The 72,089-nt window shown below is 42.4% G+C and overlaps 1 pseudogene; it reads right to left on the reverse strand.

Moving 5' to 3' along the window:
- Nucleotides 1-18,318: 18,318 nt before the first annotated feature.
- Nucleotides 18,319-46,472, reverse strand: LOC129633855 (nucleolar RNA helicase 2-like; annotated as a pseudogene).
- Nucleotides 46,473-72,089: the final 25,617 nt, after the last annotated feature.

The raw sequence follows: 72,089 nt of genomic DNA on the forward strand, positions 1-72,089 counted from the left end.
AATGGTAGGAACCTAACAGAAGCAGAAGATATTAGGAAGATGTGGCAAGAATACACAGAAAAACTGTACAAAAAAGATTTTCACAACCCAGATAATCATGATGGTGTGATTACTCACCTAGAGCCAGACATCCTGGAATGTGAAGTCAAGTGGGCCTTAGGAAGCATCACTATGAACAAAGCTAGTGGAGGTGATGGAATTCCAGTTGAGCTATTTCAAATCCTGAAAGATGATGCTGTGAAAGTGCTGCACTCAATATGCCAGCAAATTTGGAAAACTCAGCAGTGGCCACAGGACTGGAAAAGGTCAGTTTTCATTCCAATCCCAAAGAAAGGCAATGCCAAAGAATGCTCAAACTACGACACAATTGCACTCATCTCACACGCTAGGAAAGTGATGCTCAAAATCCTCCGAGCCAGGCTTCAGCAATACATGAACTGTGAACTTCCCGATATTCAAGCTGGTTTTTGAAAAGGCAGAGGAACCAGAGATGAAATTGCCAACATCTGCTGGATCATCGAAAAACCAAGAGAGTTCCAGAAAAACATCTATTTCTGCTTTATTGACTATGCCAAAGTCTTTGACTGTGTGGATCACAATAAACTGTGGAAAATTCTGAAAGAGATGGGAATCCCAGACCACCTGGCCTGCCTCTTGAGAAATCTGTATGCAGGTCAGGAAGCAACAGTTAGAACTGGACATGGAACAACAGACTTTTTCCAAATAGGGAAAGGGGTACATCAAGGCTGTATATTGTCACCCTGCTTATTTAACTTATATGCAGAGTACATCATGAGAAATGCTGGGCTGGAAGAAGCACAAGCTGGAATCAAGATTGCTGGGAGAAATATCAATAACCTCAGAGATGCAGATGACACCAGCCTTATGGCAGAAAGTGAAGAAGAACTAAAGAGCCTCTTGATGAAAGTGAAAGAGGAGAGTGAAAAAGTCGGCTTAAAGCTCAACATTCAGGAAACTAAGATCATGGCATCTGGTCCCATCACTTCGTGGCAAATAGATGGGGAAACAGTGTCAGACTTTATTTTTTGGGGGCTCCAAAATCACTGCAGTAAGTGTCTTTTAATTTCATGACTGCGGCCATGAAATTAAAAGACACTTACTCCTGGAAGGAAAGTTATGACCAACCTAGACAGCATGTTAAAAAGCAGAGACATTACTTTGCCAACAAAGGTCTGTCTAGTCAAGGCTATGGTTTTTCCAGTAGTCATGTATGGATGTGAGATTTAGACTATAAAGAAAGCTGAGCGCAGAAGAATTAATGCTTTTGAACTGTGATGTTGGAGAAGACTCTTGAGAGTCCCCTGGACTGCAAGGAGATCCAAGCAGTCCATCCTAAAGGAGATCAGTCCTGGGTGTTCGTTGGAAGGACTGATGTTGAAGCTGAAACTCCAATGTTTTGACCACCTGATACAAAGAGCTGACTCATTTGAAAAGACCCTGATGCTGGGAAAGATTGAGGGCAGGAGGAGAAGGGGACAACAGAGGATGAGATGGTTGGATGGTATCTATGGACATGGGTTTGGGTAAACTCCAAGGGTTGGTGATGGACAGGGAGGCCTGGCTTGCTGCGGTTCACGGGGTCACAAAGAGTTAGACATGACTGAGCGACTTAACTGAAGTATATCTAAATGTAAGGATGGATACTGTGAAATTCTTGAGAAAAATATAAACAGCACATGATTTGACATATATTACAGCAAATTCTTTGTGGATCCATATCTTAGGATAATGAACAATAGACTACAAATCAGAAAAAGGGACTGATTAGCTTTAAAAGCACTTGAATACCAAAGGAAATAAAAAATGAAACACGAACATAAGGAATTCATCTCCAAAATATACAAACAGCCCCTGCCACTCAGTATCAAAAATACATACACCACGAGAAAAAAATGGGACAAAGTTTGAATCAAAGCGGAGGGTTCAAATGACAGGATAAAAACAGAATAAACAGCAAAAGATGCTGACTCTATTCCCCTCAGGCCTTGGTGACCTGGGCTGCTGTCACATCCCTGAAGCCTGGGCAGCTTGTTTCCCAAGGATGGACTGTCACGGGGCTGATGGAGCTGGGGAGGGTGTGCCTGCCCCATGGTCCAGGTGAGCCTGCTCCCCTCTGCCCAGGCCCACAACCTCCAGATCCAGGAGGACCCTCCTGCGGTGAAACTACGCCTACTGCACCCAAAAGATGTGGAGCCTCTGGGCTGAAAGAGCTTTGAAAAGCCCGGTGGGCTCCTGTCTCCTGGTGGTCGGGTTCCCACCTCCAGCCTCCTTCCTTAGGGTCCTGCCATTTACCTATGAAAGCACCCTCCCCAGAGTGGTGTTGCAGGAACTGGGATGTGTCCAGGGGATGCGGTTAGGAAGGAAGAAGAATGGTACACAAGCCTTAAGTTCTTCTTCTGGCACCTTCCATTCTGACAGTCCAGGAACCAGACTTTCCCCAAGGCTCTTGTTCCCTCAGTAACCACAGTTGGGCAGAAAGACATGCTGCCACCTTGTGGCCATTTCCCATAACAACAACTTTGAAACCATTGCTCATGGGCACTTAATATTCCCAAGGCCTGCAGGGCTGTGAGTGAAAAATACCTGCCCTCAAGAAATGTCCTAGGGGAGGTCATTGGAAAAATATTCAAAACAGGGAAGATGTTTTGAATATTTATTCAAGAAGCCAACTTGAATAAGTTTAACTCTCATTGTTTAAAAAAAAACACGTGAAAAGATGTCAACATCACTAAATATGAGAGAAAGGCAAATCAAAACTTCCATGAGGTATCACCTCTCACACTGATCAGAATGGCCATAGGCAGAAATTCTACAAACAATAAATGCTGGAGTGAGTGTAGAGCACAGGGAATCCTCCCACACTGATGCTGGGAATGGAAATTGGGAGCAGCCACTGTGGAGGACACGGGGCAGGTTCCTTAGCATGAAAATGAGAACGAAATTAGACTACAACCTACCCCCATACACAAAAATAAACTGCAAATAGGTTAAAGATCTAAATAAAAGGACAGATAATGTGAAACTATTGAAGAAAAAAATCAGAACACACTTTGACATAAAATGTAGCATTTGTGATCCATCTCTCAGAATCATGAAAAATACAACAAAAATAAACAAATGAGACCTAATAAATGTTAAAAAGCAATTGCACCGCAAAGGAAATCGCAAGTGAAAGAAAAAAGACAACCCTCAGAATGGAAAAAATTCTTGCAAACAAAGATACCCACAAGGAGTTTATCTCCAACACATACAAACAATGTGTACAGTGCAATATCAAAAAACAAACAATCCAATTAAAAAGTCAACCAAAGGTCTAAATGCACATTTCTCCAAAGAAGGTGTAGAGATGGCTATAAAGCACTAAAAGATGCTCAGCCTCACGAGTTCTTAGAGAAAAGCGAGTCAAATATACAATGAGGTATCACCTCACATTGATCAAAATGGCATATCAAAAATCCTACAACAGTAAATTCTGCAGAGGCTGTGGAGAGAAGGGAACCCTCCTACACTGTTGGTGGGAGTGTAAATTAGTACACCCACCAGGGAGAGCATTGTGGTTCTTAGAAAACTAAGCATAGAAGTACCAAGTGATCCAGCAATACCATACATAGGTGTAGATCCAGAGGAAACCAAAATTTAAAAAGACACGTGCATTAATTAGCCTCCAATTAAAATAAATGAATTTATTTAAAAAAAAGAATGTGGAAAAAAAAAAAGACACGTGCATCTCAAAAATCATGGCAGCATTAGGTACACCAGCAAAGACCCAGAAGCAACCTAAGTGTATGAAGACAGATGAATGGATACAGAAGACAGGGTACATATACACAACACAATATAACTCAGAAATAAAGGATGAAACAATGACATTTCCAGTTACAGGGAAAAAAACAGGTGATCATACTAAGTGAAGTGAGACAGGGAAAGACAAGTATCGTGGGATATCACTTCTGGCGGAATCTAAAAATGGATACCAATGAACTTTATTACAAAAGAGAAACAGGTTCACAGATTAAGAAATTGATGTTTACCAAAAAAGAAATGTGGCTGGGGGCAGGGAGTAATTAGCTGGTTCAGATCAACATGTACACATTAAAACAGGTGCTGTTGTTTAGTCACTCAATTGTATCTGACTACAACTCCGTGGGCTGTGGCCTGCCAGGCTCCTCTGTTCATGGGATTTTCCAGGCAAGAATACTGGAATCGATTGCCATTTCCTTCTCCAGGTGATCTTCCACCCAGGGATCAAATCCATGTCTCCTGCATTGTAGGCGGATCCCTTACCACTGAGCCAAGAGGGAAGCCGTAAAACAGGTGGTGCAGGGCTCTTCAAAGTTCCATGGGGCTTTAAATGACACCTGCCCTCAAGAAATGTCCTGGGGTAAGTCATCGCAAAAGTATTCCAAACAGGGTCAGGTTTCTAGAAGCCAGTTTCCAGAGGTAAAGTGTACTCACAATGTGTAAAATAATAAAGCACATGGAAAGGTACTCCTTATAAATAATCATTAAATTGATGCCAATCAAAACTCCAATAAGGTATCACCTTACATGGGTCACAATGGCCATCATTGAAAAGATCTATGAAGAATAAATAATGTAGAGAACATACGGAAAAAGGAATCCTCCTACCATCTTGGTGGGAATGTAAATGGTGAAGCTACTCTGAAAAACGGCATGGAGGTTCCTTGAAACACTAAACGTAGAGGTATCATATGATCCTGCAATCTCATTCCTGGACTTGGGTTCAGAAAAAAGTGTTCATTCAAAATGACATGTGCACCTTGATATTCAGGGCAGCACTATTTACAACAGCCAAGACAGAATCCACCAAAGTGTCCACTGACGGAAGTATGAAGACTGTGTGGTACATTATACACTGGAATGCGACTCAGCCATAAAGCACAACGAAATGCTGATATTGGCAGTGGCATGGATGAACCAAGAAACTGTAATTCTATGTGAGGGAAGTCAGAGAGAGAGACAAATATGTGACGTGTGCAGGTGGAATATATAAATTCATACCAGTGAACTAATGTACCGAACAGACCCACAGCCTGAGAAAACCAAATTCCAATTATCAAAAGAAAGTTAGAAGAGAGTTTGGGATGAAAATATACACACTAATATATATCAAGTTGATAATATATTAAGTTTTCTGAATAGAACAAGAAACTGTACTGAAAAAATTGTAATAACATATATGAGGGAAAAAATAAAGGAACAGATATATGTCTGTGTGTAACTGAATCAAGTTCATGCACATCCAAAACAAACAAAAACATCAGAAAGCAACTCACTCCAATACAAAATAACAATTACATTACCTGAGCTTGGTGTAGGGGGAACCAGACAGTGGTGACCTATGAATTGGATATGGGATATGTTATGATATTAATATGACAGCTCCAAAGGTTTTCACTCAGCAGAACACAGAGCAGCAACCCACCCAAAGGTGCCTGATCTCTTAAGATGCGACAAGGTGAAGAAAAAGGACCGCAGGCTAATCAGGGCAGCACCCCCAATTCAGACGTTGGGAATCTCAGAGGGGACAAGACACATGGCAGGTAAAGACCAGATATGTGGTCTCTGTGTACACAGGATCCTGACCCATGTGGATGGGGTGAGAGCCACACAATCCCCAGACCCTGCACCTGGGCCCACGACCTTTGGTTAGGACCCCAGGTCTCTGCTGTTTGGGCCCCTAAGGCGGAAGCAAGTGGGCTCCTGTAACCCCCTGGGATGATAGAAAGAGGTAGGGTTGGTCTCCTCTCCCCACACTGTCCCAGAGAAGTCCTTCTCTCTTCCCTTTGGTTCTGTGTGATAATAACTGTTTTTACAGCTGTCATGATAATGTTGAACACACTACCTTGGTTCTGGCAGGCTTGGTCCTTTCTTGTTCCACTGAGGTGTCGAGAAAACACACCAGATGCAGGGCTGGGAGATGAGGGGCAGGTCTGGTCTCTGCTGAGGAGGGACGGTCAACTGGAATGAGATCACAGCAGCAACCTCACCTGCTGCCCTTTGGCTTTTTGCCTGATCTGTGTGCCCTGCAATCAATTCACCAGGAGAACCTGCCTTCCTTCCCGCCATGCTCATGCTGGAAAATTGGAATAATTACCAGGTAGACACATCTACCTGAGGAGTCTCCAGGAGCCCCAGGAAGGGTGAACCTTGCAGGGGTAAAGAGGCAGACAGGCACAGGCCAGTATAAAGTGAATACCGGGAAGCATTAATTCCTAAACACAAGTGAAGTGCTCATGTATTCTTCCCTTTTTCTTAACTTTATTTGTGGTCTCCCCGTACATGTGATCCTGACCCATGCAGACAGGGTGAGACTCACACAGTGCCCAGTCCCCCCACCTGGGGTCACATGTCCCCTCGGTCAGGACACCATGGCTGTGATCAGCCGAGCCCCAATGTGTGAACAAGCCAGGACACTGAGACCCTAGAAAGAAGTGTAGGGACCATCTCTTCTTCCCTCAGTTGTCCATGAGAAGTCAGGCCCCTCCTGTTTTCACTTTGGTTCTGTGTGATTTTTGCTGCTTTGAAAGCTCGTGCTAGAGGTGAACACACTGCCTTGGTTCTGGCAGGCTGTCTTTCTTGTCCCACTGAGGTGCTGAGAAAACAGGAGAGCTGGGCTGAAAGACGAGGGGCAGCTCTGTTCTTAGGAGCAGAGAGTCGACTGGAAGGTCACAGCAGCAACCTCACCTGCTGCCCATTGACTTTTTGCCCGATCCCTGTGCCCTGGAACCAATTCACCAGGTGAACCTGCCTCCCTACTCAACCTGAATTGCTGGGAAATTGGAATGATTACCAGGTAGCCCACCTGAGGGGTCTCCATGAGCCCCAGGGAAGGTAAATCTGGGAGAGAAAGACTAGGAGCCCGACCGCAGCACTGACCCCTGGGAGGGCCAGGGAAGCCCACTCAGAGGAGAGCACGGTCACCAGAGAAGCCTGCTCAGCCCCAGAGCCCAGACATCTGAGCACTGACGCTCAGACGCAGGCACGGAGTTTCCCAGGACTGAGGCCAGGCCTGGTCTCTACCCGGCTCTCCATGTTTTAGTGCACACGGAACAGTCAGGCCTAAATGTCCTCACTGCAGAAAGCGCACGGTCTCGTCTAAACATCATCAGTGTAGACAGGACTTAGAGAGGTCTAAACCTACCATGTAGACAGAACTTGGTCAGGTTCAAACTTGGTCTCCCAGGAGGCACAGGTCACACACATGCAGGGGTTCTCACTGTTGAACAGGGGGCTCACCTGCTGAGGTCCAGCCCTGGCTGATCCAGGGTATTCAAAGGAGAGACGCGTAGGCGACCTATTCAAATGTTAATTAGAGATATGAAGAGTAATAGAATGAGGATAGCTCAGTAGGAAAATTCAGTGGAGAAAAGAGGCTGAGTAGCTTGGTTTATGCGGAAAATCAATATAACCCGTGACACCAGGTTAGCTCTGACCATGGAGGCCGCAGGCACCCTCTCGAATAGTGGAAGGTGCCCCACCTTAGACACCTTCTTGAGTGGGTCTTAGAAGCCCAGGCAAATAATAGTTGCAGAGGATTTCCGCGCTCCAGATGGAAACTCAGCTGGAAATTGAGGGGACGAATGACATGGGGAGACCAAGCTTTGGTGAGCAAGGCCCGTAGCTTTATTTTCAACAGGGGCTTTTATACCCTAAGTTACACATAGAGGATAATAGGGGATGCAAAGTCAGCAGTCTTTGATCCTTATCAAAAACCAGGGTTTCTTTCCGCAAATTTATCGTATACAAATGGTTTAGGTGATTTACATCATCTTCTGGCCAGAAGGCCTATTAACATTTTATGACTCTTGACAAAGACTTATTTTCTCTAAGAGTAATTATTTTTTTTAAATTTTATTTTATTTTTAAACTTTACAAAATTGTATTAGTTTTGCCAAATATCAAAATGAATCCACCACAGGTATATATGTGTTCCCCATCCTGAACCCTCCTCCCTCCTCCCTCCCCATACCATCCCTCTGGGTTGTCCCAGTGCACTAGCCCCAAGCATCCAGTATCATGCATTGAACCTGGACTGGCGACTCGTTTCATACATGATATTTTACATGTTTCAATGCCATTCTCCCAAATCTTCCCACCCTCTCCCTCTCCCACAGAGTCCATAAGACTGTTCTATACATCAGTGTCTCTTTTGCTGTCTCGTACACAGGGTTATTGTTACCATCTTTCTAAATTCCATATATATGCGTTAGTATACTGTATTGGTGTTTTTCTTTCTGGCTTACTTCACTCTGTATAATAGGCTCCAGTTTCATCCACCTCATAAGAGTAATTATTTTAAGGTTTGGCGCCATCTTCCGAAGGTGTTAGATAAAATTGCATTCCTATAGGGCGGATGTGTAATGGGTTTACAACAAAGGAAAGAATTTATTACCCTCAGGGTCTAAAGTTGCTAACACTAAGGCCACTACTTATTTTTTCTACATACCAACTATATTAATTAATACATATTCAAGGATACAATACAGGGGACGTGAAAACTTGGCAGCAAGCATTGGCTCATCAATGAAATCTTTTACTAGTTTTATTCTGACAGTTTCTAACTCTCTGAGAGGCTCTAAACTGAATATCTTAAGCTTCCTGTGCCTCTCGAGGCTGGGAGACTGTAAACAATCGTATGCATAGCTGTAGGAGACCGGGTAAACTTGTCAGGCGAGTTAGAGAGCTATCTGAGGGGTTTGGATTTAAACACTCCTAATTGCCCAGGAACTTTATTAATTGGAGCTGTAAGTTAGCTCTTTGACAGAGAGAGCGAGATGGTGGTGGGGGACAGCCCCCAGTAAAGTCAGAGGTGAGAGCACAAAGCAATAAAGTAGGCAAACTCTGTTTTTTTTGAGGGTAGATGCTCGAGAATATCCAGGGAGACTCCTGAGGCTCCATCCCGCCTTTGCGTATGCCGAGCCTCCTTCCTTATGACCTTTGTCACGAGTGGAATGCCTCACTGGCTCCCGGCACTCACCCTCGTGTGGGAGCTAGGATGTACATTTTTTGAAGACATCATCACTGGGCTCCACACTTCACCCACATCAGGAAACTGAAAGGATCTGTGTCATTAAACATTTCAACAAGCAAAACAACAATGTTAGCAATTTCTCTGGTCACATGATGGTCAGGATCCAGGGGAGATCCAGGAACTTCTGAGTGCAGCCCAGTGTCCTGTAAAGACAGACAGGATGTGGTCAGATTCCAGCATCCCAGGCTTCCAGCAGGAGGTGATCACACTGGAAGTCTTTTGGAAAATACTTTATCAGTATAAAAATATATTGTTGAAATTTCAAGCATACTACTTATTACTTGCAAACCTAAAATATTCTTAGAAGCTTGGCACCCTCATCTTGGTGGTTTCCATTGTTTCAGATTTTCTAGGTAGCAGCAAGCCATCATTGCAAACTACTTTCATCTAATTCTGTTATTTGTTATATTATGAATGAAGGGTCACACTTAAAAATAAAAGAAAGTCCCTGACAACAATTAGTGATTGAAGGAGCACATGAGCTGCAGGTACTTTTTCTTCTACCAGTTTCACTTTTCTCCATGAAGAAAACAGAAAACATAGGTCCCCTGATATTTTGCTTCTCTGTTCAAAGTGAGCTAGAATGAAATTGATATTCATATCAATAGGTAACATTTTTGAGGGTTGAAATGTCATACCAGGGAAAAATGGCCTGGAGAAGAGGGAATGCTCCTCTGCTGTTAGAGGGAAAGCACATCCTAAAAATAAAGCTAAAATTCAAATAGGATTTAATTATGACAGTATGTGGTTACATCGAGTGTGAACCAAGGGTCTACATATAGCAGGCAATATGTGAAGACAAATTTGATATCTCAGATGTGAGGGTAAAAGTCACCTGTCAGATATGCAGCTGGTATGCACACATTCTTTTAGAATATTGCATGTATCTTTTCAAATTATAGCTTTGTCTGGATGTATGGCTAGGAGTGAGATTACTGGATCATATGGTGACTGCAGCCATGAAATTAAGAGATGCTTGCTCCTTGGAAGAAAAGCTGTGACCAACTTAGGCAGCATATTAAAAAGCAGAGACATTACTTTGCTGACAAAGGTCCATCTAGTCAGAGCTATGGTTTTTCCAGTAGTCATGTATGGATGTGAGAGTTGGACTATACAGTAAGCTGAGTGCTGAGGAATTGATGCTTTTCAACTGTGGTACTGGAGAAGACTCTTGAGAGTCCCTTGGACTGCAAGGAGATCCAACCAGTCAATCCTAAAGGAAATCAGTCCTGAATGTTCATTGGAAAGACTAAAGCTGAAACTCTAATAGTTTGGCCACCTGATGTGAAGAACTGACTTGTTAGAAAAGACCCTGATGCTGGGAAAGATTGAGGGCAGGAGGAGAAGGGGATGACAGAGGATGAGATGGTTGGATGGCATCACTGACTTAGTGGACATGAGTTTGAGTAAGCTCTAGGGGTTGGTGATGGACTGGGAAGCCTGGCATGCTGCAGTCCATGGGGTTGCAAAGAGTCGGACATGACTGAGCGACTGACCTGAACTGATCCTGTAATTAGATTCATTGGCTACACTTAACTGATAAATTCTTTGTAAAGAAAAAATTAAGAGGAAAACTACTTTATGTGATTTTTTCTTAAATTTTCATAAAAATTAGTTTCCTAATGGAATCTTCTATTTTAAAACATCTCCCACTTTTATTTTGCTATTTTGCTGAGTAATATTCTATATATATTTCATATATGGCAATATAGATATGTATGTCATATGAAAATGTTGGTACATATTTTATGACAATATAAGTCCATATCTCATATATGAAAATAGAAGTATATATTTTTATATAATAAAATTTAAAACTTTCATAAAATTAAAAACATTCATAAATTAAACATTTTCAAACAATTAAAGCCTTTCATTGTGTGGCTCACAACAAACTGGGGAAAATTCTTAAAGAGATGGTAATACTAGACCTTACCTGTCTCCTGAAAAACCTGGATACAAGTCAAGAAGCAACAGTTAGAATGGGACGTGGAACAATGGACTGGTTCCAACTGGGACAGGAGTACGTCAAGGCTGTATATTGTCACCCTGCTTATTTAACTTACACACAGTGTTGTTGTCGTCAGTTGCCAGTCGTGTCTGACTCTTTGTGACCCCGTGGACTGCAGCTCACCAGGCCTCCCCGTCCCTCACCATCTCCCGGAGTTTGCCCAAGTTCATGTTCTTTGCATCAGTGACGCCATCCAGCTATCTCATCCTCTGACACCCTCTTCTCTTTCTACCCTCAATCTTTCCCAGCATCAGGGACTTTTCCACTGAGTCATCTGTTGGTATCAGATAATCAAAATCCTGGAGCTTCAGCATCAGTCCTTCCAGTGCATATTCAGGGTTGATCTCCTTTAAAATTGACTGGTTTGATCTCCTTGCTGTCCAAGGGACTTTCAAGAGTCTTCTCAGACACCATAGTTTGAGGGCATCAATTCTTTGGCATTTTGCCTTCTTTACAGTCCAGCTGTTACAACTGCATGTGACCACTGGGATGACCATAGCCTTGACTATATGGACCTTTCTTGGCAGAGTTAATGTGCCTGCGTTTCAACACACTGTCTAGGTTAGTCATTGCTTTCCTGCCAAAACAGTCGTTATCTGATTTCATGGCTGCAGTCACCGACCGCAGTGATTTTGGAGCCCAAGAAGGGGAAATCTGTCACTACTTCCACATTATCCCTTCTATTTGCCATGCAGTAATGAGGCCGGAAGCCATGATCTTAGTTTTTTTAATATTTAGTCTTAAGCTGGCTCATTCACTCTCCTCCTTCACTCATCAAGAAGCTCTTTAGTTCCTCTTCACATTCTGCCATTAGAGTGGTATCATCCACATATCTGATGCGTTGATGTTTCTCTCGCCTCTCTTGATTCCAGCTTGTAACTCATCCAGCCCAGCCTTTTTCATGATGTGCTTAAAGTATAAGTTAAACAAATGGGGTGACAGCAGACAGCGCTGTCGTATTCCTTTCTCAATCTTGAACCAATCAATTGTTTCATACAGGGTTCTAACTGTTGCTTCTTGACCTGCACACAGATTTCTCAGCAGATAAGATGGTCTGGTATTCCCATCTCTTTAAGAACTTTCTATAGTTTGTCATGATCCACATAGTCAAATGCTTTAGTGTTGTCAATGAAACAGAGATAGATGTTTTCCTGAAATTCCCTTGCTTTCTCTATAATCCAGCGAATGTTGGCAATTTGATCTCTAGTTTCTCCTCCATTTCTAAACCAAGCTTGGACATCTGGAAGTTCTTGGTTCACATAATGCTGAAGCCTAGCATGCAAGATTCTAAGCATGACCTTACTAGCATAGGAGATGAGCGCAACTGTCAGATGGTTAGCACATTCTTTGGTACTACCCTTCTTGGGAACTGGGATGAGGATTGACCTTTTCCAGTCCTGTGGCCACTGCTGGGTTTCCAGATTTGCTGACATAATGAATGCGAAATCTTGATGGCATCATCCTTTAGGGATTTGAATAATTCTGCTGGAATTTCATTGCATCCACTAGTTTTATTAACAGCAGTGCTTCTTAAGGCCCACTTGACTTCACACTCCCAAATGTCTGGCTCTGGGTGACTAACCACATCATCGTAGTAATGTAGTTCATTAAGATCTTTTTTATACAGTTCTTCCATGTATTCATCTCTTCTTGATCTCTTCATTGTCTTCTCTACCATTTTTATCCTTTATTATGCCATCTTTGGGTGGAATGCTCCCTTGATGTTTTCAATTTTTCTGAAGAGATTTCTAGTCTCTCCCCTTCTGTTGTTTTATTCTAGCTTTATACACTGTTCATTGAAGAAGGCCTTCTTGTCTCTCCTAGCTGTTCTTTGGAACTCTGCGTTTAGTTGGATGTACCTTTCCCTCTCTCCCTTGCTTTTTGATTCTTTTCATTCTTCCACTATTTGTAAAGCCTCCTTGGATAACCACTTTGCCTTCTTGCTTTTCTTTTTCTTTGGGATGGTTTTGTTTGCCACCTCCTGTACAATATTACAGACCTCTGTCCATAGTTTTTCAGGCACACTCTAGATCTAGTCCTTTGAATCTATTCATTACCTCTACTGTGAATCCATATGGCATTTGATTTAAGTCATACCTGGCTGGTCTAGTGTTTTTCCCATGTTTTCTTTAGTTTAAGCCTGAGTTTTTCTGTGAGAATCTGATGATATGAGCCATAGTCAGCTCCAAGTCTTGTTTTTGCTGACTGATTATAGTTCCTCCAGCTTCGGCTACAAAGAATGTAATCAATTTGATTTCAGTAATGACCATTTGGTGAGGTCCATGTATAAAGTCATCCCTTGTGTTGTTGAAAAAGGGTCAACAACATGAAGGATCCCCTTCATGGATCACCGCCTTGTCATGGCGAAGGGGCTTGCATAACTCAGTGAAGCTATGAGCCATGCCATGCAGGGCCACCCAAGATGAACGGGCCATAGCAGAGAGTTGTGACATAACATGATCCACTAGAGGAGGGAATGGCAAACCACCCCAGTATACTTGCTGTGAGAACCTCACGAACTGTATAAAAGGCCATATGCAGAGTACATCTTGCTAAATGCCTGGCTGGATGAATCATAAGCTGGAATCAAGACAGATGGGAGAAATATTAACAACCTCAGATATGCAGATGATACCACCCTAATGGCAGAAAACTAAGAAGAACTAAAGAGCCTCTTGATGAGGGTGGAAGAGAGGGTGAAAAAACTGACTTCAACCTCAACTTAAAATCATGGCATCCAGTGCTATCACATCATGGCAAACAGATGGGGAAAAAATGCAAACAGGGGCAGATTTTCTTTTCTTGGGCTCCAAAATCACTGCACTTCAAATTTCATGGTGACTGCAGCATGGAATTAAAAGACATTTGTTCTGAAAAAAAGCTATGACAAACCTAGACAGAGTATTAAAAAGCAGACACATCACTTTGCTGAAAAAGGTCTGTATAATCAAAGCTATGGTTTTTCTAGTAGTCATGTATGCAGAAGGCAATGGCACCCCACTCCAGTACTCCTGCCTGGAAAATCCCGTGGACGGAGGAGCCTGGTAGGCTGCAGTCCATGGGGTCGCTAAGAGTCGGACCCGACTCTGCGACTTCATTTTCACTTTTCACTTTCATGCATTGGAGAAGGAAATGGCAACCCACTCCAGTGTTCTTGCCTGGAGAATCACAGGGACGGGTGGGCTGCCGTCTATGGGGTCGCACAGAGTCGGACACGACTGAAGTGACTTAGCAGCAGTAGCATGCATATGAGAATTGGACCATAAAGAAGGCTGAGCACTGCAGAACTGATGCTTTTGAACTGTGGTGCTAGAGAAGACTCTTGAGAGTTCCTTGGACATCTTGGAGATCAAACCAGTCAATCCTAAAGGAAATCAACCTTGAGTATTCATTGGAAAGACTGATGCTGAAGTTGAAGCGCCAATACTTTGGCCACCTGACATGAAAACTGACTCATTTGAAAAGACCCTGATTCTGGGAAAGATTGAGGGCAGGAGGAGAAGGGGGCAGCAGAGGATCTGATGGTTGGGTGGCATCACTGACTCAATGGACATAAATTTGCAAACTCCAGGAGAGAGTGGACAGAGAATACTGGCGTGCTGCAGTCCATGGGGTCACAAAGAGTTGGACACAACTTAGCAACTGAACAGCAACAAAGAATTAAAAAGGTTCATAAAATGAAGAAGTTTCTGAAAATTTAAACTTCGTGAGATTAAAAACTGCTTCATCAAATTAAAAACTTCCTCATAATATTGAAATTATAAAATTATTTATAAAATTAAAATTTTCTATTCCAGGAGACACCTTATTCAGAAAACCAAAAGATGAACCACAGACTGGAAGAAATCATTTCCAAAACACATATCGAATAAAGGATCTGTACTCAAATTAGACCAAACAGCCCCATTCACATTTGGTAAAGGCTGAAAAACATACCTAGCCAAAGAATATAAACAGATATGTACACAGATATTTTTATCAAGATATAATTTTTATATCTATGTGTAGATTTTAACATCTCTGGGTACATAGATATTTATATCTCTCGGTAGATAAATATCTATCTATCTATATATATGTAGATCAATATTCCATAAAATTAAAACTTCCATAAAAATAACTTTCATAAATTGAATAACTGGCATAAATTGAATAACTTTCATAAAATTAATAACTTTCATACAACATTCATATTACTCACTTCCTTACAATTACTCACTTTCATATGAGTAAAAACTTACTCAGAAAAAATAAAAATTATAAAATTATTTATTAAATTAAAAACTTTTACTCTATGAAATACCTTATTCAGAAAATCAAATAATGAACCACAAACTGAAAGAGACTATTTCCAAAACACATATCAGATAAAGGATCTATACTCAAATTATACCAAAGAGCTCCATTAAAATTTGGCAAGGATTGAAACACAAAACTGGGGGGAAAAAGATAAACAGATAATAAATAAGGAAGGAAGAAGGACTAGGGTGGGATAGAGACTGCCCCTTGAGACAGCTAACCCTGGGATCTGACGTTCCCTCACCTGGTCAATGTCCTGAGAAAACCACCATTCAAACAGGCATGTGAACCCCCACCTTCATTGTACCGCTACTTACAATGGACAGATTAAATCTTAAAGAAATGTGGTACATATATACAATGGGCCATTACTCAGACATGAAAACTGCCACTGAAATTATGAAACTATGCCACTAGTCACCACAAGGTTGAACCCTGGAGGATCAAACACTAAGTGGAGTCAGCAACAGAGGAAGAAAATAGCAGATGATGCCCCTTGTAGGCAAAGTTTAAAAAAAGAAATACATTGGAAGTAATTTACAACACCAAAGGAGACTCAGAGCTTCAAATACAAAAAAAGAATCCAGAAAAAGAAAAGGGCTAGGGATGAATTAGGAGGCCAGTACTAATGTAAACACAGAAATCTGTATCTGTAATAGATAAGCCACTAGGAATATCTCCTTCCTTCCTTCCACCTGTGCACTGAAATCTGTATCTCTAACATACCCGCAGAAATCTGTATCTGTATTAGCTAATCCACAAGGATTATCTCCTGCCTTCCTTTCTTCTATTTACATATACATAGAAATACTTATATCTAACATATAAATAAATACCTGTCACTATAGTAGATAATCCACAAGCAATATCTCCTTCCTTCGTTCCTTGCACATATAAAAACATTTGTATCTCTAGTAGTTCCTCCACAGGGACCTGATGTTCACCGCAGAGAACTTTACTCCACCTTGTTCAATAATCTCTATGGCAAAAGAATCAATAAAAAGTACAAATATGCTGTATGATTAAGTCATAACTGAATCAGTCTGTTGTACACTTGTTGCAGTGGAAGGAAAAAAAAAGGAATGAGTTTTTCTCTTTCCCTTTCCTGAGAACAAAGAAGATAAAGAGAACAGTGAGCAGGCCTGAACATTCCTACTTTTTTTAACTTTAACTGCTCCTAACTCTGCATGTTTGTAAGTTTGCTTTTCTGCAGCCTAACTCTACAGGCATTACAGTTCACATTTTTCTTTAGACTCAATGCTAAATACATCCCCTATCTGCTTACGACACCCTTGCCCTTGTGTTACACACCGGAAAGAAGGCCACAGAGCCACTGAATGGCCAGACTCAATGACTGAGCTGCTGACTCCAGCCTGTGACTGTCTTTGAAATTGTTAAATGAAAATATCTCCTGCCATATTAATGAACAAGAAATGTCACCGCCATCAGTGATTTCTGGCCCCCAAATGTGAATGAGGGCTCCCCAGATTGTGATCCAGGGGGTGCTACTGCTGCCCCCCCACCCCCCTGGTGACTGCTGAGGGGCTGGGGGTGCAGGAAGCAAGGTGAACAAGGAGACAGGACTGGCCCCGATGGCTGAGGTCGCGGGAAAGGGGTGGGTGCAGTGACCCCGAGGCTGCACCTCCCCAGACACAGAATGCTAGATTCCTTAACCTGATACCTGATCTTTGATGTGCAGACTGCCTGCTCTCTGTGTTGCAGATGTGTATATAGCCTGACTTACCCTCTGCCTCCTTGGAGCAGTTTTCTCAGAGCTGCTGAGATGCTGTCTCCTAGGTTTGGAGTTCTAAACATTCGCACCAAATAAAATAACTCTCTACTTTCAGGGTGTGACTATATTTTTTAGCCAACAAAACAATGCATGAGGAAGAAATCAAGATCCTGTCACCCCTGTCCCTCATCTTATGTAAGCCCCTGGACACCTCATGGAGCCGGGGGAGCAGTTCTTGAGGCATGAGACTACTGTGTTCCGCTCTCTGCCGGCTGAGAATTAAAGCCACCTTTCTATTTCCTCCAAACTCTGTCTCCATATTTTTCATTCAGCTTCAGTGGGCAGAGAGGCCAAACTTTTGGCCAGCAACACACTGAAGACAAGCGCAAAACAGCAGATCAACTAAACTCCAACATAGCGTTGGCAGGAGATTAAAGAAAAGGAAGGAAAAGTAATGCCTAGTTTATTCCCTCCCACCTGCTGGACTCAGAATGCTATTTGATCCCAGGAACGTGATTAGGCTTGAATTCCAGGGCTGGGCTAGTGTGGGGTCTAGACAGCCAGGCAGGATGCCCTTCATTGAGATCTGTTTCAATCCTGTACTGTATCTGGTTTTCTCTGGCTGGGACCAGAATCCCTAGTGCAACCCACTGATGGTGGCCTGAACCTCTGGCCTGGAGGGCAAGGGTAAAGTCACCAAGTATCCAGGGCCCTGGCGCTGGGGTCCCCAGTTGAAGCCTCCTTTCTGAGAGTGCAGCCTCCTAGGCACCTCAGCTGGGAGCGATGCCCCAGGTAGGCATGAGCCTTGAGGCGGGGGCCGGGGGGGGGTAAAGCTTTAGGGGGAAGCAGTGAGACTCATGGCACCCCACTCCAGTACTCTTGCCTGGAAAATCCCATGGACAGAGGAGCCTGGTAGGCTGCAGTCCATGGGGTCGCTAGGAGTCGGACATGACTGAGTGACTTCACTTTCACTTTTCACTTTTATGCACTGGAGAAGGCAATGGCAACCCACTCCAGTGTTCTTGCCTGGAGAATCCCAGGGATGGGGGAGCCTGGTGGGCTGCCGTCTATGGGGTTGCACAGAGTCGGACACGACTGAAGTGACTTAGCAGAAGCAGTGAGACTCATGGCCTTTGGGGTTCGCTCAGTCACATTCCACTCAAATTTATAACCCAGTAAGTTAACCTTCCCTAAGGCTCTGGTTACAGGTGGAACCAGAGTTGGGCATGACAAAGTGCTGCCACCATTTGGACATTTCCTGTAACTACAACTTGCCCACCGGTGTTTACTGGCACCTGTGTGGCTGTTAATGACCACTGCCCCCTGGAAAGGTCCTGGGGTGGGTATTGCAGAAATCAATTCCAAACATAACTGCCTTTCAAGAAGCAGCTTGTAACAGGTAAAATTTCCTCACATCCTTTAGGGGAAAAAAAAAAAACCCAGATGGCCTCAGGACAAGATGCTCCACATCCCTAAATATTACGGGAGGAATGCCGATCAAAATGACAACAAAAAATCAAATCCCACCTGTCAGAATGGCCATCTTCACAAGTCGACAAATAATAAATGTGGGAGAGAGCTGGGAGAAGAGGGAACCTCCCTGCATGGTCAGTAGGAATGGACATTGGCAACAGCTGCTAGAAAGGACAGCTTCCCCATGCCAGGAAAAAAAAAAAAAAAAAAAAACTTTCCAGAAAACTAAGCCTAGGATATGGATTTCCCACACATGAACCTAAATCCTGAGAGAATCATCATTCAAAAAGACACATGCACTTCAACGTTCACCGCAATGCTACTTCCAATAGCCAAGACACAGACTCAATAAAACATCACCGACAGATTCAATCTTAAAGAAACGTGGTACATATATACAATCGGCTGTTACTCAGATATAAAAATTGCCACTGAAATTATGAAATTAAGCCACTGGTCACCACAAGGATGGACCTTGGAGGATCATACAGTAAGTGGATTTAGCAACAGAGGAAGAAAATAGCAGATGATGTCCCTTCTAGGCAAATTAAAAAAAAAAAAAAGAGAGAGAGAGAGAGATACAGTGGAAGTAATTTGCAACACAAAAGGAACCTCAGAGATTCACACACAAAGAATTGCAGGGAAAAAAATGGAAAGGGCTAGGGATGAATTAGGAGATCGGTACTGACGTATACACAGAAATCTGTATCTGTATTAGCTAACCCACAAGGATTATCTCCTTCCTTACTTTCTTCCGTTTATGCTCATATACAGAGAAACATTTGTCTCTAACATATACATAGAAATCTGTGGCTGTAATAGATAATCCACAAGGACTATCTCCTTCTTTTCTTTGCACATGTACAAAAAATGTGTATTTATAATGAAGAGTCCAGAGGGACCTGATATTCAGCACAGAGAAGTTTATGAACTTTGTTTAATAAAGTCTATGGCAAAAAAATTTTTAAAAAGTATGAATATGCTATATGTATCTGTCATAAGTAAATCAATCCATTGCTCACTGAGTGAGTGATAGTTGCTCAGTTATGCCTGACTCTTCGCAACCCCATGGACTGCAGCCTGCTAGGCTCCTCTGTCCATGGAATTCTACAGGCAAGATTCCTGGAGTGGGATGCCATTTCCTTCTCCAGGGGATCTTCCCGACCCAGGGATCCTGCATTGCCAGACAGTCTTTACCACCTGAGCCACCAGGGAACCCTACTGCTGCTGCTGCTAAGTTGCATCAGTCGTGTCCGACTCTGTGCGACCCCATAGACGGCAGCCCAACAGGCTCATCTGTCCCTGGGAGTCTCCAGGCAAGAACACTGGAGTGGGTTGCCATTTCCTTCTCCAATGCATGAAAGTGAAAAGTGAAAGTGAAGTCACTCAGTCGTGTCCAACTCTTAACGACCCCATGGACTGTAGCCTACCAGGCTCCTCCATCCATGGGATTCTCCAGGCAAGAGTACTGGAGTGGGGTGCCATTGCCTTCTCCTGGGAACCCTACTATTAAGAGACATTTCTAAGTATAAAGACAGGTCAACTTAAAAAGTATCAGCAGAGACGTGCTTGACTTTATCTTAAAATCTATAGACAATACATTAGAATATGTAATGAATCCATACACCCAAGACACAAGTAGCAATAAAGTTATAAATGACAGTCATCAATCAGATGAAATAATTTAGATGAAGCTTTTCTCTCTCAAAGAGATGGGGACTGGGCAAGTGGTCAGGAAGGAAATACAATGTGCTTTTAACTTTGTATGAAAAATAATGTTCAGTTCCACGTTGCTGAACATAGTTCTGTTTTTGCCAAATAAATCCTCTACTTCAAATTGCTGTCCAAATGCTTTTTTTTTATTATTATTATTTTAAATTTTATTTTATTTTTAAACTTTACATAATTGTATTAGTTTTAAAACTCCGCTTCTGGCCTTTGTTTTGGAATCTGTTACTTTTGTTGCCACCTCCTGATCACTGTCCTCTGAAACTTCTACTTCTTTCCTGCTGTCACCTGACACCTCGGTTGCCCTCACCTGTCCCCTGAAGCCTCGATGGCCTTCTCACTGTCCTTGGAAGTTGCAATATCCTTCCTGTGTACCTTCTAGCTCTGGTTGCTCTGTGGCCACAGAAAGCTGCCAGTGCCATGAATCATGCCACATTTCCTGTACTTCTGTTACTGATGCAGTAGGGATATCAAAGCAAACACCCTGCTTTCCTTTGAGAAAGACCATTCCCTTCACTTTGGAATCAATATCCTCACCCAGCTGCTCTTTAAGTTCTTTCCAAGCATAGCTGATGTTTGGCATTTCAATTGAGCACCACAAGATCATGGTCACAGATCCTGCTTCGGAGTTGATCAAGGAGCGCTGGTCTACCGACATGGCACTGGAAATGTGGGCCAGGGCTGCTGCCAGGGCTTCCACAGCTCCCTTCTCCACAATCAGCTTCTCTGCTGACTACTTGAAGTGACCAATTGCAGTGGGAGGCACAGAGTCCAGGAGCCTGATGGAATCTTTGCTAGAAGCTTTTATTATCTCTGTTGCAGAAGGAGCAGCTATTTTTTAAAATTTAATTCCTGCTTTTTTAGACATTTCTCCAAAGAAGACTTACAGATGGCTAACAAACACATGAAAAGATGCTCAACATCACTCATTATCAGAGAAATGCAAATCAAAACCACAATGAGGTACCATCTCACGCTGGTCAGAATGGCTGCGATCCAAAAATCTACACACTATGAATGCTGGAGAGGGTGTGGAGAAAAGGGAACCCTCTTACACTGTTGGTGGGAATGCAAACTAGTACAGCCACTATGGAGAACAGTGTGGAGATTCCTTAAAAAGCTGGAAATAGAACTGCCTTATAATCCAGCAATCCCACTGCTGGGCATACACACCAAGGAAACCAGAATTGAAAGAGACACGTGTACCCCAATGTTCATCACAGCGCTGTTTATAATAGCCAGGACATGGAAGCAACCTAGATGTCCATCAGCAGATGAATGGATAAGAAAGCTGTGGTACATATACACAATGGAGTATTACTCAGCCATTAAAAAGAATACATTTGAATCAGTTCTGATGAGGTGGATGAAACTGGAGCCTATCATACAGAGTGAAGTAAGCCAGAAAGAAAAACACCCATACAGTATACTAACGCATATATATGGAATTTAGAAAGATGGTAACAATAATCCTGTATGTGAGACAGCAAAAGAGACACAGATGTATAGAACAGTCTTTTGGACTCTGTGGGAGAGGGCGAGGGTAGGATGATTTGGGAGAATGGCATTGAAACATGTGTAATATCATATATGAAATGAATCGCCAGTCCAGGTTCGATGCATGATACAGGATGCCTGGGGCTGGTGCACTGGGATGACTCAGAGGGATGGGATGGGGAGGGAGGAGGGAGGGGAGTTCAGGATGGGGAACATGTGTACACCTGTGGCGGATTCATGTTGATGTATGGCAAAACCAATACAATATTGTAAAGTAATTAGCTTCCAATTAAAATAAATAAATTTATATTTAAAAAAAATTCCCGCTTTTTGCTCCGCTTGGGCTGACTGGTATTCTTCTTTGCGCTGGTAGAAGCAGATGCAAACCCTGGTCCTCTCAGCTCTACCTATTTGCCCATAATGATGAATGTAGGAGTCCACATCCTTTGGTGGAGAACTCTGAACAACCAGATCAACCTCGGGGATGTCTAACCCATGTGCAGGAACATTGGTTGCAACCAAAACTCCAAAATCACCATTTCTAAAACCTTCCAGGGTGATTTCCCTCTGCTTCTGTGGAATGTCTGGTGTAATGGCTGGCGTCCTGTCTCACAGCCACATTCTGTGACAACTCCTGGGCTTCTTTCTTCATTTCACAAAATATGATAGTGCGCCCTTGATAACCACTGTACACTCAGCCACGTCTCCAGTAACTGCTGTCCTCTGAGCCCAGTGGCACTTGATAGCCAGATGCTCTAGAGTTATTGCCATTTTCTGCGTCTTTTTACCAGTCAGGTCCACTTGTTCATATGTAGATTTCATGTGTTTCGTAGCAACTTTATACACCCAACAGGGGCAAGTTGCAGAAAAAAGCAATGTTTGGGGATTGTCTTCTGAATCTTTCTTGTATGTCACACATAAAATCTCTTCCCCTTGATCAGGAAAGCCCATAGCCAACATCTGGTCAACTTCATCCAGGATAACATGCTTAAGTTTGGTGAGATCTAGCTTGCCATTCTGCAGGTGGTCTTTGATACGACATTTCACCATGAAAACAAGCCACTGCCAGCTTTGTTGTGATGTCACTGAAGTCTCTGCTTACTTGACTTTTCAGCTCCCTTGTGGAGCAAGAACCGGTACCTGAGGGGCATGACCTCTCTTCCAGTCTTGCAGTTCTCCTAGAAGTTTCTCAACCAAAGGGACAGCAAAGGAGAATGTCTCTGCAGTTCCTGTCTGCGCCTGTGCAATCAAATCCTTCTCACTCTAGACCTGGTGAAACGTCTTTGCTTGTATAGGAAACAGGAAGGTCACCCCATGGGCTTTGAGAAGTTTAATAGTTTATTCAGATATGGGAAAATTAGATAAAGCTCCTTCTTTTTGCTCCACAGTCATTCCCTGCTCTAACTCACTGTTTTCTTCACTGGCAGCTTCCTTGGAGTTGGAGTCAGGTCCAGAATCAGGGAATTTATTCTTGAGGTTGGGGCTTTTCTCTCGAATTTCTCCATTTATTTCTTTTTCTTCCTTCATATTTTTGGGCTTGGGTACACCCAATTCTTCCTCAGAAGGCTATTCATTTTTTATAACTTTTTTTGGTTTTAAGAGAAACAATTGTATTTTCACAGGCCTCCTTTGATTTTTTTGAACTTTGGTTTTAGGAGAAATAATGTCATCTTAGGATGGCTCCTCTTTCTTTTTTAACTTTTTAGATTTAGGAGAATTCACATCAACCTCAGAAGGTTCTGCTTTCTTTTTAACCTTTTTAGCTTTGGGAGAAATAATTTCTTACTTTTCTTCTGCTTCCTCTTCAGTCTTACTAGATTTTGACTTCTCTTTTTTACCTTTCTTCTCATTTTGCTTTCGTGGCGTCTCCACTTCTGCCACGGCTGCATCTGACTCCAAATCTGTGTCACTAAGAAGTTTCCCTGGCATCACTCACACAAGCTGTGTAGGCCAACCAGTCTCAGTTGCTCAATGAGGACAAGCACAAAACTGCAAATTGACTAGACTTCAACATAGCACTGGCATGAGACAAAAGGAAAGAAATACAGTGTTAGTTTATGCCCTCCGACCTCTGTGACTTGCTATCCCCTCCCTGGACCCTGAGTAGACTCAGTCCCAGGGCTGCACTGGGGTGGGGCCGACACAGCCGTGCGGGGCGCCCTGCACTGAGGCTCCTCTTAAGCCTGTACTGTCTGGTTTTCTCTGGCTGGAGCCAGACTCCCTAGCGAACCCCAGCAATGGTGGCCTGACTCTGGATACAGACTCTGGATACAGGATATCCTGTATCCAGAGGATACAGGGGAAAGGCACCAAGTATCCAGCTCTCTGGTGCTGGGGTCCCCAGCTGAAGCCTCCTTCCTGAGTGTGCAGCCTCCTAGGCACCTCAGCAGGGAGTGGTACCCAAGGTAGGCATGAGTCTGGAGGGGAGGAGTGAAGCTTTAGGGAGAAGAAGTAGGGAGACTGAAGTCCTTGGGTGTTTGCTCAGGCACATCCCACCCTAATTCACAGCCCAGGAAGCCGACTTTCCCTAAGGCTCTGGGTGCAGGGGCAACCAGAGTTGAGCATGAAGAAGTGCTGCCACCTTGTGGACACTTCCTATAACTACACTTGCCCACCAGTGCTGACTGGCACCTCCAATTCAAAAGGCCTGTGGGGCAGTTAATGACAGCTGCCCTCAGAAAAGGCCCTGAGGCAGGTACTGCAGAAATGAGCACCAAACACAACCTACGTTCAAGAAGCCAATTTCAAAGGTCAATCTTCCTCACATCCTTTAAGGAAAGAAAGAAAGAAAAGAGAGAAAAAGAACCCAGACGGCCACAGGCCAAGATGCTCAGCATCCCGAAGTATTACAGGAGTGATGCTGATCAAAATGACAACAAGCAATCAAATCCCATTGGACAGAATGGCCATCCTAACTGTCGGCAAACAGCACATGGAGGAGAGAGCCGGGAGATGACGGAACCCCCCTTCATGTTCCCTGGGAACAGACATTGGCAAGTCTCTTGAAGGGACAGCCTGCACAGGGCAGAACACACAGGTCAAGAGAACTAAACCTAGGATTCTAATACCCACACCTGGGCCTATATTACCAAAAAAAAATCACCATTCAAAATGACACATGAACCCCAACCTTCACTGCAGTGGTACCTCCAACTGCCAAGACACAGACCCAAGAAAAGGTCCACTGACAAATTAAATCTTAAGGAAATGTTGTACATATATACAAGGGGCTATTACTCAGACTTCAAATATCACCAATAAGATTATGAAATTATGCCAATGGTCCCCACAAGCATGGACCTTGGAGAAAAATACACTAAGTGAAGTCAGCAACAGAGGAAGATAGAAGAATAGCAGATGATGTCCCTGGAGGGCAAAATTGAACAAAAGAGATACAGAGGAAATAATCTGCATCATAAAATGAGACTGAGATTCAAAAACAAATATTCCAAAAAAAAAAAAAAAAAGAGAGAGAGAAAGTTCCAGAAATGAATTAGAAGGTTGTTACTACTGTATACACAGAAATCTGTATCTGTAATAGATTATACACAAGAATTATCTCCTTCCTCCCTTCCACATATGTGCTGAAATGTGTATCTCTAACATTGTTGCTGTTTGGTTGCTAAGTCGTGTCAGAAAATTTGCAAACTCCTTGAATGGTAGCCTGCCAGGTTCCTCTGCCCATAGCATTACCCAGGCAAGTATACTGGAATGGATTGCCATTTCCTTCTCCGGGGTTTCTAATACACCTGTGGAAATATGTATTGGTATTAGCTAAGCAACAAGGATTATTTTCCACCTTCCATCCTTCCTTCTGTGCACGTATCTAGAGAAATATTTATCTCTATCATATACCAAGAAATATGTAGCTGTAATAGAACACCCACAAGGACTATCTCCTTCCTTCGTTTCTTGCACATGTACAAGGAAACTATACCGCTAATAAATGTTCCACAGGGATCTGATGTTCAGCACAGAGTACTTTATTCGACCTTGTTCAATAAACTGTGTGGCAAAATAATTAGCAAGAAGTACTAAAGCCCATAATACATGTGTCATAGCTGAATCAGTCCATTGTACACTGTGGACAAAGACAAAGCTGAAAATAGACTGGACTTCAACATAGCATCAGCATGAAATAAAGGGAAAAATAACATCTAGTTTATTTCCTCCAATCTGTTTGACTTAGGATGCTATCTGAATCTTGGTAGCAGAATAGGCTTAAACCAGGGATGGATGTGGGTGGTGTCGAGATAGCTGGGCAGGTTTGTCCTGCTCGGACCAGAATCCTTAGTGAACTGAAATCCGGATGGCCCGACCCTCTGACTTGGAGGAACACAGAAAATTGCCCAGATCGCAGGTTTCCCCGTGCTGGGGTCCCCAGCTCAAGACTCCTTCTTGAGAGTGCAGCCTCCTAGGCACCCCAGCAGGGAGCACTGCCCAAGTTAAGCATGAGGCTAGAGGGGAGGGGTGAAGCTTCAGGGGGTAAGAGATGGTGAGATAGAAGGACTTGGGTGTTTGCTTAGGCACATTCCACTCTAATTCACAGCCCAGGAAGTCGACTTTCCTTAAGGCTCTGGTGGCAGGTGGAACCAGAGTTGAGCATGAAGAAGTGCTGCCACCTTGTGGACATTTCCTGTAAGAACAACTTGCCCGCCAGTTCTGACTGGAACCTGCAATTAGTAATGGCTCCCCACTCCAGTGTTCTTGCCTGGACAATCCCAGGGACGGGGGAGCCTGGTGGGCTGCCGTCTCTGGGGTCACACAGAGTCGGACACGACTGAAGCGGCTTAGCAGCAGCAGCAGCAGCAGCAGCGGGGCTGTCAGACTTTATTTTTTGGGGCTCCAAAATCACTGCAGATGGTGACTGCAGCCATGAAATCAAAAGACGCTTACTCCTTGGAAGAAAAGTTATGACCAACCTAGACAGCATACTGAAAAGCAGAGACATTACTTTGCCAACAAAGTTCCGTCTAGTCAAGGCTAGGGTTTTTCCAGTGGTCAGGTATGGATGTGAGAGTTGGACTGTGAAGAAAGCTGAGCACCGAAGAATTGATGCTTTTGAACTGTGGTGTTGGAGAAGACTCTTGAGAGTCCCTTGGACTGCAAGGAGATCCAACCAGTCCATTCGGAAGGAGATCAGCCCTGGGATTTCTTTGGAAGGAATGATGCTAAAGCCGAAACTCCAGTACTTTGGCCACCTCATGTGAAGAGTTGACGCATTGGAAAAGACTCTGATGCTGGGAGGGATTGGGGGCAGGAGGAGAAGGGGACGACAGAGGATGAGATGGCTGGATGGCATTACTGACTGGATGGACATGAGTCTGAGTGAATTCTGGGAGTTGGTGATGGACAGGGAGGCCTGGCGTGCTGCGGTTCATGGGGTCGCAAAGAGTCGGACACGACTGAGCGACTGAACTGAACTGTGGGGCTGGTAAGGCCAGCTGCCCTCAGAAAGGTCCTGCGGCAAGTATTAGAGGTAAATTCCAAACACAATCTACTTTCAAGAAACCAATTTTAAAGGTCAATTTTCCTCATATCCTTTAAGGAAAGAAAAATAGAACCCAAACAACCACAGGACAAGATGCTCAGCATCCTGAATCATTACAGAAGTGATGCCGATCAAAACGACAATAAGAAATCAAATCGCATCTGACAGAATGGCCATCCTAACTGTCTGCAAACAGCACATGGAGGAGAGAGCTGGGAGATGATGGAATCCCCCTTCGTGTTGCCTGCGAACAGACACTGGCAACAGCCCTTTGAAGGGACAGCCTGCGCAGGCCAGAACAAAACAGTCAAGAGAACTAAAGCTAGAATTCTAATACCCACACCTGGGCCTACATTTAGAAAAACCTTTATTCAAAATTACACATGCACCTCAACTTTCACTGTAGTGGTACCTCCAACTGCCAAGACACAGACCCAAGAAAAAGTCCACCGACAGATAAAATCTTAAAGAAATATGGTACATATATACAAGGGGCTATTACTCAGACTTCAAATATCGCCACTGAAATTCTGAAATTATGCCAGTGGTCCCCACAAGCATGGACTTTGGAGGAAAATACACTAAGAAAGGAAGGAAGAGGAAGAAAATAGCAGATGATGTCCCTGGAGGGAAAAATTGAAAAAAAGAAATACAGAGGAAGTAATTTACAACATAAAAAGAGACTCAGATCAAACACAAAGAATTGTTAAAAAAAAAAAAAAAAAGAAAAGAAAGTGCCAGGTACATATTAGGAGGCTGCTGCTGCTGCTATATCGCTTCAGTCGTGTCCGACTCTGCGACCCCATAGACGGCATCCCACCAGGCTCCCTCATCCCTGGGATTCTCCAGGCAAGAACACTGGAGTGGGTTGCCATTTCCTTCTCCAATGCATGAAAGTGAAAAGTGAAAGTGAAGTTGCTCAGTCATGTCTGACTCTTTGCGACCCCATGGACTGCAGCCCACCAGGCTCCTCCATCCATGGGGTTTTCCATGCAAGAGTACTGGAGTAGGGTGTCATCGCGTTCTGTTACTACTACCTTATACATAGAAATCTGTATCTGTAATAGATAATCCACAAGGACCTGATTTATAGCACAGGAATTCTATTCAACCTTGTTCAATAACCTTTATGGAAAAAGAATGGATAAAAACAGATATGCTGTGTATATATATGTATGTCTTAACTGAATCAGTGGACTGTACACTGAGAATCACAAAACTGCAAATTGACTATACTTCAACATAGCATTGGCATGAGATTAAAGAAAAGAAAAAGAAAAGTAATGCCTATTATATCCCCTCTGACCTCGCTTACTTGCGCTGCTATCCCCTCCCTGGACCCTGAGTAGACTAGAGTCCCAGGGCTGCACTGGGGTGGGGTTGAGACAGCCAGGCAGGGCCCCCTTCATAGAGATGCCTATTAAACCTGTACTGTCTGTTTTTTTCTGGCTGGGACAAGCATCCCTATTGCACCCAACGATGGCGGCATAGTCCGCTGGCCTTGAGGATACAGGGTAAAGCTACCAAGTATCCAGGGCCCTGGTGCTGGGGTCCCCTGGAAGCCTCCTTCCTGAGAGTGCAGCCTCCCAGGCACTTCAGCAGGGAGCGGTGCCCCAGGTAGGCATGAATCTTGAGGGGAGGGGTAAGCTTTAGGGGGAAGAAGTAGTGAGACTCAAGCACTTGGGTGTTTGCTCAGACATATGCCACTCTAATTCACTGGGCCAGGAAGCCAACCTTCCCTAAGGCTCTGGTCGCAGATGGAACCAGAGTTGGGCATGAAAAAGTGCTGCCACCTTGTGGACATTCCCTATAACTACAACTCAATCTTTTGTGATTACTGGCACCTCCAATTCACAAGGTCTGTGGGGCTGTTAATGACAGCTGCCCTCAGGAAAGGTCCTGGGACGGTTATTGAAGAAATAGATTCCAAACACAATGAACTTTCAAGAAGCCAACTACAACAGGTAAATTTTTCTCACATCCCCCAAATCCCCAAATGGCCACAGGACAAGATGCTCAACCTTCCCAATTATTGCAGGAGGAATGCCAATCTAAAAGACAACAAGAAATCAATCCTCATCTGTCAGAATGGTCATCCTCACAAATCTACAAACAACAAATGCGGGAGAGAGCCAGGCGGAGAGGAAACCCCCCTACGCGGTCAGTGTGAATGGACACTGGAAACAGCCCCTAGAAAGGACAGTCTCCTCAGGCCAGAAACTAAAGCTTCAAAAGGGCTCAGCCCATGGTCTGACATACCCACACCTGGGCCTGTATCCTGAGAAAACCGTCAGTGAAAAAGGCACAGGCACCCCATCACTCACTACGGCACTGCTTCCCAGAGCCAAGACACAGAACCAGCCAGGTGTCACCCGATGGATTAAAGGCTAAAGAAGATGTGTACATACATACAATGGACTGTTACAGTCATGAGAAATGGCCACTGAAATTGTGCCAGTAATTGTCACAAGGATCGACCTTGGAGGGTCATAGACTAAGTGAAATCAGTTGGATGGAGAAAGACAATTTTGCCTTATAGGCAAAATACAAAAAGAGATACAATGGAACAAATTTACAGCAAAAATAGTGACTCAGAATTCAAACACAAGCAGAAGTTCCCAATAAAAAGTGAAAGAGCAAGGATGAATTAGGACGTCAGGCCTAAGATATACACAGAAATCTGTATCTATAATAGATAATCCAGAAGGTTATCTCTTTCCTTCCTTCCAAATATACACAGAAATATATATCTCTCTAGATACTCAGGAAGGACCTGATGGTCAGCACAGGGTACTTTACTCGACCTTCTGCAGTAACCTCTATAGCAACAGGATCGAAAAAAGAACAGATATGTTGTATGTATGTCATAAGTGAATCAGGTGGCTGTAATCTGAAGTCAAGCACAAAACTGCAAATTGACTATACTCCAAGACAGCACAGGCATGAGACTAAGGAAAAGGAATAGAAAATCAGTGCCTAGTTTATCCCCCACGACCTCCCTGAGTTGGGCTGCTCTCCCATTCCAGGAGCCTGAGCAGGCATGAGTCTCATGTCTGGACTGGGCTGGAGTCAAGGCAGCTGGGTCGAGATGACCAAAATTTTAATAGAGACATGTAACCTGCGATTTCGGCCCCACTAGGTACAACAGCCAAGACAGGAAAGCAAGCTAGTTGTACAAGTACAGACGAATGGATATAGACTATATATCTATAGACAATATATCTAGGGGTCCATGTACACAACGGAATATTTCTCAACCATAAAGAAGTAGGAAATAATGCCAAGTCCAGCTTCAGGAAAGAAAGTATAGAGATGATCATTCCAAATGAAGTGAGGGAGACAAGGAAAGACAAGTATCACATGATATCATTTCTAGGTATAAACTAAAGAGGGATACAAATGAGCTTATTGCCTGGAGACACAGGCTCCCAGACTTAGAAAAGAAACTTCCGGTCACCAGATATAAAGATGTGGGGCATGGAGAAATGAGCTGCTTCAGACTAAGATATGCATACTATTACTGATAAAGAAAGTGACCAGGATCCACGTGTAACACAAGGAAACTTATTCCACACTCTGTATTAATCTATGAGGGAAAAAACCCCAACAAATCATATATACATCTATGTAAAAGCGAAACAATTTGTGGTAGAAGGAAAAGGAAAAAACAAAACACCCACAAGATTGTAATTCGCTGTATTGTGTTTGCGCTTAGTCGCTCAGTCGTGTCTCACTCTTTGTGACCCCATGGACTGTAGCCTGCCAGGTTCCTCTGTCCATGGGATTCTCCAGACAAGAATACTGGAGTGGGTTGTCATGCTCTCCTTCAGGGGATGTTTCCAACCCACAGTTCAAATGATGGGATGAAAACAGAAAAAATGAAAAAGAAATTCTGACTCTATTTCCCTCAGGAAATACTGAGCTGGGCTGGTGTCACATCCCTGGAGTCTGACTGGTTTGGGTCCCGAGGCTGGAGTGTCCTGGGGCTGAGGGAGCTGGGAGCATATAGCAGGCAGTGTGTCTCCAAAATGGACCTGGAGTGCCTGTTGCCCTCTGGAGAGCCCCCAACCTCCAGAGACAGGTGAGATAAATTAAGAGATTGGAATTAACATATACATATTAATATATATCAAATAGATAATTTAAAGTACTCACTGAATAGCACAGGAAAGTTTATTGAACACAATATAATTACCTATATGCAAAAAAGAACGCTAAAGGGAATAGATAAATGTCTATGTGTACCTGAATCGAGTTCCTGTAACCTGAAACAAAAACAACATCAGAAATCCACTGTATTCCAATAGAAAATAACAAGGAATTTACAGACCACCCGCTCCTGCCCCCAGACAAAAAGAGAATGCGGCATGAAATACTGCTGCCACCTTGTGGCCATTTTCTGTAATAACACCATGCAGAGCTGTGCTGCTGGGAATTTAATATTCACAAGGATTCAGGGGCTGTAAGTAAAAAACATTTGCCCTCCAGAAATGTCCTTTGTCATCGAAAGAGAATCCAAAACAAGACAGGCGTTAAAAAATCCAATTTCAAGATGTAAGTTAAAATCACACGTTTTTTAAAAAATCACATGAAAAGATGTCAACATCACTAAACATTAGAGAAATGCAATTCTAAACTACAACGAGGTATCACATCACACCAGGAGGAATGGCCATTGTCAAACACTCTGCAAACAATTAGTGCAGAGAGGGTGTGCAGGATGCTTGGGATACAAATGCGGAACACCCACTCGGGAGGACACCGTGGGGATTCCTTCAACCATGAAAATGAGAATGAAATTAGAAAACATCCTAACACCAAACACAAAATAAACACCAGAGAGCATAAATATCTAAATGTAATGATGGACACTATGAAATCCTTGAGAAAAATATAAACAGGACACAATCTGACATAAAATGCAGCAAGTTCTTTATGGGTCTATCTCCTAGAATAATGAAAAATAAACCGCAAATCAGAAAGTGGGACTGAATTAACCTTAAAAGCATCTGCATACCTAAAAGAAATCCTCAAGGAAAGGCAAGGATAATCCTCAAAATCAGTTCAGTTCAGTTGCTCAGTCATGTCTGACTCTTTGCGACCCCATGGACAGCAGCATGCCAGGCCTCCCCATCCATCACCAACTCCTGGAGCTTACTCAAACTCATGTCCATCGAGTTGGTGATGCCATCCAACCATCTCATCCTCTGTTGTCCCCTTCTCTTCCCGCTTTCAATCTTTCCCAGCATCAGGGTCTTTTCAACTGAGTCAGTTCTTCACATCAGGTGGCCAAAGTATTGGAGTTTCAGCTTCAGCATCAGTCCTTCCAATGAATATTCAGGACTGATCTCCTTTAGGATGGATTGGTTGGATCTCCTTGCAGTCCAAGGGACTCTCAAGAGTCTTCTCCAACACCACAGTTCAAAAGCATCAATTCTTCAGTGTTAAGCTTTCTTTATAGTCCAACTTTCACATCCCTACATGACCACTGAAAAAACCATAGCTTTGATTAGACTGACCTTTGTTGGCAAAGTAATATCTCTGCTTTTTAATATTCTGTCTTGGTTGGTCATAGCTTTACTTCCAAGGAGCAAGCATCTTTTGATTTCATGGCTGTAGTCACATCACATCTGCAGTGATTTTGGAGCTCCCCCAAATAAAGTCTCTCACTGTTTCCCCAAGTATTTGCCATGAAGTGATGGGAGCAGATGCCATGATCTTAGTATTCTGAATGTTGAGTTTTAAGCCAACTTCTTCACTGTCCTCTTTCACTTTCATCAAGAGGCTCTTTAGTTCTTCTTCACTTTCTGCCATAAGGATGGTATCATCTGCATATCTGAGGTTATTGATATTTCTCCCAGGAATCTTGAATCCAGCCTGTGCTTCATCCAGACCAGTGTTTCTCATGGTGTACTCTGCATATAAGTTAAATAAGCAGGGTGACGTACTCTTTCCCCAATTTGGAACCAGCCTGTTGTTCCATGTCCAGTTCTAACTGTTGCTTCTTGACATGCATACAGATTTCTCAGGAGCCAGGTCAGGTGGTCTGGTATTCCCTTCTCTTTAAGGATTTTCCACAGTTTGTTGTGATCCACGCAGTCAAAGGCTTTGGCATAGTCAATAAAACAGAAATAGATGTTTTTCTGGAACTCTCTTGCTTTTTTGATGATCCAGTGGATGTTGGCAATTTGATCTCTGGTTCCTCTGCCTATTTTAAATCCAGCTGGAACATCTGGAAGTTCATGGTTCATGTACTGTTGAAGCCTGGCTTGGAGAATTTTGTGCATTACTTTACTAGCGTGTGAGATGAGTGCAATTGTGCAGTAGTTTGAGCATTCTTTGGCATTGCCTTTCTTTGGGATTGGAAAGAAAACTGACCTTTTCCAGTCTTGTGGCCACTGCTGAGTTTTCCAAATTTGCTGGCATATTGAGTACAGCACTTTCACAGCATCGTTTTTTAGGATTTGAAATAGTTCAACTGGAATTCCATCACCTCCACTAGCTTTGTTCATAGTGATGCTTCCTAAGGCCCACCTGACTTCGCATTCCAGGATGTCTGGCTCTGGGTGAGTGATCACACCATTGTGATTATCTGGGTCATGAAGATCTTTTTTGTATAGTTCTTCTGTGTATTCTTGCCACCTTTTCTTAATATCTTCTGCTTCTGTTAGGTCCCTACCATTTCTGTCCTTTATTGTGTCCATCTTTGCATGAAATGTTCGCTTGGTATCTCTAATTTTCTTGAAGAGATCTCTAGTCTTTCCCATTCTATTGTTTCCCTCTATTTCTTTGCACTGATCACTGAGGAAGGCTTTCTTATCTCTCCTTGCTATTCTTTGGAACTCTGCATTCAAATAGGTATATCTTTCCTTTTCTCCTTTGCCTTTCACTTCTCTCCTTTTCTCAGCTATTTATAAGGCCCCCTCAGGCAACCATTTTGCCTTTTTGTATTTCTTTTTCTTGGCAATGGTCTTGATCACTGCCTCCTGTACAGTGTCACGAACCTCCGTCCATAGTTCTTCAGGCACTCTGTCTATCAGATCTAATCCCTTGAATCTATTTCTCACTTCCACTGTATAATCATAAGGGATTTGATTTAGGTCATACCTGAATGGTCTAGTGGTTTTCCCTACTCTCTTCAATTTAAGTCTGAATGTAGCACTAAGGAGTTCATGATCTGAGCCACAGTCAGCTCCTGGTCTTGTTTTTGCTGACTGAATAGAGCTTTTCCATCTTTGGCTGCAAAGAATATAATCAATCTAATTTTGATATTGACCATTTGGTGATGTCCACGTGTAGAGTCTTCCCTTGCATTGTTGGAAGAGGGTGTTTGTTATGACCTGGGTGTTCTCTTGGCAAAACTCTGTTAGCTTTTGACCTCTTTCATTTTGTACTCCAAGCCCAAACTTGCCTGTTACTCCCGGTATCTGTGGACTTCCTACTTTTTTATTCCAGTCCCCTATAATGAAAAGAACATCTTTTTTGGGTGTTAGTTCTAGAAGGTCTTGTAGGTCTTCATAGAAACATTCAACTTCAGCTTCTTCAGCATTACTGGTTGGAGCATAGACTTGGATTACTGTGATATTGAATGATTTGTCTTGGAAACAGAGATTATTCTGCTATTTTTGAGATCAGGAATAAATATTTGAAATAGGAAAAAATATTTGCCAAGGAAGATACCCAGAAGGGATTCATCTCCAAAACACAGGAACAGCTTGTGCAACTTAATATCAACAATACATACAACCAAGAACAAAATGGGGCAAAGATGGAAATGGTTAATTCTCTCAGGAAGGTCTATAGATTGCACTTAGGCACATGAAACTATTCTCAGCATCACTAATTATTAGAAAAACGCAAATCAGAGTCCAAGGAGCTAAGTACTCACACTGGTCGGAATGGTTGTCTTTAAACATCTTAAAGAATAAATGCTAGGACTTCCCTGGTGGTGCAGCGTTAAGAATGCACCTGCCAATGCAGGAGACACAGTTTGGAACCATGGTCTCAAAAGATTCCACATCAGTGGGGCCACTAAGCCCACATGTGCCACAACTGCTGAGCCTGTACTCTAGAGCCCCTGAACTACAACTACTGAGGCCTCCCACCGCAGCTCCTGGAGCCTGGTGCTCTAGAGCCCGTGTTCTGCAACTAGAAGCCAGCACAGTGAGGAGCCTCATTCTGACAGTGAAACTAGAGAGTAGCCCCCGCTCACTGCAGAAAGAGAGAGCTGGATTTCTGCAAAAAAGGCCCAGTGCAACCAAAGACAAATGAGCAAGTAAAATTATTTAGAATAGAATAAATGCTGGAGAGGGTGCAGAGACAAGGAAACCCTCCTGAACTGTTGATTGCAATGTACATAGGTTCATCCAGTAGGGAGAACAGTATGGAGGGTCATTTGAAAAATAACACAGAAGTACTTTAGGACCCAGGAATCCCATGCATGGGCATAAATCCAGAGAAAATAAAAAAAATGTAAAAGACACTCCTGCAATCATGGCCAAAGATGCAACAGCCAAGTCTGGGAAGCAAGCTAATTGCAGAAATTTCAGATGAATGGATGCACGATGGGGTACATATACACATTGCAATATTTCTCAACCATAAAGAAGTAGGAAATAATGCCAAGTCCAGTCACAGAAAAGAAAGTTGAGATGATTATTTGAAGTGAAGTAAGGGAGACGGGGACAGACAAGCATCATATGATATCACTTCTAGATATAATCTAAACCGGATGAAAATGAACTTCTTTCTTAAAGAGACACAGCCTCACAGACTTAGAAAAGAAACAACTGCTCTCCAACATAGAAGGCTATGGATGAGGGAGAAACGAGCTGCTTCAGACTCGTATATGCACACTACTATTTATAAAGTCACCAGGACCTTCTGTGTAACTCAGGTAAACATATGCAACACTGCGTGATTACCTACACATAAAAAAACCCGAAAAATAATGTATATACATCTAATAATGTATATACATCTAATAATGTATATACATCTATGTAGAAGTGAATCAAGTTATCCTGGATTGAAAAGGAAGAAAAAAAATAACGACCCACATGATTGTAATTCACCTATATACTCCAGTTCAAATTATAAGTTACAAACATCAAAAGAAAAATAAAAAGAAACGCTGACTGTGTTCCCCTCAGGTCATAGTGACCTAGGCTGTGGTCACATCCCCGGAGCCTGACTGGCTTGGGTCCCAAGGCTGGAACGTCGGGGATGAGGGAGCTCCGAGCGTGTGGCAGGCAGTGTGCCTCCACAAAGAACCTAGAGTGCCTTTGCCCTCTGCAGAGCCTCCAGATAAGGGCGTGAGAAACTAGGAGTTTAGAATTAGCATATACACATTAATATATATCAAAGATGATCTCAAAAGGAACTACTGTAAAGCAGAGGGAAGTTTATTGAACACACTATAATCACCTATATGCAAAAAAGAACCTGAAAGAGGATAGATAAATGTCTATATATAACTAAATTGAATTCCTGTACACTGGAAACAAATACCACACCAGAAATCAGCTCTATTCCAATATAAAATAGCAAGGAAATTACAGTAAACCACCCCCCCCAAAAAAGACCCCCCAAAACCGTGTGCCATAGGGAAGTGCTGCCACCTTGTGGCCATTTTCTGTAATTACATGATGAAGAGTTGGGCCGCTGCTGCTGCTGCGTCACTTCAGTGGTGTCTGACTCTGTGCGACCCCATAGACGGCAGCCCACCAGGCTCCCCCGTCCCTGGGATTCTCCAGGCAAGAACACTGGAGTGGGTTGCCATTTCCTTCTCCAATGCATGAAAGTGAAAAGTGAAAGTGAAGTCGCTCAGTCGTGTCCGACTCTTCGCGACCCCATGGACTGCAGCCTACCCGGCTCCTCTGTTCATGGCATTTTCCAGGCAAGAGTACTGGAGTGGGGTGCCATTGCCTTCTCCAGTTGTGCCGCTGGGCATGTAATATTCACAAGGATTCAAGCTCTGTAAGAAAAATACACGTACACTTGAGGGATGTCTTAGGAGTGGTCATTGAAAAAGAATTCAAAGCAAGGCAGGTGTCCAAGTGGCCAATTTCAGGTGGTAAGCTTAACTCATTCCCTTAAAAAAAATCACTTTAAAAGATGTCACCATTGCTAAATATTAAAGAAACGCAAATCAAAACTCCAATGAGGTATTTCCTCACATAATTCACAATCACCACTGTCCAAAAGTTGACAAACAATAAATTCTAGAAAAACTGGAAAAAAGGGACCCATACTACACTGTTAGTGAAAAGGTAAATTAAACAGCCACTATGGAGAATGGTGTGCAGATTTTTAAAGAAATGATAAGGAGAATGAAATTGGAATACTCCCTGATGCATACACAAAAATAAACTCCAAATAGAGTAAAGACCTAAATAAAAAGATGGCTACAATCAAAGTCTTGAGGAAAAGAGCAGAACACGCTTTGACATAAAATGCAGCAAGTCCTTTTCTGACCCACCTCTTAGAATCATGAAGAATAAAACAAAAATAAATGGGACCTTAAAAGTGTTGTAACAGCAGAGGAAACCATAAACATGACAGCCCTCATAATGAAATTAATATTGGTAAACAGAGACACCGACAAGGAATTCATGTCCAAGATGTACAAACAACGTATGCACCTCAGTATCAAAGAAACAGCCCAAGCAAATAGGGGCACAAGATTTAAACGGACGTTTGTCTGAAGAAGACGTAAAGGTGGCCATAAAGCACCTGAAAAGATGCTCAGCACCTGTAAGTATTGGAGAACTGTGAATGAGAAGAACAATGTGGTATCGCCTCACACAGGTCAGAATGGTCAGCACAAAAAAATCTACAACAATAAATGTTGGAGAGGATAGAGAGGAAAAAGAACCCTCCTCCCTGTTGGTGGGAATAAAAGTAGGAAATCCATGAAGGAGAACAGAACAAAGGTTCATTAAAAACTAAAGAGAAGTACCATCAGTTCAGATCAGTCGCTCAGTCGTGTCCGACTCTTTGCGACCCCACGAATCGCAGCACGCCAGGCTTCCCTGTCCATCACCAACTCCCAGAGTTCACCCAGACTCAGTCCATTGAGTCAGTGAGGCCATCCAGCCATCTCATCCTCTGTCGTGCCCTTCGCCTCCTGCCCCCAATCCCTCCCAGCATCAGAGTCTTTTCCAATGAGTCAACTCTTCGCATGAGGTGGCCAAAGTACTGGAGTTTCAGCTTTAGCATCATTATTTCCAAAGAAATCCCAGGGCTGATCTCCTTTAGAATGGACTGGCTGGATCTCCTTGCAGTCCAAGGGACTCTCAAGAGTCTTCTCCAACACCACAGTTCAAAAGCATCAATTATTCGGCACTCAGCTTTCTTCACAGTCCAACTCTCACATCCATACATGACCACAGGAAAAACCCTAGCCTTGACTAGACAGACCTTTCTTGGCAAAGCAATGTCTCTGCTTTTGAATATACTATCTAGGTTGGTCATAACTTTCCTTCCAAGGAGTAAGCATCTTTTAATTTCATGGCTGCAGTCACCATCAGCAGTGATTTTGGAGCCCCAAGAAATAAAGTCTGACACTGTTTCCCCATCTATTTCCCATGAAGTGATGGGACCAGATGCCATGATCTTCGTTTTCTGAATGTTGAGCTTTAAGCCAACTTTTTCAGTCTTCACTTTCACTTTCATCAAGAGGCTTTCTAGTTCCTCTTCACTTTCTGCCATAAGGATGGTGTCATCTGCATATCTGAGGTTGTTGATATTTCCCCCAGCAATCTTGATTCCAGCTTGTGTTTCTTCCAGCCCAGCGTTTCTCATGATGTACTCTGCATATAAGTTAAATAAGCAGGGTGACAATATACAGCCTTGATGTACTCCTTTCCCTATTTGGAACCAGTCTGTTGTTCCATGTCCAGTATACAGATTTCTCAAGAGGCAGGTCAGGTGGTCTGGTATTCCCATCTCTTTCAGAATTTTCCACAGTTTATTGTGATCCACACAGTCAAAGGCTTTGGCATAGTCAATAAAGCAGAAATAGATGTTTTTCTGGAACTCTCTTGCTTTTTCCATGATCCAGCGGATGTTGGCAATTTGATCTCTGGTTCCTCTGCCTTTTCTAAAACCAGCTTGAACATCTGGACGTTCACGGTTCACGTATTGCTGAAGCCTGGCTTGGAGAATTTTGAACATTACTTTACTAGCATGTGAGATGAGTGCAACTGTGCGGTAGTTTGAGCATTTTTTGGCATTGCCTTTCTTTGGGATTGGAATGAAAACTGACCTTTTCCAGTCCTGTGGCCACTGCTGAGTTTTCCAAATGTGCTGGCATATTGAGTGAAGCACTTTCACAGCATCATCTTTCAGGATTTGAAATAGCTCAACTGGAATTCCATCACCTCCACTAGCTTTGTTCGTAGTGATGCTTTCTAAGGCCCACTTGACTTCACATTCCAGGATGTCTGGTTCTAGGTCAGTGATCCCATCGTGATTATCTGAGTCATGAAGATCTTTTCTGTACAGTTCTTCTGTGTATTCTTGCCACCTCTTAATATCTTCTGCTTCTGTTAGGTCCATACCATTTCTGTCCTTTATTGTGTCCATCTTTGCATGAAATGTTCCCTTGGTATCTCTGATTTTCTTGAAGAGATCTCTAGTCTTTCCCATTCTGTTGTTTTCCTCTATTTCTTTGCATTGATCGCTGAAGAAGGCTTTCTTATCTCTTCTTGCTATTCTTTGGAACTCTGCATTCAGATGCTTATATCTTTCCTTTTCTCCTTTGCTTTTCACATTTCTTCTTTTCACAGCTATTTGTAAGGCCTCCCCAGGCAGCCATTTTGCTTTTTTGCATTTCTTTTCCATGGGGATGGTCTTGATCCCTGTCTCCTGTACAATGTCACGAACCTCATTCCATAGTTCATCAGGCACTCTATCTATCAGATCTAGTCCCTTAAATCTATTTCTCACTTCCACTGTATAATCATAAGGGATTTGATTTAGGTCATACCTGAATGGTCTAGTGGTTTTCCCTACTTTCTTCAATTTAAGTCTGGATTTGTCAATAAGAAGCTCATGATCTGAGCCATAGTCAGCTCCTGGTCTTGTTTTTGTTGACTGTATAGAGCTTCTCCATCTTTGGCTGCAAGGAATATAATCAATCTGATTTTGGTGTTGACCATCTGGTGATGTCCATGTGTAGAGTCTTCTCTTGTGTTGTTGGAAGAGGGTGTTTGTTATGACCAGTGCATTTTTTGGCAAAACTCTATTAGTCTTTGCCCTGCTTCATTCCGTATTCCAAGGCCAAATTTGCCTGTTACTCCAGGTGTTTCTTGACTTCCTACTTTTGCATTCCAGTCCCCTATAATTAAAAGGACATCTTTTTTGGGTGTTAGTTCTAAAAGGTCTTGTAGGTCTTCATAGAACCGTTCAACTTCAGCATCTTCAATGTTACTGGTTGGGACATAGACTTGGATTACTGTGATATTGAATGGTTTGCCTTGGAAACGAACAGAGATCATTCTGTCGTTTTTGAGATTGCATCCAAGTACTGCATTTCGGACTCTTTTGTTGACCATGATGGCTATTCCATTTCTTCTGAGGGATTCCTGCCTGCAGTAGTAGATACAATGGTCATCTGAGTTAAATTCACCCATTCCAGTCCATTTAAGTTTGCTGATTCCTAGAATGTCGACATTCACTCTTGCCATCTCCTGTTTGACCACTTGCAATTTGCCTTGATTCATGGACCTGACATTTCAGGTTCCTATGCAATATTGCTCTTCACAGCAATGGACCTTGCTTCTATCACCAGTCACATCCACAACTGAGTATTGTTTTTGCTTTGGCTCCATCCCTTCATTCTTTCTGGAGTTACTTCTCCACTGATCTCCAGTAGCATATTGGGCACCTACTGACCTGGGGAGTTTTTCTTTCTGTATCCTATCATTTTGCCTTTTCATACTGTTCATGGGGTTCTCAAGGCAAGAATACTGAAGTGGTTTGCCATTGCCTTCTCCAGTGGACCACATTCTGTCAGATCTCTCCACCATGACCCGCCCATCTTGGGTTGCCCCACGGGCATGGCTTAGTTTCTTTGAGTTAGACAAGGCTGTGGTCCTAGTGTGATTAGATTGACTAGTTTTCTGTGAGTATAGTTTCAGTGTGTCTGCCCTCTGATGCCCTCTTGCAACACCTACCTTCTTACTTGGGTTTCTCTTGCCTTGGGCGTGGGGTATCTCTTCACGGCTGCTCCAGCAAAGCACAGCCGCTGCTCCTTACCTTGGACCAGGGGTATCTCCTCACCGCTGCCCTTCCTGACCTTCAATGTGGGATAGCTTTTCTAGGCCCTCCTGCGCCCGCGCAGCCACTGCTCCTATACCATAGGACCCGGCAATCCCATTCCTGGGCATAGATTCAGAGAAAACCATTATTTTGAAAGAAAGCTGCATGCAGTGTTCATGACAGCAATGTATATACAACAGCCAAGACATGGAAGCGACTTAAGCAGATAAGGACAGATGAATGGGTAAACAAGATGGGGTACACGCACACAGTGCCGCATTACTCACTATACTAAGGGTGACATCACGCCATGTCCAGCAACAGGGAAGGAAGTAGAGACGATCATAGTAAGTGAAGTGAGACAAAGACAAATACCATATGATATCACTTGGTGGTAAATTCTAACAATGGATACAAATGAACTCCTTTACCAAACAGAAATGCCTCACAACATAGCAAAGCCTTATAGTTACCAAAAGGGAAAGGTGGTGGGCGATGAGAAATGAGCAGGTGCTGATGAACACACACACACCACTCTTTATAAATAACCAACGAGGACACCTACGCAACCCTGCATAATAAACTATATGGGAAGAGAACCCCAAAAATGACATGTACACATCCATGCATAAGTGAATTATGTTGCTGTCCACCTAAAACAAAACACAAAAACACCCTACAACATTGTAAGTCACCTATACACCAATAGAAAATACAAATTACAAAGAGTGAATGTCATCTCTACTCCCCTCAGGCCTTGGTGACCTGGGCTGCTGTCACATCCCTGAAGCCTGGGCAGGCTTGGTTCCCAAGGATGGACTGTCACGGGGCTGACGGAGCTGGGGAGGGTGTGCCAGCCAATGAGCCCTGCCCCATGGACCTGGCGAGCCTTTTCCCCTCTGCATCAGCCCACAGCCTCTAGATGCAGGCACGTCCTCTTGCAGCGGAACTACACCTACTGCATCCAAAGGATGTGCAACCTCTGGGCTGGGAGAACTCTGAAAAGCCCCATGGGCCCCATGTCTCCTGGTGTTGGGGTTTCTGCCTCCAGCCTCCTTCCTTAGGGTCGCCCCACCTATGGATGAAAGCACCCTCCCCAGAGTGGTGTTGCAAGAATTGGGATTTGTCCAGGTGACAGGGGTAAGGAAGGAAGAAGGAATGGGCTACAAGCTTTAAGTGCTTTTTCTGGCACATTCCACTCTGACAGTCCAGGAACAGGATTTTCCCAAGGCTCTGTTGGTTCCCCCAGTAACCAGAACTGGGCATAAAGACATGCTGCCGCCTTGTGGCCATTTCTCATAACAACAACTTTGAAACCATTGCTCATGGGGACTTAACATTCACAAGGCCCAGGGGCTGTAAGTAAAAAATACCTGCCCTCAAGAAACGTCCTAGGGGAGGTCATTGGGAAAATACTAAAGCAAGGAAATCATTCAAGAAGTCAGTTTGAGTAAGTTTAACTCACACTGTTTTAAAAAATCACATGCAAAGATGCTGCTGCTGAGTCGCTTCAGTCGTGTCCGACTCTGTGCAACCCCAGAGACGGCAGCCCACTAGGCTCCCCTGTCTCTGGGATTCTCCAGGCAAGAACACTGGAGTGGGTTTTCATTTCCTTCTCCAATGCATGAAAGTGAAAAGTGAAAGTGACTTTCACTTTCACTAAATATGAGAGAAGTGCAAATCAAAACTTCAATAAGGTATCACCTCACACCCGTCACAATGGCCATAAGCAGAAACTCTACAAACAGTAAATCCTGGAGAGGGTGTAGAGCACAGGGAACCCTCCTACACTGATGCTGGGAATGGAAATTGGGAGCAGCCACTGTGGAGGACACCAGGCAGCTTCCTTAGCATGAAGATGAGATTGAAATTAGATGATTCCCTAACACCAAACACAAAAATAAACTGCAAATAGATTAAAGGTCTAAATAAAAGGACAGATACAGTGGAACTCTTGAGGGAAAAAAGCAGAACACACTTTGACATAAAATGCAGGAAGATCTTTTTTGATCCACCTCTAAGAATCAGGACATAAAACACAGAAGTAAACAAATGGGACCTAATAGATGTTAAAAGCATTTGCACAACAAAGGAAACCATCAGTGAAAGAGAAAAAGACAACCAAGAATGGGAAAAATTCGTTTAAATGAAGATAGCCACAGGGACTTTCTCTCTACACATACAAACTTGTACAGCTCAATATCAAAAAACAAACAATCCAATAAAAAATTGGCCAAAGATCTAAATGCACATTTCTCCACAGAAGTCATGGAGATGGCCATGAAGCGCAAGACAAGATTCTAGCATCATTAGTTCTTTGAGAAAGGCAAGTCAGTTGTCTAATGAGGTATCACTTCACATTGATCAGAATGACCATCTCAAAAAATCTACAACAATAAATTCTGCAGGAAGTGTGGAGAGAAGAAAACCCTACCACCATTAGTGGGAATATAAATGGGTACATCCACTAGGGAGAACATGATGGAGGTTCTCCATAATAACATAACATAACAAAACAATATGGAGGTTCTCCAACTAAACATAAAAACTAAACAGAGAAGTACCAAGTGACCCAGCAATTCCATACCTAGGCACAGATCCAGGGAAAACCAAAATTTTAAGAGAGTCCTGCACCCTAACGATCACAGCAGCACTAGGTACAATAGCAGAGACAGGGAAGCAACTTAAGTGTACAAGGACAGATGAATGGATACGGAAGACGGGGTACATATGCACAATGCAGTAATACTCAGAAATAAAGAGGGATGAGATAATGCCATTTCCAGTTACAGTGAAGAAACTAGAGATGATCATTCTAAGTGAACTAAGTGAGACAAGGAAAGACAGGTATCATAGGATTTCATTTCTGTGGAATCTAAAAATGGACGCAAATGAACTTTTTACAAGAGAATCAGCCTCAGAGACTTAAAAAAGAAACTTATGGTTACCAAAGAAGAAAGTTTCAGGGGGCAGAGAGCTATTAGCTGGTTCAGATTAATATATAAACCATAAAAAAGGTGCTGAAGGGTTCTTAACAGTCACAAGTCTGAAAGGGCTGTCAATGACACCCGCCCTCAAGAAATGTCCTGGGGTAAATCATTGGAAAAGAATTCCATACAGCGACAACTTTCAGGAAAGCAGATTCAAGAAGTAAATTGTACTCACAAGGTGTAAAATAACAAATAACAAAAGCACATAACAAAAAAATAACAAAAGCACATGAAAACACACTCCACATCAGTAATCATTCAGTCAATGGCAATCACAACTAGAGTGAAGTATCACCTCACGCTGGTCACAATGGCCATCATTGAAAAGATCTACAAAGAATAAATACTGCAGAGGATGTACAGAAAAGGGGTCCTGGAAAGGGGATCGTACAGTCTTGGTGGGAATGTAACTGGTGAAGCCGCTATGGAAAATGGCATGGAGTTTCTTTGAACCCTAAACATACAGGTACCACATGATCCTGCAATCCCACTCCCAGGTTTAGATCTGGAGAAATCCATCATTCGAAATGACATGTGCACCCCAATTTTCAGGCTAGCACTATTAACGACAGCCAAGACATAGAATCCACAAAAAATGATCCACTGACAGAAAAATGAAGACTGCGTGGTATATCTATACACTGGACTACTACTCAGCCATTAAGGAGAATGAAATAATGATATTGGCAGCAGCATGGATGGACTGAAAAACTTTCAACCACGTGAGGTAAGTCAGAGAGGAAAAGACAAACAGCCTAAGATATCATACACAGGTGAGATCTATAAATTCATACCAATGAACTAATGTCCTAAACAGAAACGGACTCACAGATTGAGAAAACCAAATTCTGATTATCACCAGAAAATTAGGAGGGAGGGATAAATTAAGAATTTTGATTAATATATAAACACTAATGTTTATCAAATTGATAATCAAATAGAACTTACTGAATAATAGAACAGGGAACTCAACTGAAAAAACTGTAGTAACCTATATGAGGAAAAAAACAGGAAAAGAACAGATATACTTATATGTAAAAATCAAGTCAAATTTCTGTACACCTAAAACCAATGAAACAATGGAAATCAATTCTACTTCACTATAAAATAAAGATTAAATTACAAATTAAATGACCTGAGCTTGGTCTTGGGGAAACCAGACAGTGGTGACCTATGAATTAGACATGTGATATGCTGTGATATTTATATGGCACCTCCAAAGGTTGTCACTCAGCAGAACACAGAGCAGCGACCCACCCAAAGGTGCCTGACCTCACGTGAATGCAACAATGTGAACAGAAGAAAAAGGACCACAGGTTAATCAGGCAACACCCTCAGTTCAGACATTGGGAGTCTCAGAGGCGACAAGGCACACAGGTAAAGAGCAGATATATAGTCTCCAGGTACAGGATCCTGACCCACGTGGATGGGGTGAGACCCACACAATCCCCAGACCCTGCCCCTGGGGTCCCATGACCCTTGGTTAGGACATCAGGTCTCTGCTGGTTGGGCCCCTAAGGTGGAAACGAGTGGGCTCCTTCTGGGATGGTAGAAAGAAGTGTAGGGCCGTTCTCCTCTCCCCACTCTTGTCACAGGGAAGCCCTCCTTTTTCCCCTTTGGTTCTATGCGATACTAACTGTTTTATAGCTGTCATGATAAATGTTGAACACACTACCTTGGTTCTGGCAGGCTTGATTCTTTCCTGTTCCACCGAGGTATGGAGAAAACACGCCAGACACAGGGCTGAAAGGCAAAGGGCAGGTCTGGTCTCTGCTGAGTAGGGATGGTCGACAGGAAGGAGATCACAGCAGCAGCATCACCTGCTGCCCATTGGCTTTTTGCCTGATCCGTGTGCCCTGCAATCAACTCACCAGGTGAACCTGCCTCCCTTCCCACCATGCTCGTGCTGGAAAATGGAATACTTACCAGGTAGAGACACCTGAGGAGTCTCCAGGAGCCCCAGGGAGGGTGAACTTTGCGGGGGTAAAGAGGCAGACAGGCACAGGCTGATATAAAGTGAACACTGTAAAGCATTAATTCCTAAACACAAGTGACGCTCTCATGTGTTCATCCCATTTTCATATCTTTGTATGTGTGTGGTCCCTCCATACACATGACCTGACCCATGCAGACAGGTGAGACTCACGCAGTCCCCAGAGCCCCACCTGGGGTCATGCGTCCCCTCAGTCAGGACACCATGGCTATGATCAGCTGGCCCCCAATGTATAAACAAGCCAGGTCCCTGGGACCTCTGGGGACCCCAGAAAGAAGTGTAGGGTCCATCTCATCTCCCCTCAATTGTCCCTGAGAAGTCAGGCCCCTCCTGTTTTTCACTTTGATTCTGTGTGATTTTTTTTGCTGGTTTGAAAGCTCATGCTAGAGGTGAACACACTGCCTTGGTTCTGGCAGGCTCTGTCTTTCTTGTCCCACGGAGGTGTTGAGAAAACAGGAGAGCTGGGCAGCTCAGTTCTCTTCGGAGGAGAGAGTCGACAGGAAGGAGACCACAGCCGCAGCCTCACCTGCTGCCCATTGACTTTTTGCCTGATTCCTGCACTCTGGAATCAATTCACCAGGTGAACCTGCCTCCCTACTCAACCTGAATGTGATGGGAAATTGGAATGATTACCAGGTAGCCCCTGAGGGGTCTCCAGGAGCCCCAGGGAAGGTGAATCTGGCAGGGAACAGACGAGGAGCCCGACCACAGCGCTAACCCCCGGGAGGGCCAGGGAAGCCCACGCAGAGGAGAGTACGGTCACCCAGAGAAGCCCACCCAGCCCCAGACCCCAGACATCTGAGCGCTGACATTCAAATGCAGGCATGGAGTTTTCCAGGACAGAGGCCAGGCCTGGTCTCTACCCTGGTCTCCATGTCCCAGTGCAGAGAGTACAAGGTCAGGACTAAATGTTCTCACTGCAGAAAGCACACAGTCTCATCTAAACATCATCAGTGTAGACAGGACTTGGAGAGGTCTAAATCTACCATGTAGATGGAACTTGGTCAGGTTCAGACTAGTCTAGGGCTGGTCTCCCAGGAGGCACAGGTCACACACATGCAGGGTCTCTCATCGTTGGACAGGGGGCTCACCCTCTTGTGGGAATTAGGATGTACATTTCTTAAAGAAGAAATCATCACACTTCATCCACATCAGGAAACTGAAAGGATCTTGTCTTAGTACTTCAGTCAGCATTGTCTTCACCTCTGCATTGAACTTAAGGTGTCAGTCAGTACAAAGCAATGGAATGACCGTCCTGAGCCAATTCCATTAGTGTAAATTCATGCCATTTTAATATTTTATGCAGTCTGACAAGTAGATGAGCTCAGACTTAAACTTCTTAAAAGCATGTTTATCGTAACAAGAAATGTATATATTTATATTGTGTGCCTGGTTGCTCAGTCACGTCGACTCTTTGCCAACAACAACCACACGGATTGTTGTCTTCTAGGCTCCCCTGTCCATGCCATTCTGCAGGTAAGAATACCGGAGTGGGTTGCCATTTCCTCCTCCAGGGGATCTTCCTGACCCAGCGATTGAGCACGTGTCTCCTGCCTTGGCAGGTGGATTTGTTACCACTGAGCTACCATGGAAGCCATTAATACTGCAGTTTTCAATAAAGATTGTTATGTTATTAAAAAACCAACAAACAAAAAACCCCAACCCTAATCTCTAGTCGTGGATTCTCTCTACTCTCTTTGAATCACACTTGGGGAAGTGCTCAGAGATCTGTCACTGCAGAGCTGACTTATGGACATTCTTGTTGCACGGTAGTCAGATGTACAAAAACATCTGCTAGAAAAGCAGCAACACAAAAGGTCTACACAAATTTAGACTTCCTGTGATTTCTTCTCTTTTGAGATAACAAGTCCTGCTATGGTGTGTTTATCATGTGGCGGGAAAAGACCAGATTGAAAACTGAAGGTGGTGACAGGTCTGGCGGATGATTGACTAACTACAGGGTGAGTTTGACTGCATCAACCTGCACACACTCTGTCTCAGAGACCTGCACTCTATCTCCTAAACCCACGAAGGAAGAGGCCTGGCTGAGCTCTACAGTGTGGGAGACCTGGGTTCAGTCCCTGGGTCAGGAAGATCCCCAGGAGGAGGACACAGCAACTCACTCCAGTATTCTTGCCTGGAAAATCCCGGGGACAGAGGAGCCTGGTGAGCTGCATTTCAAGGGGTCACAAAGAGTCAGACACAACCGAATCCATTGAGCATGCTGGGCCTTAGTTGCTGCACACAGGGTCTTCGATTTTCATTGTGGCATGTGGATTTTTGTGTCTTTTTTTTCAGCTGTGGCACGTGGGATCTTTAGCTGTGACATATGAGTTCTTAGTTGCAACATGTGGGATCCAGTTCCCTGCACAGGGATTGAACCTGGGCCCCCTGCATTGGGAGCTTGGAGTTCTAGCCACTGGACCACCAGGGAAGTCCCAGTTATAAGCTGATCTTGCAGACATAGGTTCTACCCAAAGAAACCAAAGAGGCACCCCCACCTGCACCCTGCCCCTGCTATACTGCACATCTGGCCTTCCGTGAAGAAGTCATATGCTAGCGACTCACAGGTACAGTCAAAGGTCCCCTCCACTGCTCAGCAGCGTCAGCACCTTTGATCCTACATTCGTGGTTGAATTCTGTAACACCAAGACACTTGTCACATGTCACAGCCAGACCCCAGCATGCAAGGGAAGATCTTCCTGGAAGGTGCCATCTCTGGCATGTTTCCTAGCTCCGTCTCATCTCTCAGTTCACAGGTCACCTCACTGGAGAGATCACTCCTGACTGTTCTAAAATGATTTCCATTACCGTCTCAGTCTCCCTTATTTCCTTTGTGTGTATGTGTGTGTTTAAAATTAATTTTTATTGGAGTATAGTTTCTGTACAATGTTGTGTTAGTTTATGCTGTACAACAAAATGAATCAGCTCTTGGTACACATATATCCCCTGTTTTGGATTTCTCTCTCATTTGCTGCTGCTGCTACTGCTAAGTCGCTTCAGTCGTGTCCGACTCGGTGCGACCCCATGGACTGCAGCCTACCAGGCTTCTCCGTCCATGGGATTCTCCAGGCAAGAACACTGGGGTGGGTTGCCATTTCCTTCTCCAATGCATAAAAGTGGAAAGTGAAAGTGAAATCGCTCAGTCGTGTCTGACTCTTAGCGACCCCATGGACTGCAGCCTACCAGGCTCCTCCATCCATGGGATTTTCTGGGCAACAGTACTGGAGTGGGGTGCCATTGCCTTCTCCTTTGGATTTCTCTCTCATTTAGGTCACCACAAAGCAATGAGTAGAGTTTTCTGTGCTATACAGTAGGTTCTCATTAGTTATCTGTTTTATACATAGTATCAGTAGTGTTGGAGGAGGGCATGGCAACCCATCCCAATATGCTTGGCTGGAGAATCCCATGGACAGAGGAGCCTGGAGAGGAACAGTCCATAGGGTCACAATGAGTCAGACATGACTGAAGCAACTGAGCAGGTACGGACACACATCAATAGTGTATATATGTCAGTCTCAGTCTCCCAGTTCATCCTGCCTGCTTCCCCCAGTATCCATACATTTGTTCTCTACATATGTGTCTCTATTTCTGTTTTGCAGAAAGGTTCATCTGTACTAGTTTTCTAGATTCCGCATATATATGTTAATATACAGTATTTGTTTTTCTCTTTCTGACTTACTTGACCCAGGTGGCGCTAGTGGTAAACAACCTGCCTGCCAAGGCAGGAGACATAAGAGATGTGGGTTCGATCCCTGGGTCACGAAGATCTGCTGGAGGAGGGCATGGTGACTCACTCCAGTATTTTTGCCTGGGAAATCCCATGGACAGAGGAGCCTGGCAGGCTACAGTCCATAGGGTCGCAAAGAACTGGACACAACTGAATTGACTTAGCACATGACACTCTCTAGGTTCATTCCCTTCTTGTTTTCATCTAGCTCTTTGCAAAGTAAAAAAAAATCATTTTATATGTGTCTGCCTCATATTCCTCGAGTCTATGGTTGCAGCAGGCAGGAATACTTCAGTCTGTCTCCTCCTGTATTTCCAGCCTGGGCATATTGAAGAGGGCTCAGGATGGATTGAATGAAAGAGTGAATGATAGGCTGGTTCACTTCTTTATTTTCTTCCGGCTATGAAATTGGATTAAAACATGGTCTGGGATCAAAGCCATTGCCAGCGAATAAATATCCACATAAATAACTGAGTTATGCCTTAGCAAAAGATAGCGTGTAACAAGAGAGGATTGTCTATAATCTAAAAGAATACATTTTCTCTGGCAATGGAGCCATGGAACATTTTTTGAATAGTGATAAAAAAGAGAATCCAAAGGCATAAGACTCCTGCTGATGAACAGTTGCACAAAAGTTGTACACTTCTATGAAAATAAGTATGTACTTGGTCACTCAGTCATGTCTGACACTTTGCAGTCCCATGAACTGTAGCCCGCCAGGGTCCTCTGTCCATGGGGATTCTCCAGGCAAGAATACTGGAGTGGGTTGCCATGTTCTCCTCCAAGGGATCTTCCTAACCTAGGGATTGAACCCAGGTCTCCCCCATTGCAGGTGGATTCTTTACTGTCTGGACCACTGGGGAAGCCTGAAAAAAAGTATATCTGGGCTCAATAAGAGCAGAGTCAGGTTGTCACAATCTCAGGTTTATTTTGCTATTTTATCTGGAGTTGCACAACCACATGGAATCTCCACTAACTCACCAATCCAGAAAGGGTGGGAAATGCCGTGGATTCTGTCTGCATTTACAGTCTTGTACATTGCAGATGGCATCCTAATAGCCTTCCAGATGAGCTGGAAACAATCACCTGTCAGTATCTCAAGGAAGCTTTCTCAGGCTCTTACTGGTTCTGAGGCCATCTCATTCTGCATTTCTCCTTCACTGAGTTGTGTGGATTATTGTGGAAATAAAAGGTCTTGGCCAAGAAATGCCTGGAAACCAGTCCCATCTCTGGAGAATAATGATCTGTGACTTCCTTTCAAGGTTTTGAGGATTTGAAGATTAGATAAGATAGACCACATAAGCCACAATGCACAGTGCCTTGCACATTGTAAATTCTCTATAAATATTATTAATGAATAATGAATAATTAATTTGCTATTAATAATTAATTAGTCGATGGAAGGGGAGGAAACTTCTCTCAATAGAGGATGAAAAGGCATTTGATCAGATTTAATATCCAACCTGATGAAAAGTGTTCTTACACTGTTTTTTTTTTAATTCTTAAAGTATTTATTTTTAATTGGAGGATAATTACTTTACAATCTCGTGTTGGTTTCTGCCATACATCAACATGAATCCATCATCAAAAAAGTCTGCTTCTTACACTTCTGCCTCCATCAGTATGGTGGTCTAGAAACTAGAAAACTTCTGCTATTGCAAAATAAACTAGTTGCCGGATAAATGAGAACGAGCATATTGTACAAGCACTGCTGAACTTTCCAGAAACTAAAGGGTTAAGCTTCCCTAGTGGAGACTGAATCCAGGTTATAAGAATGGACAGACCTGGGAGAATCCCTGAGGACAGCAAAGGGGAGAACAAGAGATTAATACATTGCACGAAGAGGAAGGGAGATGAACCTGACACGTCAGGGTCTGCCTGCTGTTGCAGAGCGTCAGCGAGGAAATCTGCTCATCTCCACAAGGCTCCGGATGACAGAGAACAAACAGACAGACAAGAAACCAAAACTCAAAACAACCGTTTCCACTCAGAAAAATTGTAACCCAAAGGGAGACCTCATTAGAACTTGGGGTGTGAATAGTCGCTGCCGGCAGGGCCATGACAATTCCCAGCTAAGAAAATGAAATTACAGTTGTATCGGGTAGTGGCCTTGGCACTAAACAGAAGCAAAGGCAGATCCTCTCTGGAGAAAAGGATGTTCCACTCAGAGCCCTCGGGGTTCCCGGAAGGTAATTTAGCCAAGAACAACCTCAGAAACAAAAAAAGGTGCCAAACCAACTGCTATGAATTTGAGGATTGGCAGAACTCTTAAAAGAATAAAAATAGTGTATACATTTTCCAACAGTAGACAAAAGATGGGGCTTCCCTGGTAGCTCAGCTGGTAAAGAATCCGCCTACAATGCAGGAGAGCCCGGTTCGATTCCTGGGTCAGGAAGATTACCTGGAGAAGGGATAGGCTACCCACTCCAGTATTCTTGGACTTCCCTGGTGGCTCAGATGATAAAGAATCTGCTGGCAATGTGGCAGACCTAGGTTCGATCCCTGAGTTGGGAAGGTCCCCTGGAGGAGGGTGGCAACCCACTCCAGTATTGAGAACGTGGCCACTCACTCTAGTATTCTTGCCTGGAGAATCCCCACGGACAGAGGAGCCTGGTGGGCTACAATCCATGGGGTCTCAAATAGTCAGACCCGACTGAGAGACCAAACACAGCACACAGACAAAAGACGGTAAAATGAGTGTGCATGTGGGCGACGAATGGAATGAAAGCAAAAAAGAAAAGAGCACTAAAATATTAGCATAACAAAATATTTTCAGATAAATACAACTAAACAATTGGTAACATAAAAAGATGAAGGGGCTTGGGCTTCCCCAGCAAAGAATCTACCTGCCAATGCAGGAGACACAGGTTGCATCCCTAATCTGGGAAGAGCCCACATGCCAAGGAGCAACTAATCCCATGCATCACAACCATGTGCTCTAGAGCTCTGGGGCTGCAACTACTGAGGTCCACATGCCCTAGACCCCGAGCTCTGCAGCAAGAGAAGCCACCGAAATGAGAAGCCCACACACGACAGCTAGAGAGTAGCCCCACTCACTGCAACTACAGAAGAGCCTACGCAGCAGTGAAGACGCAGCACAGACAAAAATAAATAACTAAAAATTTAAAAAGATGAAGGATTTAAACCCATATGTTAAAAGGCACAAATTCTGCTATAAGATTAAAAAGACACCAAATTTAGCTATCTGCTGACTATAAAAGGTTAAAATACCACATCAGATCAGATCAGATCAGTTGCTCAGTCGTGTCCGACTCTTTGCGACCCCATGAATCGCAGCACGCCAGGCCTCCCTGTCCATCACCAACTCCTGGAGTTCACTCAGACTCACGTCCATCGAGTCGGTGATGCCATCCAGCCATCTCATCCTCTGTCGTCCTCTTCTCCTCCTGCCCCCAATCCCTCCCAGCATCACAGTCTTTTCCAATGAGTCAATTCTTCGCATGAGGTGGCCAAAGTACTGGAGTTTCAACTTCAGCATCATTCCTTCCAAAGAACACCCAGGACTGATCTCCTTCAGAATGGACTGGTTGGATCTCCTTGCAGTCCAAGGGACTCTCAAGAGTCTTCTCCAACACCACAGTTCAAAAGCATCAATTCTTCGGCACTCAGCTTTCTTCACAGTCCAACACTCACATCCATACATGACTACTGGAAAAACCATAGCCTTGACTAGATGGACCTTTGTTGGCAAAGTAATGTCTCTGCTTTGCAACATGCTGTCTAGGTTGGTCATAACTTTTCTTCCAAGGAGTAAGCATCTTTTAATTTCATGGCTACAGTCACCATCTGCAGTGATTTTGGAGCCCCCCAAAATAAAGTCTGATACTGTTTCCACTGTTTCCCCATCTATTTGCCATGAAGTGATGGGACCAGATGCCATGATCTTCGTTTTCTGAATGTTGAGCTTTAAGCCAACTTTTTCACTCTCCTCTTTCACTCTCATCAAGAGGCTTTTTAGTTCCTCTTCACTTTCTGCCATAAGGGTGGTGTTATCTGCATATCTGAGGTTATTGATATTTCTCCCGGCAAGGACGTTGAAATGACAGAAATAGCAAAAGTAAAGGGTGAAAAGAGATACCCCAGGCAAATGTTAACCAAATGAAAGCTGATGACTACTAATATCAAACAAAAAAGGTTTCAAGACAAAATGTCAGTAAGTGTAGAATATTACTAACGAATGACAAAAAGTGTCACTTCATGAGAGAGAGATAATTTTAAACACTATCACCTAAAATTGCATCAAAATATGTATTTTCTGATTATGCTTAGAATTATCTCTCCCTGATTTAAAACTAATTATAAGGAAATGGTGACCAATTCATCATTATATTAGGACATTTTCACTGCCCATATCAGTAGTATTTGTAAGCCAGACACACAGACACACATAGACACCCATACATCACACAAATGGAATGCTTTGCTAACACAGTTAATCAGGTAGATTTCAATGGACATATTTTGCATCTAACAAAGAATACAATTTTTCTCACATACACAAGGAACAGTTACAAAATTCAGATAAGTCCTAAGCCATAAAGCAAGCCTCAACACATTTAAAATAATTATTTTCATACAGGACACATTGTGTCATCGTAGTGCAATGAAACTTGACAGTAATAACACCATGATAATGAAATATGCACCATGTGCTTAGGAATTTAAAAACTCATGAATCAAATACCCCCAAACGGAATTCTATAAACACATTAGCATTGAAGGCTAATCAAGGCACTACAATCATATTACCATATGACATTTTGATGATTTAGCCTCTGAGATTATGAAAATAAAAACAGATTTGGGACAATTTAGGCAAATCTTAGGGACACATCCTTCAAGGCTTGAATGCTTCAAGCTGAGTCTGTTTTATAACTGATGCCCATCTTGGCATGATTTTTATTTCAGGATACCAGCTCTGATAGCACCACCTCTAACTTCATGATATGGGCTGATTTGTATCCTCTCCAAGTTCATATGTCTTAACCCCCAACACCTTACAATGTGGCTGTATTTGGAGATAAGACGTTTAAAGGGGCAATAAAAGTAAAATGAGAAGAGCCCGTTAGTGTGGACCCTAACCTAACCTGATGTCCTCATAAAACCAGAAATAGAGACACAGATGTAGAGAACAAACATATGGACACCAAGAGTGAGGGGGTGGGGTTAGCTGGGATATTGGGATTGACACATGTACACTAGTGATACTGTGTATAAAATAGATAACTAGTGAGAAGTTACTGTTCACCCCAACAGGTGTAAGATTTGACTCCTGAAATACTAGTATGAGGGATCTGAGACTTTTTTTCCTCTCTGATAATGTCATTTGTCATCTACCTGATGAAACTGTAAATCCATGAAAACAATTTGTTGGGAAGAAGGAGGGGGGAAGGGATAGTTAGGGAGTCTGGGATGGACATGTGCTCACTGCCGTATTTAAAATGAAGAACCAGCAATCCCACTCCTAGGCATATACCCTGAGGAAACCAAAATTGAAAAAGACACATGTATCCCATTGTTCATTCAGCACTATTTACAATAGCTAGAATGTGGAAGCAACCTAGATGTTCATTGACAGATGAATGGATAAAGAAATTGTGGTACATATACACAATGGAATATTACTCAGCCATAAAAAAGGAATGCATTTGAGTCAGTTCTAATGAGGTGGATGAACCTAGAACCTATTATACAGAGTGAAGTAAGTCAGAAAGAGAAAGATAAATATCGTATTCTAACAAATATATATGGAATCTAGAAAAATGGTACTGAAGAATTTATTTACAGGGCAGCAATGGAGAAACAGACATAGAGAATAGACTTAAGGACATGGGGAGAGGGGTGGAGAGGGTGAGATATATGGAAAGAGTAACATGGAAGCTTACATTACCAAATGTAAAATAGATAGCCAATAGGAATTTGCTGTATGGCTCAGGAAACTCAAACAGGGGCTCTGTATCAATCTAGAGGGGTGGGATGGGAAGGGAGATGGGAGGGATGTTCAAAAGGGAGGGGGTATATGTATACCTATGGCTGATAGGTTTGACAGAAAACAAAAAAATTCTGTAGAGCAATTATCCTTCAATAAAAAATAAAAAAGAATAACCAACGAGGACCTGTATAGCACAGGGAGCTCTGCTTAACGTCATGTGGCAGCCTGGATGGGAGGGGAATTTGGGGAAGAATGGATACATGCATATGTATGACTGAGTCCCTTCAGTGTTCACTTGAAACTATCAGAACACTGTCAGTTGGCTATACACCAATACAAAATAAAAAGTCTAATAAATAAAATAAAAAATAAAAAGAGAATGGGACACACATACCCACAAACCATGTGAGGATATTGTGGGAAGCTGTGCGTGCTGAGTGCTCAGTTGCTCAGTCATGTCCACCTCTTTGCAACCCTATGGACTGCAGCCCGCCAGGCTCCTTTGCCCATGGGATTTCCCAGGCAAGAATCCTGGAATGGAGTGCCATTTCTTGTTACAGGGGATCTTCCCGACTCAGGGATCAAAACCACATCTGTGTGTCCTGAATTGGCAAACCAAGGAGAGGAGGCTTGGAAGAAATGAAACCTGCCCAACACCTCAATCTGATTTACAGCCTCCAGAATTGTGAAAAATAAATCTCTGCTTTTTAAGCCACCCCATGTGTGGAATTCTGCTGTGGCAGCCCCAGCTGACTCACACTAAGTAAGCATATGTCCCAGTTTTCCAGGTGGTTTCCATATGTATTCTCGTTGAAAAATTAAATATTTTCTTGTCCACTTTCTAAGAAAGAAAGGGCATGAGCAAGTGCTGTAGTGGGTCCTATTCAACCCTTATTTCCGTGGATGTGATTTCAAAAATAGCATTACCCTATACCCTCCTGGTTGGGCACATCTGGGAGATGCAAGAAAAAGGCTTTACTCTGGTAATCTGCCTTGTCTTCTTAACTTTTGGCTTCAAACTGTAATATGAGACTCCGGTTACCGTGACCTCTCCTTACTCTTTGACTCTTGGAATGATCTCAGCGGGGCAGTTCCTGGAGTTTGAGTTCATGTTTCTGAACATGACTAAGACCAAGGAAATGAAACATTGGTTCCTGAAGCCTTGCAGCTCAGAGTTCTGGCAGTTCCCCCTCGTCATGGAAAATGCAGACCCTGTCTGTTTTCCGGCAACTGCTCTGTCACCCATCATCACGTTACTTCCTCAGTTGTGGATCTGGTACACTGGAATTAACCAGTGTTGAGAAGATTTTGACTGGGGAGATGATGATGGATATTTTAATTAGGAAACTTAACAAAAGTGAGGATTTAGGAGTTGGATAGATTAATAGGTGAGAGACGACAGAGGAAATACAAGATGCTGTAATAGTTTAAGCTTGCAAAAAATACTGAAGGTTTGATATAGAATTTGGTAATGAAAAGGTCTGAGAAGCTGTGCAATGCATTTCAAAAGAAATTGACAGGATTTGAAAACCTTTTGTGATAATAACTGATGCCTTTTGGGAGAGGATGTAAGCTTGTGTATGTGGAAGAACCGACAGAGTTGGCCCTTTTTAATCTATTGCTCTTATTTGGTAATTCTAGTTATATATTCCATCATAATTTTTTGCAAAAGGCTATGGTTAAATTGATCAACTTCACGTTAAATCTTTTCCTTTTTTTGTCTCATTTTAGGAGTATTAATTTTACTTTTTATTTTTAATCAATTGTTATTGGCATATAGTTTCTTTACGATGTTTTGTTAGTTTCTGCTGTATACCAAGAGAACCAGTTATTCACTTTGTGAATCCCCTCTGTTTTGGATTTCTTTCCCATTCAGGTCAGTACAGAGCATTGAGTAGAGTTCCCTGTGCTGTCCAGCAGGTTCTCATTAGTTACCTATCTTATCCATAGTAGTGTATATACATCAATCCCAATCTCCCAATTCATCTCACCTCCTCTTCCTCCCTGGATGTCCATACGTTTGTTCTCTGCCTCCCTGTCTCTATTTCTGCTTTGTAAATAGGTTCATTAGTACCATTTCCCTAGATTCCACATGTATGCATTAACATATGATATTTGTTTTTCTCTTTTTGGCCTACTTCACTCTGTATGACAGAATCTTTTCTTTCATATGTGATCAAAGTAAGATCCCCTAGATGCCTATATCTTTGGAGGACAGTAGGAGTTCAATTTCCAGGAAAGGAAATCAACTTTAGACATTTTAAAAAGCTGAAATAACATCATACAACAACATCCTCTTTGTGGAATCACAACTGTGTTGAGTTTAAGCAAACATAATTAGGCCTAGAAATCAAACTAAAATATGGAGGACGCTCTTTGTGTCCTGAGACATTTCCTTCTTGGCAAATCAGACAGAAAACATGTGTGATTTATGAGAATGCTGACTAAATTACCCTTCAGCAACAACCTTTTCATGGTATCACTTCTGTAAAACCCACAAGAGTGGTCATGATCATGCAAGGAAAGTTTTTCACAAAAGGCTTTAATAAAATAAAATTAAGTAAAATTTTAGAATTGATACAAGGAACATTGCAATCATTAGGTGTGATCATCCTGGGAAAACTTACTGATTTACCCTCATGATCCTTTAAGTCAGACTGCTCCCAGATGGCTCATTGGTAAAGAATCTGCCTGCAGTGCAGGAGGCGCAGGTTCTTTCTCTGGGTCGGGAAAATCCCCTGGGGGAGGAAATAGCAACCCACACCAGGATTCTTGCCTGCAAAGTCCCATGGACAGAGAAGCCTGGCAGGCTACAGTCCATGGGGTCTCAAAGAATTGGATAAGACTTAGCCACTAAATAACACATGCATCCAAAATAGGTTGAAAATTTGGTTTCTATTGTGTGTTTGGCCACCAAAGAATCAATTGTATATACACTTCTGCAGCTGGCTAGATATGGCTGTTGTGACAAAAGATGTTTGTAGTGTATCTTTGGTTTCATTGGCTTCTCAGCTTTACACATATTAGAAAATAAAGGGACCCTGATTTGGTGAGATAGCAGTAGAGACAGTAGCAAAACAAGTGTCCTGGATCCTCATAAAATGACTCTTCACCCTTTCTCCCCTGTTCTCCTGCTGGTACATGAGGGAACTTGGCAGATAGGAAATGTGGAGAGGCCTGGCTGCTAGGGTACCATATGCAAATGGACTCAGCGAATTGATTCCACCTCTCGTGTGTTTCCACTTAAATCAGGAAAAGCACATAAGAGGGGAAGTGTTCTACCAGCATGAGTCTCAGGGAAGCATGCCGCCAAGACATTTCAGCACAATTTTTGCAGCCAAGGTCAGATGAAGGGAAAAGCCAATCAATACACCCAGGTCACATGAGAAAGAGAATCCAACACAAGAGTGGGTGTGAGGGTCTCCCTGGAGATCCCTGCCAACTTTCCTGAGATTAGAGAGACAGACTCAGGCAGAAGCGCTATCCTCAGGGGTCCATGGAAATTGCCAGGCTTTGTTTGAAAGCCAAGTGTCATGATATTGCAGCCCAGAAATTTCCCTGGATTTCTTGAGGGTTGTACAATTTGGGATGATAAAAGCTCCATCATGTCACAGTGTATACATATATCAAAACATCACATTGTACACCTTAAATATATATAATTATTATTTGTCAGTCATACCTCAGTAAAGCTGGGGGAAAACAGTAATACATATTCACTGTGGATATTTTGAAAATGATCAGCTATCATCTGACCTCTTGGAGAAAGCCATTAGTAACCTGTTAGCTTTCTACTTCCTGTTATTTGCAGGCATAGACACGTTCGTGTATGTAAAGTTTCTGTTGTTGCTGTTGTGTGGAACCATTTTACAAGTCTTTATTTGTTACAGTATTGTTTCTGTTTTCTGTTTTGGCTTTTTGGCCACGAGGCATGTGGGATCTTAGTTCCCCAACCAGGGATTGAATCTGCAACCACTGCATTGGAAGGTGATATCTTAACCACTGGACCACCAGGGAAGACCCAGTGCATGTAAAATTTTTTATCATGCTTTTGGAACTTATTATTTATATCACAATAATTTTATAATCACAAAAATTGTTACAAAATATGATTGTAATGACCATATAAATGTTTGTATCATAATACTTTAAAACCATTTTTTGCTATCATTAGATATTTAAATTCTTTCTAAGTTTCCTTTATTATTATAGCAAAGAACGATTTTTGAATGTACAGCTAGCTCATATTTGATTATTTTTTTAGAATATTTTCTAAGAGACAGAATTGTTGGAGAAAGAGTATATTCAGTTCAGTTCAGTTCACTTGCTCAGTCATGTCCGACTCTTTGTGACCCCATGGACTGCAGTATGCCAGGCTTCCCTGTCCATCATCAACTTCCAGAGTTTACTCAAACTCGTGTCCATTGAGTTGGTGATGCCATCCAGCCAGCTCATCCTCTGTCATCCCCTTTTCCTCCCACCTTCAATCTTTCCCAGCATCAGGGTCTTTTCAAATGAGTCAGCTCTTCGCATCAGGTGGCCAAAGTATTGGAATTTCAGCTTCAGCATCAGTCCTTTCAATGAATATTCAGGACTGATTTCCTTTATGATGGACTGGTTGGATCTCCTTGCAGTCCAAGGGACTCCCAAGAGTCTTCTCCAATACCACAGTTCAAAAACATCAATTCTTTGGCATTCAGCATTCTTTATAGTCCAACTCTCACATCCATACGTGACTACTGGAAAAACCATAGCTTTGACTAGATAGACCTTTGTTGGCAAAGTAATGTCTCTGCTTTTTAATATGCTGTCTAGGTTGGTCATAGCTTTTCTTCCAAGGAGCAAGTGTCTTTTAATTTCATGGCTGCAATCACCATCTGCAGTGATTTTGGAGACCCAAGAAATTAAGTCTCTCACTGTTTTCATTGTTTCCCATCTATTTGCTGTGAAGTGATGGGACCAGATGCCATGATCTTAGTTTTCTGAATGTTGAGCTTTAAGCCAACTTTTTCACTCTCCTCTTTCACTTTCATCAAGAGGCTTTTTAGTTCCTCTTCACTTTCTGCCATAAGGGTGGTGTCATCTGTATATCTGGGGTTATTGATATTTCTCCCAGCAATCTTGATTCCAGCTTGTGCTTCATCCAGCCCAGCGTTTCTCATGATGTACTCTACATAATAAGTTAAAAAAGCAGGATGATAATATACAGTCTTGACGTACTCCTTTCCAATTTGGAACCATTCTGTTGTTCCATGTCCAATTCTAACTGTTGCTTCCTGACTTGCATACAGATTTCTCAAGAGGCAGATCAGGTGGTCTGGTACTCCCATCTCTTTCAGAATTGTCCACAGTTTATTGTGATCCACACAGTCAAAGGCTTTGGCATAGTCAATAAAGCAGAAATAGATGTTTTTCTGGAACTCTCTTGCTTTTTCCATGATCCAGAGATGTTGGCAATTTAATCTCTGGTTCCTCTGCCTTTTCTAAAACCAGCTTGAACATATGGAAGTTCACGGTTCACGTATTGCTGAAGCCTGGCTTGGAGAATTTTGAGCATTACTTTACTAGCCTGTGAGATGAGTGCAATTGTTCGGTAGTTTGAGCATTCTTTGGCATTGCCTTTCTTTGGAATGAAACCTGACCTTTCCAGTCCTGTGGCCACTGCTGAGTTTTCCAAATTTGCTGGCATGTTGAGTGCAGCACTTTCCCAGCATCATCTTTCAGGATTTGGACTAGCTCAACTGGAATTCTATCACCTCCACTATCTTTGTTTGTAGTGATGCTTTCTAAGGCCCACCTGACTTCACATTCCAGGATGTCTGGCTCTAGGTCAGTGATCACACCATCGTGATTATCTGGGTCATGAAGATCTTTTTGTACAGTTCTTCTGTGTATTCTTGCCATCTCTTCTTAATATCTTCTGCTTCTGTTAGATCCATACCATTTCTGTCCTTTATCGAGCCCATCTTTGCATGAAATGTTCTTTTGGTATCTCTGATTTTCTTGAAGAGATCTCTAGTCTTTCCCATTCTGTTGTTTTCCTCTATTTCTTTGCATTGATCGCTGAGGAAGGCTTTCTTACCTCTTCTTGCTATTCTTTGGAACTCTGCATTCAGATGCTTATATCTTTCCTTTTCTCCTTTGCTTTTCGCTTCTCTTCTTTTCACAGCTATTTGTAAGCCCTCCCCAGACAGCCATTTTGCTTTTTTGCATTTCTTTTCCATGGGGATGGTCTTGATCCCTATCTCCTGTACAATGTTATGAACCTCAGTCCATAGTTCATCAGGCACTGTATCAGATCTAGGCCCTTAAATCTATTTCTCACTTCCACTGTATAAACATAAGGGATATGATTTATGTCATACCTGAATGGTCTAGGGGTTTTCCCTACTTTCTTCAATTTAAGTCTGAATTTGGCAATAAGGAGTCCATGGTCGGAGCCACAGTCAGCTCCTGGTCTTGTTTTGCTGACTGTATAGAGCTCCATCTTTGCTCCATCTTTGGCTGCAAAGAATATAATCAATCTGATTTTGGTGTTGCCCATCTGGTGATGTCCATGACTACACAGAAGAACTATACAAAAAAGATCTTCATGACCCAGATAATCACAATGGTGTGATCACTCACCTAGAGCCAGACTTCCTAGAATGCAAAGTCAAGGGGGCCTTAGGAAGCATCACTATGAACAAAGCTAGTGAAGGTGATGGAATTCCAGTTTAACTATTTCAAATCCTAAAAGATGATGCTGTGAAAGTGCTGCACTCAATATGTCAGCAAATTTGGAAAACTCAGCAGTGGCCGCAGGACTGGAGAAAGTCAGTTTTCATTCCAATCCCAAAGTGTATATTGTGAAGGTGACTGAAAATAAAATTTCAAATCTCCGTTTAGAGTATTGGGTTTCTTTTGCATTTTACTATTGGGATATGAGGGTGATTCCTTAAGCATTAGTTAATTCTGATATATATCGGTACAAATCTTCCCAACCCAGAGATCCAACCCATGTCTTTGATGTCTCCTGCATTGGCAGGCGGGTTCTTTACCACTAGCGTCACCTGGAAAGCTCAGATCTCACTTACATGAGTAATCTAAAATAGTCAAACCCACAAAAGCAGAGAGTAGAATGCAGTACTGGGGAGAGGGGTAATTGGGAGGTGGCATTAGTGGCAAAGAACCCACCTGCCCATGCAGGAGAGCTAAGAGACGTGGGTTCTATCCCTGGGTCAGGAAGATCCCCTGGAGGAGGGCATGGCAGCCCACTCCAGTGTTCTTGCTTGGACAATCCCTATGGACGGAGGAGCCTGGCAGGCTATAGTCCATAGCTATAGTCACAAAGACTCGGCCACAGCTGAAGCGACTGAGCATGCACGCACAGTCAAAAGGTATAAGCTTTCAGTGATGTAAGATGAAAAATTCCTAGAGATTTTCTGCTCAGCATTGTGCCTGTAGTTAACAATACTAGTATTGTTAGTAGTATCTACTTAAAATTTTGTTAAGAAGGTAGATCTTATGTTAACCGTTTTATCACAAATAATAATAATGATGATGATGATGACAGGAGGAAACTTTTTGAAGGTGATGGATATATTTACAGCATGGATTGTGGTGATAGTTTTGTGGGTATATGCTTATCTTCAAACTCACCCAATTGTAGAGACTAAGTAGGTACAGTATTTTGTACGTCAATTATACGCTCAATCAGTTCAGTTGAGTGGCTCAGTCATGTCCGACTCTTTGCGACCCCATGGACTGCAGCGCACCAGGCTTCCCTGTCTATCACCAACTCCTGGAGCTTGCTCAAACTCATGTCCATTGAGTTAGTGATGCCATCCAAACATCTCATCCTCTGTCGTTCCCTTCTTCTCCTGCCTTCAGTCTTTCCCAGCATCAGGGTCTTTCCCAATGAGTTAGTTCTTTACATCAGGTGGTTAAAGTATTGGAGCTTCAGCTTTAGCTTCAGTCCTTTCAGTGAATATTCAGGACTAATAAAGTGGTCTTAAAAAGTGAGTGTGTGTGTGTGTGTATTTCTTTCTGTGTTTATGGTCTCTCCTCTCTATAGCATATAAATACTATGAGGCAGAAACTGGATTTTATAGGCTAAGACACATATTTATTAAGCATTTAGTAGATAATTAAATAAATAAATGACTAAATATATGTCAGGCATAGAGCACAATGACTGCCATATATTAAGTGTCCAGTAAACAGTACCTGCTATTGTTTTTGCTACACTGTGAAATGTTATTTATCCATCACTGCAGAGAAATTGAAATCTTGCTTTTTGTCACTTTTATTTTTCCTATCGTCTATCTTCTGGGTCCCTGTAATGCTAACCCTCTTTTTCAAATTTAAAAAATAGTAAACATGGTAAAAATAGTATCTCAGAGTGTATTTAAATAGAAAACTTATTATAGGCACAATTCATTCAGTAACCAACTCTAGTCTCTAATTAAAATAAAATTTGTGAGTTGAAAGAAGCCTTTAATGACGCTTCCTGAGGTACTTGTTTGGGATTAACCAAAGGACAACATGGCTATCCTGTACAAGCAGCAGGCTGATGGATCGTTCCTGCCTTGAGATGGAGTTTGGACTGTTATTTCATAGCGGTACACAGGAAATCTAACCTTACCATCCATTACGCTTGGCATATTGGAATAGCTTTATGTTAAATATATATTTACATAAATGCAAATGATATAGTATGTTTGACTTCTTAACAAAGGCTGCAAATAAAATTTAAAAGAGAAGGAATTACAGTAACAAATGAGCAGTGCTTCATTAGCAGCTGAGCTATTGGTTGATCGGCTGGTTTGTTTTGCAAAATGTAACAGCCAAGAATATGTTACCTTTGTGTGTCTTTAGCGATGTTGCTCTGCGCATGTCTGGGTTGGCACAGCGGAGCATCATGGATGCCTTTTCTTTCCCCCCATAGGAACGATAGAGCTGCTCACAGGCTGGTGGGTGGGAGGGATGTGACTAAAAGCAGCGTTTATAACCAGTGATTCTAAAGAAGGAAATAGGACATGCATGAAGAAAATGCACCCTGCAATAAGGTGGCTAATTCCATGGAAATACTAGTTGCAGAAGCCGTACTTGGCAGTGTTTCTTAACCCTCTGAGATCATGGAAATTTGTTTCCTTTTTAAGCAAAATGCACACGTGCGCCTATACCAATAATCTGAACACAATTTCAGGAGACTCATGGGTATATGCCCCCTCCATGGACGCTTGAAGATGTGAGGTTTCTTACATCTTGCAAAGCATTGATGACTTCAACAAAGCAGAACTGGTTTTTTGTGAGCTTTCAGATAATGCAAAATGCACTGAGCTGGCCTTAGAAAGAAAAAAAAAAATGCTTTTCTATGTAGTGACTTAGATTTTACAATGTAATCTACCCAAGTCTTTCAGCATTTTTGAAATAGCAAAAGACAGACCCAGTAATTATTTTCAGGGCCACTGAAAAAATGTGGTTAGAAAAATATCCAGCACTTGTAAATAAAGACAGAGGATGGCTGCGAGTCCTTTAAATGTCATCCTAGGACACTATTTCACAATCTTTCCCCTAAAGGTTATTTATCATCTAGCAAAATACACCTAAATTTGACTTTGTTACCCCTTAAATAGAACCCACACACTGTGAAGTTACATGCTGACCTGCGTGTCTGGTAAAAAGTTCCAAAGATTACTTTTGTTTAATTAGTCTGTACAATTCTACATAGTTTTGTGTGTGTGTTTTCGTGTGTGTGTGCTCAGTTGTGTCCAGTTCTTTGCGACCTCACGGACTGTAGCCCACCAGACTCCTCTCTTCATAGGGTTGTCCAGGCAAGAATACTAGAGCGGGTTGCCATTTACTACTCCAGGGGATCTTCCAGACCCAGAAATCAGACCTGTGTCTCCCTCGTCCCCTGCATTGGCAGGAGGATTTTTTACCACTGATCTACCTGGGAAGCCCACATAGTTTTATGTCTATTAGCAAATTCATTTCAGCCTTTCTTGGACTGACTGACTTCATCAATTCATCAATTTTCAGTCTTTGAATTGTTCTATAAACCAGTTTCACTATCGTACTGGTCTCTCATGAATTAAGTTAAAAGAATATTTGGCACGTGGTCCTTCTATATTTGTATAAGAGTCGCAAATGCTGTAATTTGACATGCGGATGGTACTGCATTGTGGTTTGAAGAGTCCTTTGCAGAGCAGAGTTTGCCTGGAAACCACGGGCTACAGATCTCAGATACAGGAGAGCATCTCCATTATCAGAAGTGTTCTGCCATTGGTCATGAATATTGATGTAAGTAACTGGGAGGGGGCAGAACCAAGCTCACTGCAGAACCTGAGCTTGCAATGAGAGATTGAGAGCCTACTTGAGAGGAAGATGGAAACGCCTTACAGGGAGAGAGAATAGCTCAATATCTGAAGACAGAATCAGAATTCAGAAAGGCCTGTAAAACTGGAACATTGGGCTGAAAGAAACCACATGTCACACAAAAAAGGAAAACTACATCTGAGGGCTCATAGTATCCATTGCAAAATATTTGAATCCTTAGACTCTGCAGGCCCATATATGTAAATCTATCCCCCGTTAGTAATAAAAGATATGGGAGAAGATTTTTGCCCAAAAATGTTAATTGCAGTGTTGTTAAGAATAATGAAAAATTGGAAGCAATTGAAATGTCAACAATATGGAAATGATTAAGTAAATTGTAGAGCATCTAATTCTGTTTTTTTTCCCCCTAACAAATCAAAAAGAACATGTATTGTGAAACATAGCACATAATAGAAAAGTGTACACTACATAAATGTGTGTGCAATTTACTGAATTATCATAAAATGAACAGCCAGATAACCACCAACTACACCAAAAAATGAAACACTACCAGCACCCCATTAATTCTCTTCATATATTCCCTCCAAACTCCAAACCTCTAAAGTCTAAAATAATCATTAGTCTGAATTTTATGATAATCACTTAAAATAGTTTTGTTATGGTTTTATTACCTATGTATGTATTCCTCGACCCTATAGTTTAGCTTTGTCTTTTAAATTTTATTTAAATAGGATTTGTTTGTATACTCCTGCTCAACACAAATTGTTTCCTTTTTTAAAAATTGAGAAATAATGCAGATGCCATAAAAATAATCTATTTAAAGTGTACAAGTCAGTGGTTTTTAGTATCATTTCAAAGTTGTTCCAGGCCATCATCACGAATTCCAGAACATTTCCCCCAAAGAAACCCTAATCTGTTAATGTGCTGTGTGTGCTCAGTCACGTCTGACTCCTTATGACCCCATGAACTTTAGCCTGCTGCCAGCCTCCTCTGTCCACGGGATTCTCCAGGCAAGAATACCGGACTGGGTTGTCGTTCCCTTCTCTAGGGGATCTTCCCCACCCAGGAATCAAACCTGAGTCTACTGTGCCTCCTGCATTGGTGGATGGGTTCTTTACCACTGAACCACCTGGGAAGCCCTACCCACCAGCAGTCACTCCGTTTTCTCATTTTCCCCAGCTCCTGGCAATTACTAATCCACCTTCCATCCTTGTGGATTGGCCTCTTCTGGATATTCCTGGATATAAAAGGAATCATACAGTATGAGACTCTGGTATCTGGCTTCTTTCACTTCATATACCATTTTCAAGGTAACTCACTTTATAGTGTATATTAGAACTTGATTTCTTTCTGTGACTGAGTAACACTGCAATGTAAGGACATACCACATTGTACTTATCCACTCATGAGGTGATGGGCATTTGGGTTGTTTCCACTTTGGGGGATATTAGGAATAATGCTGCTATAAGCATTTGCATGTGAGTTTCTGCATACATATATATTTACACTTTTCTTAGGTAGGAGCTAAAGTGTGGAAATGCTGGATCATATGGAACTCTATATTTATTTATTTTTAAAGATTTTTATCTTTTGGTGTGGACCATTTTAAAGTCTTCATTGAACTCGTTACAATATTTTGTCTGTTGCCTCCTGTTATGGATTTTTAGCACTGAGGCATGTGGGATCTCAGCTCCCTGACCAGGGATCGAACCCACAGCCCTTTCATTGGAAGGTGAAGTCTTAACCACTGGACCGCCAGGAATGTCCCTAGAACTCTGTATTTAACCATTTGAAGAACTGGCTCACTTGGTTTTTAAAGCGACTCCACCGTATTACATTCCCACCAGCAATGTGTGGTGGTGGTGGTGGTTTAGTTGCTAAGTCATATCTGACTCTTGAGACTCCATGGACTGTAACCCACCAGGCTTCTCTGTCCATGGGATTTTCCAGGCAAAAATACTGGAATGGGTTGCCGTTGCCTTCTCCAGGGGATCTTCCTGACCTCAGGATCAAACTCAGGCCTCCGGTGTGCAGGAGGATTCTTTACCGCTGAGCCACCTGGGAGGCCAGGATTGTGAGAATAAAGTCACCAGGAAAAGGTCAGGAAGATTTAGTTTTCCCTTAGATTTAGGTCACTGGGTTACACGCTTGAGTCTGATGCTTACAAGTTCATTTGAACTTTAATCTCCTCATTTGTAAAACTGGGGAGTATGACGTACTGCACAGCTTGTGGTGAGGATTAAATGAGATAATATTTGTGAGAGAAGTGAAAGCTATTCCAGCAGAAGGGCTTATTAAGATGACCTAGAAAATATCCCTGAATCTGGGTCCCAAGTGAATGTTGCTACCAGGAGGTGTCTACTCCTACCATGCCTCATGCACACCTCAAAGGTTCGGATTTAATTGGCCTTGAATGTTTTCTGAGCATCTGGGGTTTTTGAAAACCTCTCCAGGTGACCTCTCAGGCAGCCAGGGTAGCTTCATCCTATTACGAATAGTTAGAAGAAGACTTCAAAATGATAGCTTTCAGATCTCTGTTTATCTCCATGGCTGCAACTGACAGCTTGGATTTTGCTTCCAGAAAGCTTAAAAAAAGAAACAAAAATCAGTGAATGTGTGAAAATGGTTCTTGAAATAACTCTCAGAGATGTTTGAATCAATGCAGTAGAAAAAAAGATGAAAAAGCCAGCAGGCTTCTTTCACTGTTCTGGATTTTTTTGTGCTGAAAATGAAATGCTCACCTAACCTAGATATGGCTTTTTAAATTCTCCTTTCAAGGTTTTTATTTCCTGTAGCAGTTTCTGCTACTGTTGCAAAATACATCTGCAATAACTAAGGTCTGAACATGTTTCAATGATGTAAAAGAGGATTATGTTTGTGGCAATTCCTGAAAGCAATGTATGTCTTTTGCAAGACAATCCAGCTGCCTCCATCCCCTGTCCACCCCACCATGAATCTAACATGATTCTTTGTTTCTGTCTCTGATTCCTTCTGACTCATCTCAGTGGTATTCTGATATAACTACCTAACAGTGTCACCTCATTGGAAGTGAACCGCAGACCCAACAATTCTTCCTTATTACCATCTTTCTTCCTATTCAAAAAGATAACACAGAGGATGTGAAGCCTGACTTACACTATTCAAAAATTGATTGATTGATTCCATCTAGGGCAACCTTGAGGCTTCCCAGGTGGCTCAGTGGTAAAGAATCCACCTGCCAACACAGGAGATGCAGGTTCAATCCCTGGGTCCAGAAGATCCCCTGGAGAAGGAAATGACAACCCACTCTAGTATTCTTGCTGAAGAATCCCATGGACAGAGGAGAGGGCTAAAGTCTATGGGATCTCAAGGAAGTCAGACACGACTTAGCAACTAAACAACAACAACAGGGCAATCACATTTCAAAAAAACTTTGACGCCTGTTGTCATTATCTGGAGGGGGAAATAAAAGTTCTGTCCAACACCTGGATATAAATTATAGCCACACATGCACACAGGTTATAATTAGTCATCTGAAGGATCAAGTTCAAAGCTTACCCATGTTCCCATGATGGGAATTTAAGAGACATCCCGAACTCCAATCAAGATGGAGACTAATCTTCAGGAGGGTAAAACATGAAAATGATTTTATTTAATTCAAAGAGTCATAAATATTACATCTTCATTTCCAAGCTTTATCTTAGAAAATTAATATCACCTTCTTGTTTCATTCAGTGCCTTTTCTCTTGAAATCATTTTTTATTGGTATTATATTGCTGGCCTTATCCTTAATTTTATTTTATATTTTAAATTTATATTTGTTTATGAAAACTTTCTAAATTCCTTTAAATTTTCTATTTTTTCCTTTTTAAAAATTCATTTATTTTTAATTGAAGGATAATTGCTCTACAATACTGTGTTTTTGTTGCTTTGAGAAAATGCCATAATTTTTTTGCTTTAAAAAAACTTTTGTATCCCACCATCCTACATTTTTGCCTCCACCCCCATTCCCATCCCTATCCCCTCCCCCCCAAAATAGCTGGAAATATGACAGGAGTTGCATTAAATGAGTAGATTATTTTTTAGATGAACAATAATTGATTAAGGATGTTGACTTTCCACATATAGGAGTATGGTGTGTCTTTCCATATATAAAATATTTTCTTTTTTTCCCCTAGATCTTTCATGTCCTCCAGTAAAAGGCTTAAAAATGTCCCCTCTAAACTCTGTATGATTTTTAAATTCTGTGAAGTTTTGCCTTGTACTTTGATTCATTTTCATTTGTTATTATGAGCTGGGTCTGAGGACTCCGACTGCAGGTGATCATAGAACTAGCTAAAGCCACTGCAATGACGGTAGAGAATGGCTCTCAAAGAGACTGCTTTTCTGTGGCAAAGTTTGATAGCTTGTGTAAAAAGTCCAAGATAGTGTGAGACAATTCCTGCACCAGGAAGGAGGCCTGCCATATCAGGCAGAGCACAAATCACAGGCCAAAAGTGAGGGAAAACTGCCCAAGAGAAGGGCTATTACAGGGGTTCCCATGGGCTCCAGGTCCATGTCCTCCCTCAGGGCCAGTCAAATGTGAACAGAATCTGTTTTTTTTCTGGCCTTGCTCTGCAGCATGTGGGATTTTAGTTCCCTGACCAGGGATCGAACCTGTGCCCTTTGCATTGCAAGAGCAGAGTCTTAACCACTGGACCTCCAGGGAAGTCCTGGACTGGTCAGATGGAATAGGGTCTGAGAGAAAGAGGCTGAGAGAATCCTTTTATCTCAGCTGTGTTCACGTGATCCAGTAAGAATCCATTTACCTGTTTCTGAGGAAAATACAAGAGGAGGATATAAGGCTACAGACATTTAAGGACCAAAGGCAGAAACGACAAAACATTCCAGGGTATAAATATACAAATAGCATGCAAATGTCATGATAGAAACATACTTTTGGGATTTTTTTTTTTTCAGGAAGAAAAATGAAATCAAGATATCACATTTTGCTGTGAATTTTTTTATAAAATTTAAAAAATTGCTTTATTTACTTTGAGGATATATTATTCATTGCATAAAAGTTTATGACAATAAATAGTTTTTCATTTCAATTGATCTCTTTCCAATAAATAACTTCATTTATATCATTACACTTTTCACCTTTATCTTCAAATGTAATACTCATCTGTCTAATACAAATCCATTTGTTTCCCTTGTTTTTAAATATTCCTTTTTAAATAGTATAAACTTAAGTTTACATTTTTCACACAGTCTATGAGGTTGTCTTTTACATAAATGTTTTCATCTATTTACATTTGTTTTTCTGATATCTTTTGAAAAGTTTGGTTAGGTAGATATATATGTATATTAGGTCTCTACTCAATTATAATCAGGTTTGCTGTGAAAAAATTTTAGTTTTTATCTAGTTTTTCTGGATCCACCACTTTCACTGAATTGCTGGAGGCAGGTAAGGAACTTAATAAAATTTCATGCATATTCCCTTTTCTTTTGGTTAAATGGTTAATCTTTCAGATTCCATCTCTATCCACTTATATGAATATGAGGGA

Source organism: Bubalus kerabau, chromosome 19 (genome assembly GCF_029407905.1).
Source record: "Bubalus kerabau isolate K-KA32 ecotype Philippines breed swamp buffalo chromosome 19, PCC_UOA_SB_1v2, whole genome shotgun sequence".
Taxonomy (NCBI): Eukaryota; Metazoa; Chordata; class Mammalia; order Artiodactyla; family Bovidae; genus Bubalus; species Bubalus kerabau.